Source organism: Symphalangus syndactylus, chromosome 1 (genome assembly GCF_028878055.3).
Source record: "Symphalangus syndactylus isolate Jambi chromosome 1, NHGRI_mSymSyn1-v2.1_pri, whole genome shotgun sequence".
NCBI lineage: Eukaryota > Metazoa > Chordata > Mammalia > Primates > Hylobatidae > Symphalangus > Symphalangus syndactylus.
This window is the reverse complement of record NC_072423.2, coordinates 5,897,617-5,969,705: the sequence shown is the minus strand read 5'-3', so window position 1 is coordinate 5,969,705 and position 72,089 is coordinate 5,897,617.

Genomic DNA, 72,089 nt, shown 5'->3' with positions numbered 1-72,089 from the left:
TCCAAATATAAACTACACAGAATCATTCTGTGAAACTTCTTTCTGATCTGTGCATTCAGCTAACAGAGTTAAACCATACTTTTGATTGAGCAGATCTGAACACTCTTTCTGTAGAAAATGCAACTGGACATTTGGAGCGCTAACAGAGTAGTAGTGGAAAAAGGAATATATTCAAATATAAACTACACAGAAGCATTCTGTGAAACTTCTTTCTGATCTGAGCATTCAGCTAACAGAGTTAAACCATACTTTTGATTGAGCAGTTTTGAAACACTCTGTCTGTAGAAAATGCAACTGGACATTCGTAGCGCTAAGTGGGTAATAGTGGAAAAAAGAATATGTTCAAATATAAACTACACAGAAGCATTGTATGAAACTTCTTTCTGTTCTGTGCATTCATCTAACAGAGTTGAACATTACTTTTGATTGAGCCGTTCTGAAACACTCTTTCTGTAGAAACTGCAATTGGACATTCTGAGCGCTAAGAGGCCTATATTTGGAAAAAGAATGTCTACAAATAAAAACTACACAGAAGAATTGTGTGAAACTTCTTTCTGTTCTGTTTGTTCAACTAAAAGATTTGAACCTTAGTTTTGATTGAGCCGTTCTGAAACACTCTTTCTGTAGAAAATGCAAGTGGAGATTCGGAGCGCTAAGAGGGTAATAGTGGAAAAAGGAATGTCTCCAAATATAAACTACACAGAATCATTCGGTGAAACTTCTTTCTGATCTGTGCATTCAGCTAACAGAGTTAAACCATACTTTTGATTGAGCAGATCTGAACACTCTTTCTGTAGAAAATGCAACTGGACATTTGGAGCGCTAAGAGAGTAGTAGAGGAAAAAGGAATATATTCAAATATAAACTACACAGAAGCATTCTGTGAAACTTCTTTCTGATCTGAGCATTCAGCTAACAGAGTTAAACCATACTTTTGATTGAGCAGTTTTGAAACACTCTGTCTGTAGAAAATGCAACTGGACATTCGTAGCGCTAAGTGGGTAATAGTGGAAAAAAGAATATGTTCAAATATAAACTACACAGAAGCATTGTATGAAACTTCTTTCTGTTCTGTGCATTCAACTAACAGAGTTGAACCTTACTTTTGATTGAGCCGTTCTGAAACACTCTTTCTGTAGAAACTGCAATTGGACATTCTGAGCGCTAAGAGGCCTATATTGGGAAAAAGAATGTCTACAAATAAAAACTACACAGAAGCATTGTGTGAAACTTCTTTCTGTTCTGTTTGTTCAACTAAAAGAGTTGAACCTTAGTTTTGATTGAGCCGTTCTGAAACACTCTTTCTGTAGAAAATGCAAGTGGAGATTCGGAGCGCTAAGAGGGTAATAGTGGAAAAAGGAATGTCTCCAAATATAAACTACACAGAATCATTCTGTGAAACTTCTTTCTGATCTGTGCATTCAGCTAACAGAGTTAAACCATACTTTTGATTGAGCAGATCTGAACACTCTTTCTGTAAAAAATGCAACAGGACATTTGGAGCGCTAAGAGATTAGTAGTGGAAAAAGGAATATATTCTAATATAAACTACACAGAAGCATTCTGTGAAACTTCTTTCTGATCTGAGCATTCAGCTAACAGAGTTAAACCATACTTTTGATTGAGCAGTTTTGAAACACTCTGTCTGTAGAAAATGCAACTGGACATTCGTAGCGCTAAGTGGGTAATAGTGGAAAAAAGAATATGTTCAAATATAAACTACACAGAAGCATTGTATGAAACTTCTTTCTGTTCTGTGCATTCAACTAACAGAGTTGAACCTTACTTTTGATTGAGCCGTTCTGAAACACTCTTTCTGTAGAAACTGCAATTGGACATTCTGAGCGCTAAGAGGCCTATATTGGGAAAAAGAATGTCTACAAATAAAAACTACACAGAAGAATTGTGTGAAACTTCTTTCTGTTCTGTTTGTTCAACTAAAAGAGTTGAACCTTAGTTTTGATTGAGCCGTTCTGAAACACTCTTTCTGTAGAAAATGCAAGTGGAGATTCGGAGCGCTAAGAGGGTAATAGTGGAAAAAGGAATGTCTCCAAATATAAACTACACAGAATCATTCTGTGAAACTTCTTTCTGATCTGTGCATTCAGCTAACAGAGTTAAACCATACTTTTGATTGAGCAGATCTGAACACTCTTTCTGTAGAAAATGCAACTGGACATTTGGAGCGCTAAGAGGGTAGTAGTGGAAAAAGGAATATATTCAAATATAAACTACACAGAAGCATTCTGTGAAACTTCTTTCTGATCTGAGCATTCAGCTAACAGAGTTAAACCATACTTTTGATTGAGCAGTTTTGAAACACTCTGTCTGTAGAAAATGCAACTGGACATTCGTAGCGCTAAGTGGGTAATAGTGGAAAAAAGAATATGTTCAAATATAAACTACACAGAAGCATTGTATGAAACTTCTTTCTGTTCTGTGCATTCAACTAACAGAGTTGAACCTTACTTTTGATTGAGCCGTTCTGAAACACTATTTCTGTAGAAACTGCAATTGGACATTCTGAGCGCTAAGAGGCCTATATTGGGAAAATGAATGTCTACAAATAAAAACTACACAGAAGAATTGTGTGAAACATCCTTCTGTTCTGTTTGTTCAACTAAAAGAGTTGAACCTTAGTTTTGATTGAGCCGTTCTGAAACACTCTTTCTGTCGAAAATGCAAGTGGAGATTCGGAGCGCTAAGAGGGTAATAGTGGAAAAAGGAATGTCTCCAAATATAAACTACACAGAATCATTCTGTGAAACTTCTTTCTGATCTGTGCATTCAGCTAACAGAGTTAAACCATACTTTTGATTGAGCAGATCTGAACACTCTTTCTGTAGAAAATGCAACTGGACATTTGGAGCGCTAACAGAGTAGTAGTGGAAAAAGGAATATATTCAAATATAAACTACACAGAAGCATTCTGTGAAACTTCTTTCTGATCTGAGCATTCAGCTAACAGAGTTAAACCATACTTTTGATTGAGCAGTTTTGAAACACTCTGTCTGTAGAAAATGCAACTGGACATTCGTAGCGCTAAGTGGGTAATAGTGGAAAAAAGAATATGTTCAAATATAAACTACACAGAAGCATTGTATGAAACTTCTTTCTGTTCTGTGCATTCATCTAACAGAGTTGAACATTACTTTTGATTGAGCCGTTCTGAAACACTCTTTCTGTAGAAACTGCAATTGGACATTCTGAGCGCTAAGAGGCCTATATTGGGAAAAAGAATGTCTACAAATAAAAACTACACAGAAGAATTGTGTGAAACTTCTTTCTGTTCTGTTTGTTCAACTAAAAGAGTTGAACCTTAGTTTTGATTGAGCCGTTCTGAAACACTCTTTCTGTAGAAAATGCAAGTGGAGATTCGGAGCACTAAGAGGGTAATAGTGGAAAAAGGAATGTCTCCAAATATAAACTACACAGAATCATTCTGTGAAACTTCTTTCTGATCTGTGCATTCAGCTAACAGAGTTAAACTATACTTTTGATTGAGCAGATCTGAACACTCTTTCTGTAGAAAATGCAACTGGACATTTGGAGCGCTAAGAGAGTAATAGTGGAAAAAGGAATATATTCAAATATAAACTACACAGAAGCATTCTGTGAAACTTCTTTCTGATCTGAGCATTCAGCTAACAGAGTTAAACCATACTTTTGATTGAGCAGTTTTGAAACACTCTGTCTGTAGAAAATGCAACTGGACATTCGTAGCGCTAAGTGGGTAATAGTGGAAAAAAGAATATGTTCAAATATAAACTACACAGAAGCATTGTATGAAACTTCTTTCTGTTCTGTGCATTCAACTAACAGAGTTGAACCTTACTTTTGATTGAGCCGTTCTGAAACACTCTTTCTGTAGAAACTGCAATTGGACATTCTGAGCGCTAAGAGGCCTATATTGGGAAAAAGAATGTCTACAAATAAAAACTACACAGAAGAATTGTGTGAAAGTTCTTTCTGTTCTGTTTGTTCAACTAAAAGAGTTGAACCTTAGTTTTGATTGAGCCGTTCTGAAACACTCTTTCTGTAGAAAATGTAAGTGGAGATTCGGAGCGCTAAGAGGGTACTAGTGGAAAAAGGAATGTCTCCAAATATAAACTACACAGAATCATTCTGTGAAACTTCTTTCTGATCTGTGCATTCAGCTAACAGAGTTAAACCATACTTTTGATTGAGCAGATCTGAACACTCTTTCTGCAGAAAATGCAACTGGACATTTGGAGCGCTAAGAGAGTAGTAGTGGAAAAAGGAATATATTCAAATATAAACTACACAGAAGCATTCTGTGAAACTTCTTTCTGATCTGAGCATTCAGCTAACAGAGTTAAACCATACTTTTGATTGAGCAGTTTTGAAACACTCTGTCTGTAGAAAATGCAACTGGACATTCGTAGCGCTAAGTGGGTAATAGTGGAAAAAAGAATATGTTCAAATATAAACTTCACAGAAGCATTGTATGAAACTTCTTTCTGTTCTGTGCATTCAACTAACAGAGTTGAACCTTAATTTTGATTGAGCCGTTCTGAAACACTCTTTCTGTAGAAACTGCAATTGGACATTCTGAGCGCTAAGAGGCCTATATTTGGAAAAAGAATGTCTACAAATAAAAACTACACAGAAGAATTGTGTGAAAGTTCTTTCTGTTCTGTTTGTTCAACTAAAAGATTTGAACCTTAGTTTTGATTGAGCCGTTCTGAAACACTCTTTCTGTAGAAAATGCAAGTGGAGATTCGGAGCGCTAAGAGGGTAATAGTGGAAAAAGGAATGTCTCCAAATATAAACTACACAGAATCATTCTGTGAAACTTCTTTCTGATCTGTGCATTCAGCTAACAGAGTTAAACCATACTTTTGATTGAGCAGATCTGAACACTCTTTCTGTAGAAAATGCAACTGGACATTTGGAGCGCTAAGAGAGTAGTAGAGGAAAAAGGAATATATTCAAATATAAACTACACAGAAGCATTCTGTGAAACTTCTTTCTGATCTGAGCATTCAGCTAACAGAGTTAAACCATACTTTTGATTGAGCAGTTTTGAAACACTCTGTCTGTAGAAAATGCAACTGGACATTCGTAGCGCTAAGTGGGTAATAGTGGAAAAAAGAATATGTTCAAATATAAACTACACAGAAGCATTGTATGAAACTTCTTTCTGTTCTGTGCATTCAACTAACAGAGTTGAACCTTACTTTTGATTGAGCCGTTCTGAAACACTCTTTCTGTAGAAACTGCAATTGGACATTCTGAGCGCTAAGAGGCCTATATTGGGAAAAAGAATGTCTACAAATAAAAACTACACAGAAGCATTGTGTGAAACTTCTTTCTGTTCTGTTTGTTCAACTAAAAGAGTTGAACCTTAGTTTTGATTGAGCCGTTCTGAAACACTCTTTCTGTAGAAAATGCAAGTGGAGATTCGGAGCGCTAAGAGGGTAATAGTGGAAAAAGGAATGTCTCCAAATATAAACTACACAGAATCATTCTGTGAAACTTCTTTCTGATCTGTGCATTCAGCTAACAGAGTTAAACCATACTTTTGATTGAGCAGATCTGAACACTCTTTCTGTAAAAAATGCAACAGGACATTTGGAGCGCTAAGAGATTAGTAGTGGAAAAAGGAATATATTCTAATATAAACTACACAGAAGCATTCTGTGAAACTTCTTTCTGATCTGAGCATTCAGCTAACAGATTTAAACCATACTTTTGATTGAGCAGTTTTGAAACACTCTGTCTGTAGAAAATGCAACTGGACATTCGTAGCGCTAAGTGGGTAATAGTGGAAAAAAGAATATGTTCAAATATAAACTACACAGAAGCATTGTATGAAACTTCTTTCTGTTCTGTGCATTCAACTAACAGAGTTGAACCTTACTTTTGATTGAGCCGTTCTGAAACACTCTTTCTGTAGAAACTGCAATTGGACATTCTGAGCGCTAAGAGGCCTATATTGGGAAAAAGAATGTCTACAAATAAAAACTACACAGAAGAATTGTGTGAAACTTCTTTCTGTTCTGTTTGTTCAACTAAAAGAGTTGAACCTTAGTTTTGATTGAGCCGTTCTGAAACACTCTTTCTGTAGAAAATGCAAGTGGAGATTCGGAGCGCTAAGAGGGTAATAGTGGAAAAAGGAATGTCTCCAAATATAAACTACACAGAATCATTCTGTGAAACTTCTTTCTGATCTGTGCATTCAGCTAACAGAGTTAAACCATACTTTTGATTGAGCAGATCTGAACACTCTTTCTGTAGAAAATGCAACTGGACATTTGGAGCGTTAAGAGAGTAGTAGTGGAAAAAGGAATATATTCAAATATAAACTACACAGAAGCATTCTGTGAAACTTATTTCTGATCTGTGCATTCAGCTAACAGAGTTAAACCATACTTTTGATTGAGCAGTTTTGAAACACTCTGTCTGTAGAAAATGCAACTGGACATTCGTAGCGCTAAGTGGGTAATAGTGGAAAAAAGAATATGTTCAAATATAAACTACACAGAAGCATTGTATGAAACTTCTTTCTGTTCTGTGCATTCAACTAACAGAGTTGAACCTTACTTTTGATTGAGCCGTTCTGAAACACTCTTTCTGTAGAAACTGCAATTGGACATTCTGAGCGCTAAGGGGCCTATATTGGGAAAAAGAATGTCTACAAATAAAAACTACACAGAAGAATTGTGTGAAACATCCTTCTGTTCTGTTTGTTCAACTAAAAGAGTTGAACCTTAGTTTTGATTGAGCCGTTCTGAAACACTCTTTCTGTAGAAAATGCAAGTGGAGATTCGGAGCGCTAAGAGGGTAATAGTGGAAAAAGGAATGTCTCCAAATATAAACTACACAGAATCATTCTGTGAAACTTCTTTCTGATCTGTGCATTCAGCTAACAGAGTTAAACCATACTTTTGATTGAGCAGATCTGAACACTCTTTCTGTAGAAAATGCAACTGGACATTTGGAGCGCTAACAGAGTAGTAGTGGAAAAAGGAATATATTCAAATATAAACTACACAGAAGCATTCTGTGAAACTTCTTTCTGATCTGAGCATTCAGCTAACAGAGTTAAACCATACTTTTGATTGAGCAGTTTTGAAACACTCTGTCTGTAGAAAATGCAACTGGACATTCGTAGCGCTAAGTGGGTAATAGTGGAAAAAAGAATATGTTCAAATATAAACTACACAGAAGCATTGTATGAAACTTCTTTCTGTTCTGTGCATTCATCTAACAGAGTTGAACCTTACTTTTGATTGAGCCGTTCTGAAACACTCTTTCTGTAGAAACTGCAATTGGACATTCTGAGAGCTAAGAGGCCTATATTGGGAAAAAGAATGTCTACAAATAAAAACTACACAGAAGAATTGTGTGAAACTTCTTTCTGTTCTGTTTGTTCAACTAAAAGAGTTGAACCTTAGTTTTGATTGAGCCGTTCTGAAACACTCTTTCTGTAGAAAATGCAAGTGGAGATTCGGAGCACTAAGAGGGTAATATTGGAAAAAGGAATGTCTCCAAATATAAACTACACAGAATCATTCTGTGAAACTTCTTTCTGATCTGTGCATTCAGCTAACAGAGTTAAACCATACTTTTGATTGAGCAGATCTGAACACTCTTTCTGTAGAAAATGCAAATGGACATTCGGAGCGCTAAGAGAGTAATAGTGGAAAAAGGAATATATTCAAATATAAACTACACAGAAGCATTCTGTGAAACTTCTTTCTGATCTGAGCATTCAGCTAACAGAGTTAAACCATACTTTTGATTGAGCAGTTTTGAAACACTCTGTCTGTAGAAAATGCAACTGGACATTCGTAGCGCTAAGTGGGTAATAGTGGAAAAAAGAATATGTTCAAATATAAACTACACAGAAGCATTGTATGAAACTTCTTTCTGTTCTGTGCATTCAACTAACAGAGTTGAACCTTACTTTTGATTGAGCCGTTCTGAAACACTCTTTCTGTAGAAACTGCAATTGGACATTCTGAGCGCTAAGAGGCCTATATTGGGAAAAAGAATGTCTACAAATAAAAACTACACAGAAGAATTGTGTGAAACTTCTTTCTGTTCTGTTTGTTCAACTAAAAGAGTTGAACCTTAGTTTTGATTGAGCCGTTCTGAAACACTCTTTCTGTAGAAAATGCAAGTGGAGTTTCGGAGCGCTAAGAGGGTAATAGTGGAAAAAGGAATGTCTCCAAATATAAACTACACAGAATCATTCTGTGAAACTTCTTTCTGATCTGTGCATTCAGCTAACAGAGTTAAACCATACTTTTGATTGAGCAGATCTGAACACTCTTTCTGTAGAAAATGCAACTGGACATTTGGAGCGCTAAGAGAGTAGTAGTGGAAAAAGGAATATATTCAAATATAAACTACACAGAATCATTCTGTGAAACTTCTTTCTGATCTGAGCATTCAGCTAACAGAGTTAAACCATACTTTTGATTGAGCAGATTTGAAACACTCTGTCTGTAGAAAATGCAACTGGACATTGGTAGCGCTAAGTGGGTAATAGTGGAAAAAAGAATATGTTCAAATATAAACTACACAGAAGCATTGTATGAAACTTCTTTCTGTTCTGTGCATTCAACTAACAGAGTTGAACCTTACTTTTGATTGAGCCGTTCTGAAACACTCTTTCTGTAGAAACTGCAATTGGACATTCTGAGCGCTAAGAGGCCTATATTGGGAAAAAGAATGTCTACAAATAAAAACTACACAGAAGAATTGTGTGAAACTTCTTTCTGTTCTGTTTGTTCAACTAAAAGAGTTGAACCTTAGTTTTGATTGAGCCGTTCTGAAACACTCTTTCTGTAGAAAATGCAAGTGGAGATTCGGAGCGCTAAGAGGGTAATAGTGGAAAAAGGAATGTCTCCAAATATAAACTACACAGAATCATTCTGTGAAACTTCTTTCTGATCTGTGCATTCAGCTAACAGAGTTAAACCATACTTTTGATTGAGCAGATCTGAACACTCTTTCTGTAGAAAATGCAACTGGACATTTGGAGCGCAAAGAGAGTAGTAGTGGAAAAAGGAATATATTCAAATATAAACTACACAGAAGCATTCTGTGAAACTTCTTTCTGATCTGAGCATTCAGCTAACAGAGTTAAACCATACTTTTGATTGAGCAGTTTTGAAACACTCTGTCTGTAGAAAATGCAACTGGACATTCGTAGCGCTAAGTGAGTAATAGTGGAAAAAAGAATATGTTCAAATATAAACTACACAGAAGCATTGTATGAAACTTCTTTCTGTTCTGTGCATTCAACTAACAGAGTTGAACCTTACTTTTGATTGAGCCGTTCTGAAACACTCTTTCTGTAGAAACTGCAATTGGACATTCTGAGCGCTAAGAGGCCTATATTCGGAAAACGAATGTCTACAAATAAAAACTACACAGAAGAATTGTGTGAAACTTCTTTCTGTTCTGTTTGTTCAACTAAAAGAGTTGAACCTTAGTTTTGATTGAGCCATTCTGAAACACTCTTTCTGTAGAAAATGCAAGTGGAGATTCGGAGCGCTAAGAGGGTAATAGTGGAAAAAGGAATGTCTCCAAATATAAACTACACAGAATCATTCTGTGAAAATTCTTTCTGATCTGTGCATTCATCTAACAGAGTTAAACCATACTTTTGATTGAGCAGATCTGAACACTCTTTCTGTAGAAAATGCAACTGGATATTTGGAGCGCTAAGAGAGTAGTAGTGGAAAAAGGAATATATTCAAATATAAACAACACAGAAGCATTCTTTGAAACTTCTTTCTGATCTGAGCATTCAGCTAACAGAGTTAAACCATACTTTTGATTGAGCAGTTTTGAAACACTCTGTCTGTAGAAAATGCAACTGGACATTCGTAGCGCTAAGTGGGTAATAGTGGAAAAAAGAATATGTTCAAATATAAACTACACAGAAGCATTGTATGAAACTTCTTTCTGTTCTGTGCATTCAACTAACAGAGTTGAACCTTACTTTTGATTGAGCCGTTCTGAAACACTCTTTCTGTAGAAACTGCAATTGGACATTCTGAGCGCTAAGAGGCCTATATTGGGAAAAAGAATGTTTACAAATAAAAACTACACAGAAGAATTGTGTGAAACATCTTTCTGTTCTGTTTGTTCAACTAAAAGAGTTGAACCTTAGTTTTGATTGAGCCGTTCTGAAACACTCTTTCTGTAGAAAATGCAAGTGGAGATTCGGAGCGCTAAGAGGGTAATAGTGGAAAAAGGAATGTCTCCAAATATAAACTACACAGAATCATTCTGTGAAACTTCTTTCTGATCTGTGCATTCAGCTAACAGAGTTAAACCATACTTTTGATTGAGCAGATCTGAACACTCTTTCTGTAGAAAATGCAACTGGACATTTGGAGCGCTAAGAGAGTAGTAGTGGAAAAAGGAATATATTCAAATATAAACTACACAGAAGCATTCTGTGAAACTTCTTTCTGATCTGAGCATTCAGCTAACAGAGTTAAACCATACTTTTGATTGAGCAGTTTTGAAACACTCTGTCTGTAGAAAATGCAACTGGACATTCGTAGCGCTAAGTGGGTAATAGTGGAAAAAAGAATATGTTCAAATATAAACTACACAGAAGCATTGTATGAAACTTCTTTCTGTTCTGTGCATTCAACTAACAGAGTTGAACCTTACTTTTGATTGAGCCGTTCTGAAACACTCTTTCTGTAGAAACTGCAATTGGACATTCTGAGCGCTAAGGGGCCTATATTGGGAAAAAGAATGTCTACAAATAAAAACTACACAGAAGAATTGTGTGAAACATCCTTCTGTTCTGTTTGTTCAACTAAAAGAGTTGAACCTTAGTTTTGATTGAGCCGTTCTGAAACACTCTTTCTGTCGAAAATGCAAGTGGAGATTCGGAGCGCTAAGAGGGTAATAGTGGAAAAAGGAATGTCTCCAAATATAAACTACACAGAATCATTCTGTGAAACTTCTTTCTGATCTGTGCATTCAGCTAACAGAGTTAAACCATACTTTTGATTGAGCAGATCTGAACACTCTTTCTGTAGAAAATGCAACTGGACATTTGGAGCGCTAACAGAGTAGTAGTGGAAAAAGGAATATATTCAAATATAAACTACACAGAAGCATTCTGTGAAACTTCTTTCTGATCTGAGCATTCAGCTAACAGAGTTAAACCATACTTTTGATTGAGCAGTTTTGAAACACTCTGTCTGTAGAAAATGCAACTGGACATTCGTAGCGCTAAGTGGGTAATAGTGGAAAAAAGAATATGTTCAAATATAAACTACACAGAAGCATTGTATGAAACTTCTTTCTGTTCTGTGCATTCATCTAACAGAGTTGAACCTTACTTTTGATTGAGCCGTTCTGAAACACTCTTTCTGTAGAAACTGCAATTGGACATTCTGAGCGCTAAGAGGCCTATATTGGGAAAAAGAATGTCTACAAATAAAAACTACACAGAAGAATTGTGTGAAACTTCTTTCTGTTCTGTTTGTTCAACTAAAAGAGTTGAACCTTAGTTTTGATTGAGCCGTTCTGAAACACTCTTTCTGTAGAAAATGCAAGTGGAGATTCGGAGCACTAAGAGGGTAATATTGGAAAAAGGAATGTCTCCAAATATAAACTACACAGAATCATTCTGTGAAACTTCTTTCTGATCTGTGCATTCAGCTAACAGAGTTAAACCATACTTTTGATTGAGCAGATCTGAACACTCTTTCTGTAGAAAATGCAAATGGACATTCGGAGCGCTAAGAGAGTAATAGTGGAAAAAGGAATATATTCAAATATAAACTACACAGAAGCATTCTGTGAAACTTCTTTCTGATCTGAGCATTCAGCTAACAGAGTTAAACCATACTTTTGATTGAGCAGTTTTGAAACACTCTGTCTGTAGAAAATGCAACTGGACATTCGTAGCGCTAAGTGGGTAATAGTGGAAAAAAGAATATGTTCAAATATAAACTACACAGAAGCATTGTATGAAACTTCTTTCTGTTCTGTGCATTCAACTAACAGAGTTGAACCTTACTTTTGATTGAGCCGTTCTGAAACACTCTTTCTGTAGAAACTGCAATTGGACATTCTGAGCGCTAAGAGGCCTATATTGGGAAAAAGAATGTCTACAAATAAAAACTACACAGAAGAATTGTGTGAAACTTCTTTCTGTTCTGTTTGTTCAACTAAAAGAGTTGAACCTTAGTTTTGATTGAGCCGTTCTGAAACACTCTTTCTGTAGAAAATGCAAGTGGAGATTCGGAGCACTAAGAGGGTAATATTGGAAAAAGGAATGTCTCCAAATATAAACTACACAGAATCATTCTGTGAAACTTCTTTCTGATCTGTGCATTCAGCTAACAGAGTTAAACCATACTTTTGATTGAGCAGATCTGAACACTCTTTCTGTAGAAAATGCAAATGGACATTCGGAGCGCTAAGAGAGTAATAGTGGAAAAAGGAATATATTCAAATATAAACTACACAGAAGCATTCTGTGAAACTTCTTTCTGATCTGAGCATTCAGCTAACAGAGTTAAACCATACTTTTGATTGAGCAGTTTTGAAACACTCTGTCTGTAGAAAATGCAACTGGACATTCGTAGCGCTAAGTGGGTAATAGTGGAAAAAAGAATATGTTCAAATATAAACTACACAGAAGCATTGTATGAAACTTCTTTCTGTTCTGTGCATTCAACTAACAGAGTTGAACCTTACTTTTGATTGAGCCGTTCTGAAACACTCTTTCTGTAGAAACTGCAATTGGACATTCTGAGCGCTAAGAGGCCTATATTGGGAAAAAGAATGTCTACAAATAAAAACTACACAGAAGAATTGTGTGAAACTTCTTTCTGTTCTGTTTGTTCAACTAAAAGAGTTGAACCTTAGTTTTGATTGAGCCGTTCTGAAACACTCTTTCTGTAGAAAATGCAAGTGGAGTTTCGGAGCGCTAAGAGGGTAATAGTGGAAAAAGGAATGTCTCCAAATATAAACTACACAGAATCATTCTGTGAAACTTCTTTCTGATCTGTGCATTCAGCTAACAGAGTTAAACCATACTTTTGATTGAGCAGATCTGAACACTCTTTCTGTAGAAAATGCAACTGGACATTTGGAGCGCTAAGAGAGTAGTAGTGGAAAAAGGAATATATTCAAATATAAACTACACAGAAGCATTCTGTGAAACTTCTTTCTGATCTGAGCATTCAGCTAACAGAGTTAAACCATACTTTTGATTGAGCAGTTTTGAAACACTCTGTCTGTAGAAAATGCAACTGGACATTGGTAGCGCTAAGTGGGTAATAGTGGAAAAAAGAATATGTTCAAATATAAACTACACAGAAGCATTGTATGAAACTTCTTTCTGTTCTGTGCATTCAACTAACAGAGTTGAACCTTACTTTTGATTGAGCCATTCTGAAACACTCTTTCTGTAGAAACTGCAATTGGACATTCTGAGCGCTAAGAGGCCTATATTGGGAAAAAGAATGTCTACAAATAAAAACTACACAGAAGAATTGTGTGAAACTTCTTTCTGTTCTGTTTGTTCAACTAAAAGAGTTGAACCTTAGTTTTGATTGAGCCGTTCTGAAACACTCTTTCTGTAGAAAATGCAAGTGGAGATTCGGAGCGCTAAGAGGGTAATAGTGGAAAAAGGAATGTCTCCAAATATAAACTACACAGAATCATTCTGTGAAACTTCTTTCTGATCTGTGCATTCATCTAACAGAGTTAAACCATACTTTTGATTGAGCAGATCTGAACACTCTTTCTGTAGAAAATGCAACTGGATATTTGGAGCGCTAAGAGAGTAGTAGTGGAAAAAGGAATATATTCAAATATAAACAACACAGAAGCATTCTTTGAAACTTCTTTCTGATCTGAGCATTCAGCTAACAGAGTTAAACCATACTTTTGATTGAGCAGTTTTGAAACACTCTGTCTGTAGAAAATGCAACTGGACATTCGTAGCGCTAAGTGGGTAATAGTGGAAAAAAGAATATGTTCAAATATAAACTACACAGAAGCATTGTATGAAACTTCTTTCTGTTCTGTGCATTCAACTAACAGAGTTGAACCTTACTTTTGATTGAGCCGTTCTGAAACACTCTTTCTGTAGAAACTGCAATTGGACATTCTGAGCGCTAAGAGGCCTATATTGGGAAAAAGAATGTTTACAAATAAAAACTACACAGAAGAATTGTGTGAAACATCTTTCTGTTCTGTTTGTTCAACTAAAAGAGTTGAACCTTAGTTTTGATTGAGCCGTTCTGAAACACTCTTTCTGTAGAAAATGCAAGTGGAGATTCGGAGCGCTAAGAGGGTAATAGTGGAAAAAGGAATGTCTCCAAATATAAACTACACAGAATCATTCTGTGAAACTTCTTTCTGATCTGTGCATTCAGCTAACAGAGTTAAACCATACTTTTGATTGAGCAGATCTGAACACTCTTTCTGTAGAAAATGCAACTGGACATTTGGAGCGCTAAGAGAGTAGTAGTGGAAAAAGGAATATATTCAAATATAAACTACACAGAAGCATTCTGTGAAACTTCTTTCTGATCTGAGCATTCAGCTAACAGAGTTAAACCATACTTTTGATTGAGCAGTTTTGAAACACTCTGTCTGTAGAAAATGCAACTGGACATTCGTAGCGCTAAGTGGGTAATAGTGGAAAAAAGAATATGTTCAAATATAAACTACACAGAAGCATTGTATGAAACTTCTTTCTGTTCTGTGCATTCAACTAACAGAGTTGAACCTTACTTTTGATTGAGCCGTTCTGAAACACTCTTTCTGTAGAAACTGCAATTGGACATTCTGAGCGCTAAGAGGCCTATATTGGGAAAAAGAATGTCTACAAATAAAAACTACACAGAAGAATTGTGTGAAACTTCTTTCTGTTCTGTTTGTTCAACTAAAAGAGTTGAACCTTAGTTTTGATTGAGCCGTTCTGAAACACTCTTTCTGTAGAAAATGCAAGTGGAGATTCGGAGCGCTAAGAGGGTAATAGTGGAAAAAGGAATGTCTCCAAATATAAACTACACAGAATCATTCTGTGAAACTTCTTTCTGATCTGTGCATTCAGCTAACAGAGTTAAACCATACTTTTGATTGAGCAGATCTGAACACTCTTTCTGTAGAAAATGCAACTGGACATTTGGAGCGTTAAGAGAGTAGTAGTGGAAAAAGGAATATATTCAAATATAAACTACACAGAAGCATTCTGTGAAACTTATTTCTGATCTGTGCATTCAGCTAACAGAGTTAAACCATACTTTTGATTGAGCAGTTTTGAAACACTCTGTCTGTAGAAAATGCAACTGGACATTCGTAGCGCTAAGTGGGTAATAGTGGAAAAAAGAATATGTTCAAATATAAACTACACAGAAGCATTGTATGAAACTTCTTTCTGTTCTGTGCATTCAACTAACAGAGTTGAACCTTACTTTTGATTGAGCCGTTCTGAAACACTCTTTCTGTAGAAACTGCAATTGGACATTCTGAGCGCTAAGGGGCCTATATTGGGAAAAAGAATGTCTACAAATAAAAACTACACAGAAGAATTGTGTGAAACATCCTTCTGTTCTGTTTGTTCAACTAAAAGAGTTGAACCTTAGTTTTGATTGAGCCGTTCTGAAACACTCTTTCTGTCGAAAATGCAAGTGGAGATTCGGAGCGCTAAGAGGGTAATAGTGGAAAAAGGAATGTCTCCAAATATAAACTACACAGAATCATTCTGTGAAACTTCTTTCTGATCTGTGCATTCAGCTAACAGAGTTAAACCATACTTTTGATTGAGCAGATCTGAACACTCTTTCTGTAGAAAATGCAACTGGACATTTGGAGCGCTAACAGAGTAGTAGTGGAAAAAGGAATATATTCAAATATAAACTACACAGAAGCATTCTGTGAAACTTCTTTCTGATCTGAGCATTCAGCTAACAGAGTTAAACCATACTTTTGATTGAGCAGTTTTGAAACTCTCTGTCTGTAGAAAATGCAACTGGACATTCGTAGCGCTAAGTGGGTAATAGTGGAAAAAAGAATATGTTCAAATATAAACTACACAGAAGCATTGTATGAAACTTCTTTCTGTTCTGTGCATTCATCTAACAGAGTTGAACCTTACTTTTGATTGAGCCGTTCTGAAACACTCTTTCTGTAGAAACTGCAATTGGACATTCTGAGCGCTAAGAGGCCTATATTGGGAAAAAGAATGTCTACAAATAAAAACTACACAGAAGAATTGTGTGAAACTTCTTTCTGTTCTGTTTGTTCAACTAAAAGAGTTGAACCTTAGTTTTGATTGAGCCGTTCTGAAACACTCTTTCTGTAGAAAATGCAAGTGGAGATTCGGAGCGCTAAGAGGGTAATAGTGGAAAAAGGAATGTCTCCAAATATAAACTACACAGAATCATTCTGTGAAACTTCTTTCTGATCTGTGCATTCAGCTAACAGAGTTAAACCATACTTTTGATTGAGCAGATCTGAACACTCTTTCTGTAGAAAATGCAACTGGACATTTGGAGCGCAAAGAGAGTAGTAGTGAAAAAAGGAATATATTCAAATATAAACTACACAGAAGCATTCTGTGAAACTTCTTTCTGATCTGAGCATTCAGCTAACAGAGTTAAACCATACTTTTGATTGAGCAGTTTTGAAACACTCTGTCTGTAGAAAATGCAACTGGACATTCGTAGCGCTAAGTGAGTAATAGTGGAAAAAAGAATATGTTCAAATATAAACTACACAGAAGCATTGTATGAAACTTCTTTCTGTTCTGTGCATTCAACTAACAGAGTTGAACCTTACTTTTGATTGAGCCGTTCTGAAACACTCTTTCTGTAGAAACTGCAATTGGACATTCTGAGCGCTAAGAGGCCTATATTCGGAAAACGAATGTCTACAAATAAAAACTACACAGAAGAATTGTGTGAAACTTCTTTCTGTTCTGTTTGTTCAACTAAAAGAGTTGAACCTTAGTTTTGATTGAGCCATTCTGAAACACTCTTTCTGTAGAAAATGCAAGTGGAGATTCGGAGCGCTAAGAGGGTAATAGTGGAAAAAGGAATGTCTCCAAATATAAACTACACAGAATCATTCTGTGAAAATTCTTTCTGATCTGTGCATTCATCTAACAGAGTTAAACCATACTTTTGATTGAGCAGATCTGAACACTCTTTCTGTAGAAAATGCAACTGGATATTTGGAGCGCTAAGAGAGTAGTAGTGGAAAAAGGAATATATTCAAATATAAACAACACAGAAGCATTCTTTGAAACTTCTTTCTGATCTGAGCATTCAGCTAACAGAGTTAAACCATACTTTTGATTGAGCAGTTTTGAAACACTCTGTCTGTAGAAAATGCAACTGGACATTCGTAGCGCTAAGTGGGTAATAGTGGAAAAAAGAATATGTTCAAATATAAACTACACAGAAGCATTGTATGAAACTTCTTTCTGTTCTGTGCATTCAACTAACAGAGTTGAACCTTACTTTTGATTGAGCCGTTCTGAAACACTCTTTCTGTAGAAACTGCAATTGGACATTCTGAGCGCTAAGAGGCCTATATTGGGAAAAAGAATGTTTACAAATAAAAACTACACAGAAGAATTGTGTGAAACATCTTTCTGTTCTGTTTGTTCAACTAAAAGAGTTGAACCTTAGTTTTGATTGAGCCGTTCTGAAACACTCTTTCTGTAGAAAATGCAAGTGGAGATTCGGAGCGCTAAGAGGGTAATAGTGGAAAAAGGAATGTCTCCAAATATAAACTACACAGAATCATTCTGTGAAACTTCTTTCTGATCTGTGCATTCAGCTAACAGAGTTAAACCATACTTTTGATTGAGCAGATCTGAACACTCTTTCTGTAGAAAATGCAACTGGACATTTGGAGCGCTAAGAGAGTAGTAGTGGAAAAAGGAATATATTCAAATATAAACTACACAGAAGCATTCTGTGAAACTTCTTTCTGATCTGAGCATTCAGCTAACAGAGTTAAACCATACTTTTGATTGAGCAGTTTTGAAACACTCTGTCTGTAGAAAATGCAACTGGACATTCGTAGCGCTAAGTGGGTAATAGTGGAAAAAAGAATATGTTCAAATATAAACTACACAGAAGCATTGTATGAAACTTCTTTCTGTTCTGTGCATTCAACTAACAGAGTTGAACCTTACTTTTGATTGAGCCGTTCTGAAACACTCTTTCTGTAGAAACTGCAATTGGACATTCTGAGCGCTAAGAGGCCTATATTGGGAAAAAGAATGTCTACAAATAAAAACTACACAGAAGAATTGTGTGAAACTTCTTTCTGTTCTGTTTGTTCAACTAAGAGAGTTGAACCTTAGTTTTGATTGAGCCGTTCTGAAACACTCTTTCTGTAGAAAATGCAAGTGGAGATTCGGAGCGCTAAGAGGGTAATAGTGGAAAAAGGAATGTCTCCAAATATAAACTACACAGAATCATTCTGTGAAACTTCTTTCTGATCTGTGCATTCAGCTAACAGAGTTAAACCATACTTTTGATTGAGCAGATCTGAACACTCTTTCTGTAGAAAATGCAACTGGACATTTTGAGCGCTAAGAGAGTAGTAGCGGAAAAAGGAATATATTCAAATATAAACTACACAGAAGCATTCTGTGAAACTTCTTTCTGATCTGAGCATTCAGCTAACAGAGTTAAACCATACTTTTGATTGAGCAGTTTTGAAACACTCTGTCTGTAGAAAATGCAACTGGACATTCGTAGCGCTAAGTGGGTAATACTGGAAAAAAGAATATGTTCAAATATAAACTACACAGAAGCATTGTATGAAACTTCTTTCTGTTCTGTGCATTCAACTAACAGAGTTGAACCTTACTTTTGATTGAGCCGTTCTGAAACACTCTTTCTGTAGAAACTGCAATTGGACATTCTGAGCGCTAAGAGGCCTATATTGGGAAAAAGAATGTCTACAAATAAAAACTACACAGAAGAATTGTGTGAAACTTCTTTCTGTTCTGTTTGTTCAACTAAAAGAGTTGAACCATAGTTTTGATTGAGCCGTTCTGAAACACTCTTTCTGTAGAAAATGCAAGTGGAGATTCGGAGCGCTAAGAGGGTAATAGTGGAAAAAGGAATGTCTCCAAATATAAACTACACAGAATCATTCTGTGAAACTTCTTTCTGATCTGTGCATTCAGCTAACAGTGTTAAACCATACTTTTGATTGAGCAGATCTGAACACTCTTTCTGTAGAAAATGCAACTGGACATTTGGAGCGCTAAGAGAGTAGTAGTGGAAAAAGGAATATATTCAAATATAAACTACACAGAAGCATTCTGTGAAACTTCTTTCTGATCTGAGCATTCAGCTAACAGAGTTAATCCATACTTTTGATTGAGCAGTTTGAAACACTCTGTCTGTAGAAAATGCAACTGGACATTCGTAGCGCTAAGTGGGTAATAGTGAAAAAAGAATATGTTCAAATATAAACTACACAGAAGCATTGTATGAAACTTCTTTCTGTTCTGTGCATTCAACTAACAGAGTTGAACCTTACTTTTGATTGAGCCGTTCTGAAACACTCTTTCTGTAGAAACTGCAATTGGACATTCTGAGCGCTAAGAGGCCTATATTGGGAAAAAGAATGTTTACAAATAAAAACTACACAGAAGAATTGTGTGAAACATCTTTCTGTTCTGTTTGTTCAACTAAAAGAGTTGAACCTTAGTTTTGATTGAGCCGTTCTGAAACACTCTTTCTGTAGAAAATGCAAGTGGAGATTCGGAGCGCTAAGAGGGTAATAGTGGAAAAAGGAATGTCTCCAAATATAAACTACACAGAATCATTCTGTGAAACTTCTTTCTGATCTGTGCATTCAGCTAACAGAGTTAAACCATACTTTTGATTGAGCAGATCTGAACACTCTTTCTGTAGAAAATGCAACTGGACATTTGGAGCGCTAAGAGAGTAGTAGTGGAAAAAGGAATATATTCAAATATAAACTACACAGAAGCATTCTGTGAAACTTCTTTCTGATCTGAGCATTCAGCTAACAGAGTTAAACCATACTTTTGATTGAGCAGTTTTGAAACACTCTGTCTGTAGAAAATGCAACTGGACATTCGTAGCGCTAAGTGGGTAATAGTGGAAAAAAGAATATGTTCAAATATAAACTACACAGAAGCATTGTATGAAACTTCTTTCTGTTCTGTGCATTCAACTAACAGAGTTGAACCTTACTTTTGATTGAGCCGTTCTGAAACACTCTTTCTGTAGAAACTGCAATTGGACATTCTGAGCGCTAAGAGGCCTATATTTGGAAAAAGAATGTCTACAAATAAAAACTACACAGAAGAATTGTGTGAAACTTCTTTCTGTTCTGTTTGTTCAACTAAAAGAGTTGAACCTTAGTTTTGATTGAGCCGTTCTGAAACACTCTTTCTGTAGAAAATGCAAGTGGAGATTCGGAGCGCTAAGAGGGTAATATTGGAAAAAGGAATGTCTCCAAATATAAACTACACAGAATCATTCTGTGAAACTTCTTTCTGATCTGTGCATTCAGCTAACAGAGTTAAACCATACTTTTGATTGAGCAGATCTGAACACTCTTTCTGTAGAAAATGCAACTGTACATTTGGAGCGCTAAGAGAGTAATAGTGGAAAAAGGAATATATTCAAATATAAACTACACAGAAGCATTCTGTGAAACTTCTTTCTGATCTGAGCATTCAGCTAACAGAGTTAAACCATACTTTTGATTGAGCAGTTTTGAAACACTCTGTCTGTAGAAAATGCAACTGGACATTCGTAGCGCTAAGTGGGTAATAGTGGAAAAAAGAATATGTTCAAATATAAACTACACAGAAGCATTGTATGAAACTTCTTTCTGTTCTGTGCATTCAACTAACAGAGTTGAACCTCACTTGTGATTGAGCCGTTCTGAAACACTCTTTCTGTAGAAACTGCAATTGGACATTCTGAGCGCTAAGAGGCCTATATTGGGAAAAAGAATGTCTACAAATAAAAACTACACAGAAGAATTGTGTGAAACTTCTTTCTGTTCTGTTTGTTCAACTAAAAGAGTTGAACCTTAGTTTTGATTGAGCCGTTCTGAAACACTCTTTCTGTAGAAAATGCAAGTGGAGATTCGGAGCGCTAAGAGGGTAATAGTGGAAAAAGGAATGTCTCCAAATATAAACTACACAGAATCATTCTGTGAAACTTCTTTCTGATCTGTGCATTCAGCTAACAGGGTTAAACCATACTTTTGATTGAGCAGATCTGAACACTCTTTCTGTAGAAAATGCAACTGGACATTTGGAGCGCTAAGAGAGTAGTAGTGGAAAAAGGAATATATTCAAATATAAACTACACAGAAGCATTCTGTGAAACTTCTTTCTGATCTGAGCATTCAGCTAACAGAGTTAAACCATACTTTTGATTGAGCAGTTTTGAAACACTCTGTCTGTAGTAAATGCAAGTGGACATTCGTAGCGCTAAGCGGGTAATAGTGGAAAAAAGAATATGTTCAAATATAAACTACACAGAAGCATTGTATGAAACTTCTTTCTGTTCTGTGCATTCAACTAACAGAGTTGAACGTTACTTTTGATTGAGCCTTTCTGAAACACTCTTCCTGTAGAAACTGCAATTGGACATTCTGAGCGCTAAGTGGCCTATATTGGGAAAAATAATATCTTCAAATAAAAACTACACAGAAGCATTGTGTGAAACTTATTTCTGATATGATCATTAAGCTAACAGAGTTAAACCATACTTTTGATTGCGCAGTTCTGAACACTCTTTCTGTAGAAAATGCAAGTGGACATTCGGAGCGCTAAGAGGGTAATAGTGGAAAAAGGAACATATTCAAATATAAACTACACAGTAGCATTCTGTGAAACTTCTTTCTATTCTGTTCATTCAACTAACAGAGTTGAACCTTACTTTTGATTGAGCCGTTCTGAAACACTCTTTCTGTAGAAACTGCAATTGGACATGCTAAGCGCTAAGAGGCCTACATTGGGAAAAAGAATATCTTCAAATAAAAACTACACAGATGCATTTTGTGAAACTTATTTCTGATCTGTAAATTCAGTTAACAGAGATAAAACATATTTTTGATTGAGCAGTTATGAAACACTCTTTTTGTAGAAAATGCAAGTGGAGATTCGGAGCGCTAAGAGGGTAATAGTGGAAAAAGGAATGTCTTCAAATATAAACTACACAGAATCATTCGGTGAAACTTCTTACTGATCTGTGCATTCAGCTAACAGAGTTAAACCATACTTTTGATTGAGCAGATCGGAACACTCTTTCTGTAGAAAATGCAACTGGACATTTGGAGCGCTAAGAGCGTAGTAGTGGAAAAAGTAATATATTCAAATATAAACTACACAGAAGCATTCTGTGAAACTTCTTTCTGATCTGAGCATTCAGCTAACAGAGTTAAACCATACTTTTGATTGAGGAGTTTTGAAACACTCTGTCTGTAGAAAATGCAACTGGACATTCGTAGCGCTAAGTGGGTAATAGTGGAAAAAAGAATATGTTCAAATATACACTACACAGAAGCATTGTATGAAACTTCTTTCTGTTCTGTGCATTCAACTAACAGAGTTGAACCTTACTTTTGATTGAGCCGTTCTCAAACACTCTTTCTGTAGAAACTGCAATTGGACATTCTGAGCGCTAAGAGGCCGATATTGGGAAAAAGAATGTCTACAAATAAAAACTACACAGAAGAATTGTGTGAAACTTCTTTCTGTTCTGTTTGTTCAACTTAAAGAGTTGAACCTTAGTTTTGATTGAGCCGTTCTGAAACACTCTTTCTGTAGAAAATGCAAGTGGAGATTCGGAGCGCTAAGAGGGTAATAGTGGAAAAAGGAATGTCTCCAAATATAAACTACACAGAATCATTCTGTGAAACTTCTTTCTGATCTGTGCATTCAGCTAACAGAGTTAAACCATACTTTTGATTGAGCAGATCTGAACACTCTTTCTGTAGAAAATGCAACTGGACATTTGGAGCGCTAAGAGAGTAGTAGTGGAAAAAGGAATATATTCAAATATAAACTACACAGAAGCATTCTGTGAAACTTCTTTCTGATCTGAGCATTCAGCTAACAGAGTTAAACCATACTTTTGATTGAGCAGTTTTGAAACACTCTGTCTGTAGAAAATGCAACTGGACATTCGTAGCGCTAAGTGGGTAATAGTGGAAAAAAGAATATGTTCAAATATAAACTACACAGAAGCATTGTACGAAACTACTTTCTGTTCTGTGCATTCAACTAACAGAGTTGAACCTTACTTTTGATTGAGCCTTTCTGAAACACTCTTTCTGTAGAAACTGCAATTGGACATTCTGAGCGCTAAGAGGCCTATATTGGGAAAAATAATATCTTCAAATAAAAACTACACAGAAGCATTGTGTGAAACTTATTTCTGATATGTTCATTAAGCTAACAGAGTTAAACCATACTTTGATTGCGCAGTTCTGAACATTCTTTCTGTAGAAAATGCAAGTGGACATTCGGAGCGCTAAGAGGGTAATAGTGGAAAAAAGGAATATATTCAAATATAAACTACACAGTAGCATTCTGTGAAAATTCTTTCTGTTCTGTGCATTCAACTAACAGAGTTGAACCTTACTTTTGATTGAGCCGTTCTGAAACACTCTTTCTGTAGAAACTGCAATTGGACATGCTAAGCGCTAAGAGGCCTACATTGGGAAAAAGAATATCTTCAAATAAAAACTACACAGATGCATTCTGTGAAACTTAATTCTGATCTGTAAATTCTGTTAACAGAGATAAAACATATTTTTGATTGAGCAGTTATGAAACACTCTTTTTGTAGAAAATGCAAGTGGAGATTCGGAGTGCTAAGAGGGTAATAGTGGAAAAAGGAATGTCTCCAAATATAAACTACACAGAATCATTCTGTGAAACTTCTTTCTGATCTGTGCATTCAGCTAACAGAGTTAAACCATACTTTTGATTGAGCAGATCTGAACACTCTTTCTGTAGAAAATGCAACTGGACATTTGGAGCGCTAAGAGAGTAGTAGTGGAAAAAGGAATATATTCAAATATAAACTACACAGAAGCATTCTGTGAAACTTCTTTCTGATCTGAGCATTCAGCTAACAGAGTTAAACCATACTTTTGATTGAGCAGTTTTGAAACACTCTGTCTGTAGGAAATGCAACTGGACATTCGTAGCGCTAAGTGGGTAATAGTGGAAAAAAGAATATGTTCAAATATAAACTACACAGAAGCATTGTATGAAACTTCTTTCTGTTCTGTGCATTCAACTAACAGAGTTGAACCTTACTTTTGATTGAGCCGTTCTGAAACACTCTTTCTGTAGAAACTGCAATTGGACATTCTGAGCGCTAAGGGGCCTATATTGGGAAAAAGAATGTCTACAAATAAAAACTACACAGAAGAATTGTGTGAAACATCCTTCTGTTCTGTTTGTTCAACTAAAAGAGTTGAACCTTAGTTTTGATTGAGCCGTTCTGAAACACTCTTTCTGTCGAAAATGCAAGTGGAGATTCGGAGCGCTAAGAGGGTAATAGTGGAAAAAGGAATGTCTCCAAATATAAACTACACAGAATCATTCTGTGAAACTTCTTTCTGATCTGTGCATTCAGCTAACAGAGTTAAACCATACTTTTGATTGAGCAGATCTGAACACTCTTTCTGTAGAAAATGCAACTGGACATTTGGAGCGCTAACAGAGTAGTAGTGGAAAAAGGAATATATTCAAATATAAACTACACAGAAGCATTCTGTGAAACTTCTTTCTGATCTGAGCATTCAGCTAACAGAGTTAAACCATACTTTTGATTGAGCAGTTTTGAAACACTCTGTCTGTAGAAAATGCAACTGGACATTCGTAGCGCTAAGTGGGTAATAGTGGAAAAAAGAATATGTTCAAATATAAACTACACAGAAGCATTGTATGAAACTTCTTTCTGTTCTGTGCATTCATCTAACAGAGTTGAACCTTACTTTTGATTGAGCCGTTCTGAAACACTCTTTCTGTAGAAACTGCAATTGGACATTCTGAGCGCTAAGAGGCCTATATTGGGAAAAAGAATGTCTACAAATAAAAACTACACAGAAGAATTGTGTGAAACTTCTTTCTGTTCTGTTTGTTCAACTAAAAGAGTTGAACCTTAGTTTTGATTGAGCCGTTCTGAAACACTCTTTCTGTAGAAAATGCAAGTGGAGATTCGGAGCGCTAAGAGGGTAATAGTGGAAAAAGGAATGTCTCCAAATATAAACTACACAGAATCATTCTGTGAAACTTCTTTCTGATCTGTGCATTCAGCTAACAGAGTTAAACCATACTTTTGATTGAGCAGATCTGAACACTCTTTCTGTAGAAAATGCAACTGGACATTTGGAGCGCAAAGAGAGTAGTAGTGAAAAAAGGAATATATTCAAATATAAACTACACAGAAGCATTCTGTGAAACTTCTTTCTGATCTGAGCATTCAGCTAACAGAGTTAAACCATACTTTTGATTGAGCAGTTTTGAAACACTCTGTCTGTAGAAAATGCAACTGGACATTCGTAGCGCTAAGTGAGTAATAGTGGAAAAAAGAATATGTTCAAATATAAACTACACAGAAGCATTGTATGAAACTTCTTTCTGTTCTGTGCATTCAACTAACAGAGTTGAACCTTACTTTTGATTGAGCCGTTCTGAAACACTCTTTCTGTAGAAACTGCAATTGGACATTCTGAGCGCTAAGAGGCCTATATTCGGAAAACGAATGTCTACAAATAAAAACTACACAGAAGAATTGTGTGAAACTTCTTTCTGTTCTGTTTGTTCAACTAAAAGAGTTGAACCTTAGTTTTGATTGAGCCATTCTGAAACACTCTTTCTGTAGAAAATGCAAGTGGAGATTCGGAGCGCTAAGAGGGTAATAGTGGAAAAAGGAATGTCTCCAAATATAAACTACACAGAATCATTCTGTGAAAATTCTTTCTGATCTGTGCATTCATCTAACAGAGTTAAACCATACTTTTGATTGAGCAGATCTGAACACTCTTTCTGTAGAAAATGCAACTGGATATTTGGAGCGCTAAGAGAGTAGTAGTGGAAAAAGGAATATATTCAAATATAAACAACACAGAAGCATTCTTTGAAACTTCTTTCTGATCTGAGCATTCAGCTAACAGAGTTAAACCATACTTTTGATTGAGCAGTTTTGAAACACTCTGTCTGTAGAAAATGCAACTGGACATTCGTAGCGCTAAGTGGGTAATAGTGGAAAAAAGAATATGTTCAAATATAAACTACACAGAAGCATTGTATGAAACTTCTTTCTGTTCTGTGCATTCAACTAACAGAGTTGAACCTTACTTTTGATTGAGCCGTTCTGAAACACTCTTTCTGTAGAAACTGCAATTGGACATTCTGAGCGCTAAGAGGCCTATATTGGGAAAAAGAATGTTTACAAATAAAAACTACACAGAAGAATTGTGTGAAACATCTTTCTGTTCTGTTTGTTCAACTAAAAGAGTTGAACCTTAGTTTTGATTGAGCCGTTCTGAAACACTCTTTCTGTAGAAAATGCAAGTGGAGATTCGGAGCGCTAAGAGGGTAATAGTGGAAAAAGGAATGTCTCCAAATATAAACTACACAGAATCATTCTGTGAAACTTCTTTCTGATCTGTGCATTCAGCTAACAGAGTTAAACCATACTTTTGATTGAGCAGATCTGAACACTCTTTCTGTAGAAAATGCAACTGGACATTTGGAGCGCTAAGAGAGTAGTAGTGGAAAAAGGAATATATTCAAATATAAACTACACAGAAGCATTCTGTGAAACTTCTTTCTGATCTGAGCATTCAGCTAACAGAGTTAAACCATACTTTTGATTGAGCAGTTTTGAAACACTCTGTCTGTAGAAAATGCAACTGGACATTCGTAGCGCTAAGTGGGTAATAGTGGAAAAAAGAATATGTTCAAATATAAACTACACAGAAGCATTGTATGAAACTTCTTTCTGTTCTGTGCATTCAACTAACAGAGTTGAACCTTACTTTTGATTGAGCCGTTCTGAAACACTCTTTCTGTAGAAACTGCAATTGGACATTCTGAGCGCTAAGAGGCCTATATTGGGAAAAAGAATGTCTACAAATAAAAACTACACAGAAGAATTGTGTGAAACTTCTTTCTGTTCTGTTTGTTCAACTAAGAGAGTTGAACCTTAGTTTTGATTGAGCCGTTCTGAAACACTCTTTCTGTAGAAAATGCAAGTGGAGATTCGGAGCGCTAAGAGGGTAATAGTGGAAAAAGGAATGTCTCCAAATATAAACTACACAGAATCATTCTGTGAAACTTCTTTCTGATCTGTGCATTCAGCTAACAGAGTTAAACCATACTTTTGATTGAGCAGATCTGAACACTCTTTCTGTAGAAAATGCAACTGGACATTTTGAGCGCTAAGAGAGTAGTAGCGGAAAAAGGAATATATTCAAATATAAACTACACAGAAGCATTCTGTGAAACTTCTTTCTGATCTGAGCATTCAGCTAACAGAGTTAAACCATACTTTTGATTGAGCAGTTTTGAAACACTCTGTCTGTAGAAAATGCAACTGGACATTCGTAGCGCTAAGTGGGTAATACTGGAAAAAAGAATATGTTCAAATATAAACTACACAGAAGCATTGTATGAAACTTCTTTCTGTTCTGTGCATTCAACTAACAGAGTTGAACCTTACTTTTGATTGAGCCGTTCTGAAACACTCTTTCTGTAGAAACTGCAATTGGACATTCTGAGCGCTAAGAGGCCTATATTGGGAAAAAGAATGTCTACAAATAAAAACTACACAGAAGAATTGTGTGAAACTTCTTTCTGTTCTGTTTGTTCAACTAAAAGAGTTGAACCATAGTTTTGATTGAGCCGTTCTGAAACACTCTTTCTGTAGAAAATGCAAGTGGAGATTCGGAGCGCTAAGAGGGTAATAGTGGAAAAAGGAATGTCTCCAAATATAAACTACACAGAATCATTCTGTGAAACTTCTTTCTGATCTGTGCATTCAGCTAACAGTGTTAAACCATACTTTTGATTGAGCAGATCTGAACACTCTTTCTGTAGAAAATGCAACTGGACATTTGGAGCGCTAAGAGAGTAGTAGTGGAAAAAGGAATATATTCAAATATAAACTACACAGAAGCATTCTGTGAAACTTCTTTCTGATCTGAGCATTCAGCTAACAGAGTTAATCCATACTTTTGATTGAGCAGTTTGAAACACTCTGTCTGTAGAAAATGCAACTGGACATTCGTAGCGCTAAGTGGGTAATAGTGAAAAAAGAATATGTTCAAATATAAACTACACAGAAGCATTGTATGAAACTTCTTTCTGTTCTGTGCATTCAACTAACAGAGTTGAACCTTACTTTTGATTGAGCCGTTCTGAAACACTCTTTCTGTAGAAACTGCAATTGGACATTCTGAGCGCTAAGAGGCCTATATTGGGAAAAAGAATGTTTACAAATAAAAACTACACAGAAGAATTGTGTGAAACATCTTTCTGTTCTGTTTGTTCAACTAAAAGAGTTGAACCTTAGTTTTGATTGAGCCGTTCTGAAACACTCTTTCTGTAGAAAATGCAAGTGGAGATTCGGAGCGCTAAGAGGGTAATAGTGGAAAAAGGAATGTCTCCAAATATAAACTACACAGAATCATTCTGTGAAACTTCTTTCTGATCTGTGCATTCAGCTAACAGAGTTAAACCATACTTTTGATTGAGCAGATCTGAACACTCTTTCTGTAGAAAATGCAACTGGACATTTGGAGCGCTAAGAGAGTAGTAGTGGAAAAAGGAATATATTCAAATATAAACTACACAGAAGCATTCTGTGAAACTTCTTTCTGATCTGAGCATTCAGCTAACAGAGTTAAACCATACTTTTGATTGAGCAGTTTTGAAACACTCTGTCTGTAGAAAATGCAACTGGACATTCGTAGCGCTAAGTGGGTAATAGTGGAAAAAAGAATATGTTCAAATATAAACTACACAGAAGCATTGTATGAAACTTCTTTCTGTTCTGTGCATTCAACTAACAGAGTTGAACCTTACTTTTGATTGAGCCGTTCTGAAACACTCTTTCTGTAGAAACTGCAATTGGACATTCTGAGCGCTAAGAGGCCTATATTTGGAAAAAGAATGTCTACAAATAAAAACTACACAGAAGAATTGTGTGAAACTTCTTTCTGTTCTGTTTGTTCAACTAAAAGAGTTGAACCTTAGTTTTGATTGAGCCGTTCTGAAACACTCTTTCTGTAGAAAATGCAAGTGGAGATTCGGAGCGCTAAGAGGGTAATATTGGAAAAAGGAATGTCTCCAAATATAAACTACACAGAATCATTCTGTGAAACTTCTTTCTGATCTGTGCATTCAGCTAACAGAGTTAAACCATACTTTTGATTGAGCAGATCTGAACACTCTTTCTGTAGAAAATGCAACTGTACATTTGGAGCGCTAAGAGAGTAATAGTGGAAAAAGGAATATATTCAAATATAAACTACACAGAAGCATTCTGTGAAACTTCTTTCTGATCTGAGCATTCAGCTAACAGAGTTAAACCATACTTTTGATTGAGCAGTTTTGAAACACTCTGTCTGTAGAAAATGCAACTGGACATTCGTAGCGCTAAGTGGGTAATAGTGGAAAAAAGAATATGTTCAAATATAAACTACACAGAAGCATTGTATGAAACTTCTTTCTGTTCTGTGCATTCAACTAACAGAGTTGAACCTCACTTGTGATTGAGCCGTTCTGAAACACTCTTTCTGTAGAAACTGCAATTGGACATTCTGAGCGCTAAGAGGCCTATATTGGGAAAAAGAATGTCTACAAATAAAAACTACACAGAAGAATTGTGTGAAACTTCTTTCTGTTCTGTTTGTTCAACTAAAAGAGTTGAACCTTAGTTTTGATTGAGCCGTTCTGAAACACTCTTTCTGTAGAAAATGCAAGTGGAGATTCGGAGCGCTAAGAGGGTAATAGTGGAAAAAGGAATGTCTCCAAATATAAACTACACAGAATCATTCTGTGAAACTTCTTTCTGATCTGTGCATTCAGCTAACAGGGTTAAACCATACTTTTGATTGAGCAGATCTGAACACTCTTTCTGTAGAAAATGCAACTGGACATTTGGAGCGCTAAGAGAGTAGTAGTGGAAAAAGGAATATATTCAAATATAAACTACACAGAAGCATTCTGTGAAACTTCTTTCTGATCTGAGCATTCAGCTAACAGAGTTAAACCATACTTTTGATTGAGCAGTTTTGAAACACTCTGTCTGTAGTAAATGCAAGTGGACATTCGTAGCGCTAAGCGGGTAATAGTGGAAAAAAGAATATGTTCAAATATAAACTACACAGAAGCATTGTATGAAACTTCTTTCTGTTCTGTGCATTCAACTAACAGAGTTGAACGTTACTTTTGATTGAGCCTTTCTGAAACACTCTTCCTGTAGAAACTGCAATTGGACATTCTGAGCGCTAAGTGGCCTATATTGGGAAAAATAATATCTTCAAATAAAAACTACACAGAAGCATTGTGTGAAACTTATTTCTGATATGATCATTAAGCTAACAGAGTTAAACCATACTTTTGATTGCGCAGTTCTGAACACTCTTTCTGTAGAAAATGCAAGTGGACATTCGGAGCGCTAAGAGGGTAATAGTGGAAAAAGGAACATATTCAAATATAAACTACACAGTAGCATTCTGTGAAACTTCTTTCTATTCTGTTCATTCAACTAACAGAGTTGAACCTTACTTTTGATTGAGCCGTTCTGAAACACTCTTTCTGTAGAAACTGCAATTGGACATGCTAAGCGCTAAGAGGCCTACATTGGGAAAAAGAATATCTTCAAATAAAAACTACACAGATGCATTTTGTGAAACTTATTTCTGATCTGTAAATTCAGTTAACAGAGATAAAACATATTTTTGATTGAGCAGTTATGAAACACTCTTTTTGTAGAAAATGCAAGTGGAGATTCGGAGCGCTAAGAGGGTAATAGTGGAAAAAGGAATGTCTTCAAATATAAACTACACAGAATCATTCGGTGAAACTTCTTACTGATCTGTGCATTCAGCTAACAGAGTTAAACCATACTTTTGATTGAGCAGATCGGAACACTCTTTCTGTAGAAAATGCAACTGGACATTTGGAGCGCTAAGAGCGTAGTAGTGGAAAAAGTAATATATTCAAATATAAACTACACAGAAGCATTCTGTGAAACTTCTTTCTGATCTGAGCATTCAGCTAACAGAGTTAAACCATACTTTTGATTGAGGAGTTTTGAAACACTCTGTCTGTAGAAAATGCAACTGGACATTCGTAGCGCTAAGTGGGTAATAGTGGAAAAAAGAATATGTTCAAATATACACTACACAGAAGCATTGTATGAAACTTCTTTCTGTTCTGTGCATTCAACTAACAGAGTTGAACCTTACTTTTGATTGAGCCGTTCTCAAACACTCTTTCTGTAGAAACTGCAATTGGACATTCTGAGCGCTAAGAGGCCTATATTGGGAAAAAGAATGTCTACAAATAAAAACTACACAGAAGAATTGTGTGAAACTTCTTTCTGTTCTGTTTGTTCAACTTAAAGAGTTGAACCTTAGTTTTGATTGAGCCGTTCTGAAACACTCTTTCTGTAGAAAATGCAAGTGGAGATTCGGAGCGCTAAGAGGGTAATAGTGGAAAAAGGAATGTCTCCAAATATAAACTACACAGAATCATTCTGTGAAACTTCTTTCTGATCTGTGCATTCAGCTAACAGAGTTAAACCATACTTTTGATTGAGCAGATCTGAACACTCTTTCTGTAGAAAATGCAACTGGACATTTGGAGCGCTAAGAGAGTAGTAGTGGAAAAAGGAATATATTCAAATATAAACTACACAGAAGCATTCTGTGAAACTTCTTTCTGATCTGAGCATTCAGCTAACAGAGTTAAACCATACTTTTGATTGAGCAGTTTTGAAACACTCTGTCTGTAGAAAATGCAACTGGACATTCGTAGCGCTAAGTGGGTAATAGTGGAAAAAAGAATATGTTCAAATATAAACTACACAGAAGCATTGTACGAAACTACTTTCTGTTCTGTGCATTCAACTAACAGAGTTGAACCTTACTTTTGATTGAGCCTTTCTGAAACACTCTTTCTGTAGAAACTGCAATTGGACATTCTGAGCGCTAAGAGGCCTATATTGGGAAAAATAATATCTTCAAATAAAAACTACACAGAAGCATTGTGTGAAACTTATTTCTGATATGTTCATTAAGCTAACAGAGTTAAACCATACTTTGATTGCGCAGTTCTGAACATTCTTTCTGTAGAAAATGCAAGTGGACATTCGGAGCGCTAAGAGGGTAATAGTGGAAAAAAGGAATATATTCAAATATAAACTACACAGTAGCATTCTGTGAAAATTCTTTCTGTTCTGTGCATTCAACTAACAGAGTTGAACCTTACTTTTGATTGAGCCGTTCTGAAACACTCTTTCTGTAGAAACTGCAATTGGACATGCTAAGCGCTAAGAGGCCTACATTGGGAAAAAGAATATCTTCAAATAAAAACTACACAGATGCATTCTGTGAAACTTAATTCTGATCTGTAAATTCTGTTAACAGAGATAAAACATATTTTTGATTGAGCAGTTATGAAACACTCTTTTTGTAGAAAATGCAAGTGGAGATTCGGAGTGCTAAGAGGGTAATAGTGGAAAAAGGAATGTCTCCAAATATAAACTACACAGAATCATTCTGTGAAACTTCTTTCTGATCTGTGCATTCAGCTAACAGAGTTAAACCATACTTTTGATTGAGCAGATCTGAACACTCTTTCTGTAGAAAATGCAACTGGACATTTGGAGCGCTAAGAGAGTAGTAGTGGAAAAAGGAATATATTCAAATATAAACTACACAGAAGCATTCTGTGAAACTTCTTTCTGATCTGAGCATTCAGCTAACAGAGTTAAACCATACTTTTGATTGAGCAGTTTTGAAACACTCTGTCTGTAGGAAATGCAACTGGACATTCGTAGCGCTAAGTGGGTAATAGTGGAAAAAAGAATATGTTCAAATATAAACTACACAGAAGCATTGTATGAAACTTCTTTCTGTTCTGTGCATTCAACTAACAGAGTTGAACCTTACTTTTGATTGAGCCGTTCTGAAACACTCTTTCTGTAGAAACTGCAATTGGACATTCTGGGCGCTAAGAGGCCTATATTGGGAAAAAGAATGTCTACAAATAAAAACTACACAGAAGAATTGTGTGAAACTTCTTTCTGTTCTGTTTGTTCAACTAAAAGAGTTGAACCTTAGTTCTGATTGAGCCGTTCTGAAACACTCTTTCTGTAGAAAATGCAAGTGGAGATTCGGAGCGCTAAGAGGGTAATAGTGGAAAAAGGAATGTCTCCAAATATAAACTACACAGAATCATTCTGTGAAACTTCTTTCTGATCTGTGCATTCAGCTAACAGAGTTAAACCATACTTTTGATTGAGCAGATCTGAACACTCTCTCTGTAGAAAATGCAACTGGACATTTGGAGCGCTAAGAGAGTAGTAGTGGAAAAAGGAATATATTCAAATATAAACTACACAGAAGCATTCTGTGAAACTTCTTTCTGATCTGAGCATTCAGCTAACAGAGTTAAACCATACTTTTGATTGAGCAGTTTTGAAACACTCTGTCTGTAGAAAATGCAACTGGACATTCGTAGCGCTAAGTGGGTAATAGTGGAAAAAAGAATATGTTCAAATATAAACTACACAGAAGCATTGTATGAAACTTCTTTCTGTTCTGTGCATTCAACTAACAGAGTTGAACCTTACCTTTGATTGAGCCTTTCTGAAACACTCTTCCTGTAGAAACTGCAATTGGACATTCTGAGCGCTAAGTGGCCTATATTGGGAAAAATAATATCTTCAAATTAAAACTACACAGAAGCATTGTGTGAAACTTATTTCTGATATGTTCATTAAGCTAATAGAGTTAAACCATACTTTTGATTGCGCAGTTCTGAACACTCTTTCTGTAGAAAATGCAAGTGGACATTCGGAGCGCTAAGAGGGTAATAGTGGAAAAAGGAATATATTCAAATATAAACTACACAGTAGCATTCTGTGAAACTTCTTTCTGTTCTGTTCATTCAACTAACAGAGTTGAACCTGACTTTTGATTGAGCCGTTCTGAAACACTCTTTCTGTAGAAACTGCAATTGGACATGCTAAGCGCTAAGAGGCCTACATTGGGAAAAAGAATATCTTCAAATAAAAACTACACAGATGCATTTTGTGAAACTTATTTCTGATCTGTAAATTCAGTTAACAGAGATAAAACATATTTTTGATTGAGCAGTTATGAAACACTCTTTTTGTAGAAAATGCAAGTGGAGATTCGGAGCGCTAAGAGGGTAATAGTGGAAAAAGGAATGTCTTCAAATATAAACTACACAGAATCATTCGGTGAAACTTCTTTCTGATCTGTGCATTCAGCTAACAGAGTTAAACCATACTTTTGATTGAGCAGATCTGAACACTCTTTCTGTAGAAAATGCAACTGGACATTTGGAGCGCTAAGAGCGTAGTAGTGGAAAAAGTAATATATTAAAATATAAACTACACAGAAGCATTCTGTGAAACTTCTTTCTGATCTGAGCATTCAGCTAACAGAGTTAAACCATACTTTTGATTGAGCAGTTTTGAAACACTCTGTCTGTAGAAAATGCAACTGGACATTCGTAGCGCTAAGTGGGTAATAGTGGAAAAAAGAATATGTTCAAATATAAACTACACAGAAGCATTGTACGAAACTTCTTTCTGTTCTGTGCATTCAACTAACAGAGTTGAACCTTACTTTTGATTGAGCCTTTCTGAAACACTCTTTCTGTAGAAACTGCAATTGGACATTCTGAGCGCTAAGAGGCCTATATTGGGAAAAATAATATCTTCAAATAAAAACTACACAGAAGCATTGTGTGAAACTTATTTCTGATATGTTCATTAAGCTAACAGAGTTAAACCATACTTTGATTGCGCAGTTCTGAACATTCTTTCTGTAAAAAATGCAAGTGGACATTCGGAGCGCTAAGAGGGTAATAGTGGAAAAAAGGAATATATTCAAATATAAACTACACAGTAGCATTCTGTGAAAATTCTTTCTGTTCCGTGCATTCAACCAACAGAGTTTAACCTTACTTTTGATTGAGCCGTTCTGAAACACTCTTTCTGTAGAAACTGCAATTGGACATGCTAAGCGCTAAGAGGCCTACATTGGGAAAAAGAATATCTTCAAATAAAAACTACACAGATGCATTCTGTGAAACTTAATTCTGATCTGTAAATTCTGTTAACAGAGATAAAACATATTTTTGATTGAGCAGTTATGAAACACTCTTTTTGTAGAAAATGCAAGTGGATATTCGGAGTGCTAAGAGGGTAATAGTGGAAAAAGGAATGTCTCCAAATATAAACTACACAGAATCATTCTGTGAAACTTCTTTCTGATCTGTGCATTCAGCTAACAGAGTTAAACCATACTTTTGATTGAGCAGATCTGAACACTCTTTCTGTAGAAAATGCAACTGGACATTTGGAGCGCTAAGAGAGTAGTAGTGGAAAAAGGAATATATTCAAATATAAACTACACAGAATCATTCGGTGAAACTTCTTACTGATCTGTGCATTCAGCTAACAGAGTTAAACCATACTTTTGATTGAGCAGATCGGAACACTCTTTCTGTAGAAAATGCAACTGGACATTTGGAGCGCTAAGAGCGTAGTAGTGGAAAAAGTAATATATTCAAATATAAACTACACAGAAGCATTCTGTGAAACTTCTTTCTGATCTGAGCATTCAGCTAACAGAGTTAAACCATACTTTTGATTGAGGAGTTTTGAAACACTCTGTCTGTAGAAAATGCAACTGGACATTCGTAGCGCTAAGTGGGTAATAGTGGAAAAAAGAATATGTTCAAATATACACTACACAGAAGCATTGTATGAAACTTCTTTCTGTTCTGTGCATTCAACTAACAGAGTTGAACCTTACTTTTGATTGAGCCGTTCTCAAACACTCTTTCTGTAGAAACTGCAATTGGACATTCTGAGCGCTAAGAGGCCTATATTGGGAAAAAGAATGTCTACAAATAAAAACTACACAGAAGAATTGTGTGAAACTTCTTTCTGTTCTGTTTGTTCAACTTAAAGAGTTGAACCTTAGTTTTGATTGAGCCGTTCTGAAACACTCTTTCTGTAGAAAATGCAAGTGGAGATTCGGAGCGCTAAGAGGGTAATAGTGGAAAAAGGAATGTCTCCAAATATAAACTACACAGAATCATTCTGTGAAACTTCTTTCTGATCTGTGCATTCAGCTAACAGAGTTAAACCATACTTTTGATTGAGCAGATCTGAACACTCTTTCTGTAGAAAATGCAACTGGACATTTGGAGCGCTAAGAGAGTAGTAGTGGAAAAAGGAATATATTCAAATATAAACTACACAGAAGCATTCTGTGAAACTTCTTTCTGATCTGAGCATTCAGCTAACAGAGTTAAACCATACTTTTGATTGAGCAGTTTTGAAACACTCTGTCTGTAGAAAATGCAACTGGACATTCGTAGCGCTAAGTGGGTAATAGTGGAAAAAAGAATATGTTCAAATATAAACTACACAGAAGCATTGTACGAAACTACTTTCTGTTCTGTGCATTCAACTAACAGAGTTGAACCTTACTTTTGATTGAGCCTTTCTGAAACACTCTTTCTGTAGAAACTGCAATTGGACATTCTGAGCGCTAAGAGGCCTATATTGGGAAAAATAATATCTTCAAATAAAAACTACACAGAAGCATTGTGTGAAACTTATTTCTGATATGTTCATTAAGCTAACAGAGTTAAACCATACTTTGATTGCGCAGTTCTGAACATTCTTTCTGTAGAAAATGCAAGTGGACATTCGGAGCGCTAAGAGGGTAATAGTGGAAAAAAGGAATATATTCAAATATAAACTACACAGTAGCATTCTGTGAAAATTCTTTCTGTTCTGTGCATTCAACTAACAGAGTTGAACCTTACTTTTGATTGAGCCGTTCTGAAACACTCTTTCTGTAGAAACTGCAATTGGACATGCTAAGCGCTAAGAGGCCTACATTGGGAAAAAGAATATCTTCAAATAAAAACTACACAGATGCATTCTGTGAAACTTAATTCTGATCTGTAAATTCTGTTAACAGAGATAAAACATATTTTTGATTGAGCAGTTATGAAACACTCTTTTTGTAGAAAATGCAAGTGGAGATTCGGAGTGCTAAGAGGGTAATAGTGGAAAAAGGAATGTCTCCAAATATAAACTACACAGAATCATTCTGTGAAACTTCTTTCTGATCTGTGCATTCAGCTAACAGAGTTAAACCATACTTTTGATTGAGCAGATCTGAACACTCTTTCTGTAGAAAATGCAACTGGACATTTGGAGCGCTAAGAGAGTAGTAGTGGAAAAAGGAATATATTCAAATATAAACTACACAGAAGCATTCTGTGAAACTTCTTTCTGATCTGAGCATTCAGCTAACAGAGTTAAACCATACTTTTGATTGAGCAGTTTTGAAACACTCTGTCTGTAGGAAATGCAACTGGACATTCGTAGCGCTAAGTGGGTAATAGTGGAAAAAAGAATATGTTCAAATATAAACTACACAGAAGCATTGTATGAAACTTCTTTCTGTTCTGTGCATTCAACTAACAGAGTTGAACCTTACTTTTGATTGAGCCGTTCTGAAACACTCTTTCTGTAGAAACTGCAATTGGACATTCTGGGCGCTAAGAGGCCTATATTGGGAAAAAGAATGTCTACAAATAAAAACTACACAGAAGAATTGTGTGAAACTTCTTTCTGTTCTGTTTGTTCAACTAAAAGAGTTGAACCTTAGTTCTGATTGAGCCGTTCTGAAACACTCTTTCTGTAGAAAATGCAAGTGGAGATTCGGAGCGCTAAGAGGGTAATAGTGGAAAAAGGAATGTCTCCAAATATAAACTACACAGAATCATTCTGTGAAACTTCTTTCTGATCTGTGCATTCAGCTAACAGAGTTAAACCATACTTTTGATTGAGCAGATCTGAACACTCTCTCTGTAGAAAATGCAACTGGACATTTGGAGCGCTAAGAGAGTAGTAGTGGAAAAAGGAATATATTCAAATATAAACTACACAGAAGCATTCTGTGAAACTTCTTTCTGATCTGAGCATTCAGCTAACAGAGTTAAACCATACTTTTGATTGAGCAGTTTTGAAACACTCTGTCTGTAGAAAATGCAACTGGACATTCGTAGCGCTAAGTGGGTAATAGTGGAAAAAAGAATATGTTCAAATATAAACTACACAGAAGCATTGTATGAAACTTCTTTCTGTTCTGTGCATTCAACTAACAGAGTTGAACCTTACCTTTGATTGAGCCTTTCTGAAACACTCTTCCTGTAGAAACTGCAATTGGACATTCTGAGCGCTAAGTGGCCTATATTGGGAAAAATAATATCTTCAAATTAAAACTACACAGAAGCATTGTGTGAAACTTATTTCTGATATGTTCATTAAGCTAATAGAGTTAAACCATACTTTTGATTGCGCAGTTCTGAACACTCTTTCTGTAGAAAATGCAAGTGGACATTCGGAGCGCTAAGAGGGTAATAGTGGAAAAAGGAATATATTCAAATATAAACTACACAGTAGCATTCTGTGAAACTTCTTTCTGTTCTGTTCATTCAACTAACAGAGTTGAACCTGACTTTTGATTGAGCCGTTCTGAAACACTCTTTCTGTAGAAACTGCAATTGGACATGCTAAGCGCTAAGAGGCCTACATTGGGAAAAAGAATATCTTCAAATAAAAACTACACAGATGCATTTTGTGAAACTTATTTCTGATCTGTAAATTCAGTTAACAGAGATAAAACATATTTTTGATTGAGCAGTTATGAAACACTCTTTTTGTAGAAAATGCAAGTGGAGATTCGGAGCGCTAAGAGGGTAATAGTGGAAAAAGGAATGTCTTCAAATATAAACTACACAGAATCATTCGGTGAAACTTCTTTCTGATCTGTGCATTCAGCTAACAGAGTTAAACCATACTTTTGATTGAGCAGATCTGAACACTCTTTCTGTAGAAAATGCAACTGGACATTTGGAGCGCTAAGAGCGTAGTAGTGGAAAAAGTAATATATTAAAATATAAACTACACAGAAGCATTCTGTGAAACTTCTTTCTGATCTGAGCATTCAGCTAACAGAGTTAAACCATACTTTTGATTGAGCAGTTTTGAAACACTCTGTCTGTAGAAAATGCAACTGGACATTCGTAGCGCTAAGTGGGTAATAGTGGAAAAAAGAATATGTTCAAATATAAACTACAGAGAAGCATTGTACGAAACTTCTTTCTGTTCTGTGCATTCAACTAACAGAGTTGAACCTTACTTTTGATTGAGCCTTTCTGAAACACTCTTTCTGTAGAAACTGCAATTGGACATTCTGAGCGCTAAGAGGCCTATATTGGGAAAAATAATATCTTCAAATAAAAACTACACAGAAGCATTGTGTGAAACTTATTTCTGATATGTTCATTAAGCTAACAGAGTTAAACCATACTTTGATTGCGCAGTTCTGAACATTCTTTCTGTAAAAAATGCAAGTGGACATTCGGAGCGCTAAGAGGGTAATAGTGGAAAAAAGGAATATATTCAAATATAAACTACACAGTAGCATTCTGTGAAAATTCTTTCTGTTCCGTGCATTCAACCAACAGAGTTTAACCTTACTTTTGATTGAGCCGTTCTGAAACACTCTTTCTGTAGAAACTGCAATTGGACATGCTAAGCGCTAAGAGGCCTACATTGGGAAAAAGAATATCTTCAAATAAAAACTACACAGATGCATTCTGTGAAACTTAATTCTGATCTGTAAATTCTGTTAACAGAGATAAAACATATTTTTGATTGAGCAGTTATGAAACACTCTTTTTGTAGAAAATGCAAGTGGATATTCGGAGTGCTAAGAGGGTAATAGTGGAAAAAGGAATGTCTCCAAATATAAACTACACAGAATCATTCTGTGAAACTTCTTTCTGATCTGTGCATTCAGCTAACAGAGTTAAACCATACTTTTGATTGAGCAGATCTGAACACTCTTTCTGTAGAAAATGCAACTGGACATTTGGAGCGCTAAGAGAGTAGTAGTGGAAAAAGGAATATATTCAAATATAAACTACACAGAAGCATTCTGTGAAACTTCTTTCTGATCTGAGCATTCAGCTAACAGAGTTAAACCATACTTTTGATTGAGCAGTTTTGAAGCACTCTGTCTGTAGAAAATGCAACTGGACATTCGTAGCGCTAAGTGGGTAATAGTGGAAAAATAATATGTTCAAATATAAACTACACAGAAGCATTGTATGAAACTTCTTTCTGTTCTGTGCATTCAACTAACAGAGTTGAACCTTACTTTTGATTGAGCCGTTCTGAAACACTCTTTCTGTAGAAACTGCAATTGGACATTCTGAGCGCTAAGAGGCCTATATTGGGAAAAAGAATGTCTACAAATAAAAACTACACAGAAGAATTGTGTGAAACTTCTTTCTGTAGTGTTTGTTCAACTAAAAGAGTTGAACCTTAGTTTTGATTGAGCCGTTCTGAACCACTCTTTCTGTAGAAAATGCAAGTGGAGATTCGGAGCGCTAAGAGGGTAATAGTGGAAAAAGGAATGTCTCCAAATATAAACTACAGAGAATCATTCTGTGAAACTTCTTTCTGATCTGTGCATTCAGCTAACAGAGTTAAACCATACTTTTGATTGAGCAGATCTGAACACTCTTTCTGTAGAAAATGCAACTGGACATTTGGAGCGCTAAGAGAGTAGTAGTGGAAAAAGGAATATATTCAAATATAAACAACACAGAAGCATTCTGTGAAACTTCTTTCTGATCTGAGCATTCAGCTAACAGAGTTAAACCATACTTTTGATTGAGCAGTTTTGAAACACTCTGTCTGTAGTAAATGCAAGTGGACATTCGTAGCGCTAAGCGGGTAATAGTGGAAAAAAGAATATGTTCAAATATAAACTACACAGAAGCATTGTATGAAACTTCTTTCTGTTCTGTGCATTCAACTAACAGAGTTGAACGTTACTTTTGATTGAGCCTTTCTGAAACACTCTTCCTGTAGAAACTGCAATTGGACATTCTGAGCGCTAAGTGGCCTATATTGGGAAAAATAATATCTTCAAATAAAAACTACACAGAAGCATTGTGTGAAACTTATTTCTGATATGTTCATTAAGCTAACAGAGTTAAACCATACTTTTGATTGCGCAGTTCTGAACACTCTTTCTGTAGAAAATGCAAGTGGACATTCGGAGCGCTAAGAGGGTAATAGTGGAAAAAGGAACATATTCAAATATAAACTACACAGTAGCATTCTGTGAAACTTCTTTCTATTCTGTTCATTCAACTAACAGAGTTGAACCTTACTTTTGATTGAGCCGTTCTGAAACACTCTTTCTGTAGAAACTGCAATTGGACATGCTAAGCGCTAAGAGGCCTACATTGGGAAAAAGAATATCTTCAAATAAAAACTACACAGATGCATTTTGTGAAACTTATTTCTGATCTGTAAATTCAGTTAACAGAGATAAAACATATTTTTGATTGAGCAGTTATGAAACACTCTTTTTGTAGAAAATGCAAGTGGAGATTCGGAGCGCTAAGAGGGTAATAGTGGAAAAAGGAATGTCTTCAAATATAAACTACACAGAATCATTCGGTGAAACTTCTTACTGATCTGTGCATTCAGCTAACAGAGTTAAACCATACTTTTGATTGAGCAGATCGGAACACTCTTTCTGTAGAAAATGCAACTGGACATTTGGAGCGCTAAGAGCGTAGTAGTGGAAAAAGTAATATATTCAAATATAAACTACACAGAAGCATTCTGTGAAACTTCTTTCTGATCTGAGCATTCAGCTAACAGAGTTAAACCATACTTTTGATTGAGGAGTTTTGAAACACTCTGTCTGTAGAAAATGCAACTGGACATTCGTAGCGCTAAGTGGGTAATAGTGGAAAAAAGAATATGTTCAAATATACACTACACAGAAGCATTGTATGAAACTTCTTTCTGTTCTGTGCATTCAACTAACAGAGTTGAACCTTACTTTTGATTGAGCCGTTCTCAAACACTCTTTCTGTAGAAACTGCAATTGGACATTCTGAGCGCTAAGAGGCCTATATTGGGAAAAAGAATGTCTACAAATAAAAACTACACAGAAGAATTGTGTGAAACTTCTTTCTGTTCTGTTTGTTCAACTTAAAGAGTTGAACCTTAGTTTTGATTGAGCCGTTCTGAAACACTCTTTCTGTAGAAAATGCAAGTGGAGATTCGGAGCGCTAAGAGGGTAATAGTGGAAAAAGGAATGTCTCCAAATATAAACTACACAGAATCATTCTGTGAAACTTCTTTCTGATCTGTGCATTCAGCTAACAGAGTTAAACCATACTTTTGATTGAGCAGATCTGAACACTCTTTCTGTAGAAAATGCAACTGGACATTTGGAGCGCTAAGAGAGTAGTAGTGGAAAAAGGAATATATTCAAATATAAACTACACAGAAGCATTCTGTGAAACTTCTTTCTGATCTGAGCATTCAGCTAACAGAGTTAAACCATACTTTTGATTGAGCAGTTTTGAAACACTCTGTCTGTAGAAAATGCAACTGGACATTCGTAGCGCTAAGTGGGTAATAGTGGAAAAAAGAATATGTTCAAATATAAACTACACAGAAGCATTGTACGAAACTACTTTCTGTTCTGTGCATTCAACTAACAGAGTTGAACCTTACTTTTGATTGAGCCTTTCTGAAACACTCTTTCTGTAGAAACTGCAATTGGACATTCTGAGCGCTAAGAGGCCTATATTGGGAAAAATAATATCTTCAAATAAAAACTACACAGAAGCATTGTGTGAAACTTATTTCTGATATGTTCATTAAGCTAACAGAGTTAAACCATACTTTGATTGCGCAGTTCTGAACATTCTTTCTGTAGAAAATGCAAGTGGACATTCGGAGCGCTAAGAGGGTAATAGTGGAAAAAAGGAATATATTCAAATATAAACTACACAGTAGCATTCTGTGAAAATTCTTTCTGTTCTGTGCATTCAACTAACAGAGTTGAACCTTACTTTTGATTGAGCCGTTCTGAAACACTCTTTCTGTAGAAACTGCAATTGGACATGCTAAGCGCTAAGAGGCCTACATTGGGAAAAAGAATATCTTCAAATAAAAACTACACAGATGCATTCTGTGAAACTTAATTCTGATCTGTAAATTCTGTTAACAGAGATAAAACATATTTTTGATTGAGCAGTTATGAAACACTCTTTTTGTAGAAAATGCAAGTGGAGATTCGGAGTGCTAAGAGGGTAATAGTGGAAAAAGGAATGTCTCCAAATATAAACTACACAGAATCATTCTGTGAAACTTCTTTCTGATCTGTGCATTCAGCTAACAGAGTTAAACCATACTTTTGATTGAGCAGATCTGAACACTCTTTCTGTAGAAAATGCAACTGGACATTTGGAGCGCTAAGAGAGTAGTAGTGGAAAAAGGAATATATTCAAATATAAACTACACAGAAGCATTCTGTGAAACTTCTTTCTGATCTGAGCATTCAGCTAACAGAGTTAAACCATACTTTTGATTGAGCAGTTTTGAAACACTCTGTCTGTAGGAAATGCAACTGGACATTCGTAGCGCTAAGTGGGTAATAGTGGAAAAAAGAATATGTTCAAATATAAACTACACAGAAGCATTGTATGAAACTTCTTTCTGTTCTGTGCATTCAACTAACAGAGTTGAACCTTACTTTTGATTGAGCCGTTCTGAAACACTCTTTCTGTAGAAACTGCAATTGGACATTCTGGGCGCTAAGAGGCCTATATTGGGAAAAAGAATGTCTACAAATAAAAACTACACAGAAGAATTGTGTGAAACTTCTTTCTGTTCTGTTTGTTCAACTAAAAGAGTTGAACCTTAGTTCTGATTGAGCCGTTCTGAAACACTCTTTCTGTAGAAAATGCAAGTGGAGATTCGGAGCGCTAAGAGGGTAATAGTGGAAAAAGGAATGTCTCCAAATATAAACTACACAGAATCATTCTGTGAAACTTCTTTCTGATCTGTGCATTCAGCTAACAGAGTTAAACCATACTTTTGATTGAGCAGATCTGAACACTCTCTCTGTAGAAAATGCAACTGGACATTTGGAGCGCTAAGAGAGTAGTAGTGGAAAAAGGAATATATTCAAATATAAACTACACAGAAGCATTCTGTGAAACTTCTTTCTGATCTGAGCATTCAGCTAACAGAGTTAAACCATACTTTTGATTGAGCAGTTTTGAAACACTCTGTCTGTAGAAAATGCAACTGGACATTCGTAGCGCTAAGTGGGTAATAGTGGAAAAAAGAATATGTTCAAATATAAACTACACAGAAGCATTGTATGAAACTTCTTTCTGTTCTGTGCATTCAACTAACAGAGTTGAACCTTACCTTTGATTGAGCCTTTCTGAAACACTCTTCCTGTAGAAACTGCAATTGGACATTCTGAGCGCTAAGTGGCCTATATTGGGAAAAATAATATCTTCAAATTAAAACTACACAGAAGCATTGTGTGAAACTTATTTCTGATATGTTCATTAAGCTAATAGAGTTAAACCATACTTTTGATTGCGCAGTTCTGAACACTCTTTCTGTAGAAAATGCAAGTGGACATTCGGAGCGCTAAGAGGGTAATAGTGGAAAAAGGAATATATTCAAATATAAACTACACAGTAGCATTCTGTGAAACTTCTTTCTGTTCTGTTCATTCAACTAACAGAGTTGAACCTGACTTTTGATTGAGCCGTTCTGAAACACTCTTTCTGTAGAAACTGCAATTGGACATGCTAAGCGCTAAGAGGCCTACATTGGGAAAAAGAATATCTTCAAATAAAAACTACACAGATGCATTTTGTGAAACTTATTTCTGATCTGTAAATTCAGTTAACAGAGATAAAACATATTTTTGATTGAGCAGTTATGAAACACTCTTTTTGTAGAAAATGCAAGTGGAGATTCGGAGCGCTAAGAGGGTAATAGTGGAAAAAGGAATGTCTTCAAATATAAACTACACAGAATCATTCGGTGAAACTTCTTTCTGATCTGTGCATTCAGCTAACAGAGTTAAACCATACTTTTGATTGAGCAGATCTGAACACTCTTTCTGTAGAAAATGCAACTGGACATTTGGAGCGCTAAGAGCGTAGTAGTGGAAAAAGTAATATATTAAAATATAAACTACACAGAAGCATTCTGTGAAACTTCTTTCTGATCTGAGCATTCAGCTAACAGAGTTAAACCATACTTTTGATTGAGCAGTTTTGAAACACTCTGTCTGTAGAAAATGCAACTGGACATTCGTAGCGCTAAGTGGGTAATAGTGGAAAAAAGAATATGTTCAAATATAAACTACACAGAAGCATTGTACGAAACTTCTTTCTGTTCTGTGCATTCAACTAACAGAGTTGAACCTTACTTTTGATTGAGCCTTTCTGAAACACTCTTTCTGTAGAAACTGCAATTGGACATTCTGAGCGCTAAGAGGCCTATATTGGGAAAAATAATATCTTCAAATAAAAACTACACAGAAGCATTGTGTGAAACTTATTTCTGATATGTTCATTAAGCTAACAGAGTTAAACCATACTTTGATTGCGCAGTTCTGAACATTCTTTCTGTAAAAAATGCAAGTGGACATTCGGAGCGCTAAGAGGGTAATAGTGGAAAAAAGGAATATATTCAAATATAAACTACACAGTAGCATTCTGTGAAAATTCTTTCTGTTCCGTGCATTCAACCAACAGAGTTTAACCTTACTTTTGATTGAGCCGTTCTGAAACACTCTTTCTGTAGAAACTGCAATTGGACATGCTAAGCGCTAAGAGGCCTACATTGGGAAAAAGAATATCTTCAAATAAAAACTACACAGATGCATTCTGTGAAACTTAATTCTGATCTGTAAATTCTGTTAACAGAGATAAAACATATTTTTGATTGAGCAGTTATGAAACACTCTTTTTGTAGAAAATGCAAGTGGATATTCGGAGTGCTAAGAGGGTAATAGTGGAAAAAGGAATGTCTCCAAATATAAACTACACAGAATCATTCTGTGAAACTTCTTTCTGATCTGTGCATTCAGCTAACAGAGTTAAACCATACTTTTGATTGAGCAGATCTGAACACTCTTTCTGTAGAAAATGCAACTGGACATTTGGAGCGCTAAGAGAGTAGTAGTGGAAAAAGGAATATATTCAAATATAAACTACACAGAAGCATTCTGTGAAACTTCTTTCTGATCTGAGCATTCAGCTAACAGAGTTAAACCATACTTTTGATTGAGCAGTTTTGAAGCACTCTGTCTGTAGAAAATGCAACTGGACATTCGTAGCGCTAAGTGGGTAATAGTGGAAAAATAATATGTTCAAATATAAACTACACAGAAGCATTGTATGAAACTTCTTTCTGTTCTGTGCATTCAACTAACAGAGTTGAACCTTACTTTTGATTGAGCCGTTCTGAAACACTCTTTCTGTAGAAACTGCAATTGGACATTCTGAGCGCTAAGAGGCCTATATTGGGAAAAAGAATGTCTACAAATAAAAACTACACAGAAGAATTGTGTGAAACTTCTTTCTGTAGTGTTTGTTCAACTAAAAGAGTTGAACCTTAGTTTTGATTGAGCCGTTCTGAACCACTCTTTCTGTAGAAAATGCAAGTGGAGATTCGGAGCGCTAAGAGGGTAATAGTGGAAAAAGGAATGTCTCCAAATATAAACTACAGAGAATCATTCTGTGAAACTTCTTTCTGATCTGTGCATTCAGCTAACAGAGTTAAACCATACTTTTGATTGAGCAGATCTGAACACTCTTTCTGTAGAAAATGCAACTGGACATTTGGAGCGCTAAGAGAGTAGTAGTGGAAAAAGGAATATATTCAAATATAAACAACACAGAGGCATTCTGTGAAACTTCTTTCTGATCTGAGCATTCAGCTAACAGAGTTAAACCATACTTTTGATTGAGCAGTTTTGAAACACTCTGTCTGTAGAAAATGCAACTGGACATTCGTAGCGCTAAGTGGGTAATAGTGGAAAAAAGAATATGTTCAAATATAAACTACACAGAAGCATTGTATGAAACTTCTTTCTGTTCTGTGCATTCAACTAACAGAGTTGAACCTTACCTTTGATTGAGCCTTTCTGAAACACTCTTCCTGTAGAAACTGCAATTGGACATTCTGAGCGCTAAGTGGCCTATATTGGGAAAAATAATATCTTCAAATTAAAACTACACAGAAGCATTGTGTGAAACTTATTTCTGATATGTTCATTAAGCTAACAGAGTTAAACCATACTTTTGATTGCGCAGTTCTGAACACTCTTTTTGTAGAAAATGCAAGTGGACATTCGGAGCGCTAAGAGGGTAATAGTGGAAAAAGGAATATATTCAAATATAAACTACACAGTAGCATTCTGTGAAACTTCTTTCTGTTCTGTTCATTCAACTAACAGAGTTGAACCTGACTTTTGATTGAGCCGTTCTGAAACACTCTTTCTGTAGAAACTGCAATTGGACATGCTAAGCGCTAAGAGGCCTACATTGGGAAAAAGAATATCTTCAAATAAAAACTACACAGATGCATTTTGTGAAACTTATTTCTGATCTGTAAATTCAGTTAACAGAGATAAAACATATTTTTGATTGAGCAGTTATGAAACACTCTTTTTGTAGAAAATGCAAGTGGAGATTCGGAGCGCTAAGAGGGTAATAGTGGAAAAAGGAATGTCTTCAAATATAAACTACACAGAATCATTCGGTGAAACTTCTTTCTGATCTGTGCATTCAGCTAACAGAGTTAAACCATACTTTTGATTGAGCAGATCTGAACACTCTTTCTGTAGATAATGCAACTGGACATTTGGAGCGCTAAGAGCGTAGTAGTGGAAAAAGTAATATATTCAAATATAAACTACACAGAAGCATTCTGTGAAACTTCTTTCTGATCTGAGCATTCAGCTAACAGAGTTAAACCATACTTTTGATTGAGCAGTTTTGAAACACTCTGTCTGTAGGAAATGCAACTGGACATTTGTAGCGCAAAGTGGGTAATAGTGGAAAAAAGAATATGTTCAAATATAAACTACACAGAAGCATTGTATGAAACTTCTTTCTGTTCTGTGCATTCAACTAACAGAGTTGAACCTTACTTTTGATTGAGCCGTTCTGAAACACTCTTTCTGTAGACACTGCAATTGGATATTCTGAGCGCTAAGAGGACTATATTGGGAAAAATAATATCTTCAAATAAAAACAACACAGAAGCATTGTGTGAAACTTCTTTCTGTTCTGTTTGTTCAACTAAAAGAGTTGAACCTTAGTTTTGATTGAGCCGTTCTGAAACACTCTTTCTGTAGAAAATGCAAGTGGAGATTCGGAGTGCTAAGAGGTTAATAGTGGAAAAAGGAATGTCTCCAAATATAAACTACACAGAATCATTCTGTGAAACTTCTTTCTGATCTGTGCATTCAGCTAACAGAGTTAAACCATACTTTTGATTGAGCAGATCTGAACACTCTTTCTGTAGAAAATGCAACTGGACATTTGGAGCGCTAAGAGAGTAGTAGTGGAAGAAGGAATATATTCAAATATAAACTACACAGAAGCATTCTGTGAAACTTCTTTCTGATCTGAGCATTCAGCTAACAGAGTTAAACCATACTTTTGATTGAGCAGTTTTGAAACACTCTGTCTGTAGAAAATGCAACTGGACATTCGTAGCGCTAAGTGGGTAATAGTGGAAAAAAGAATATGTTCAAATATAAACTACACAGAAGCATTGTATGAAACTTCTTTCTGTTCTGTGCATTCAACTAACAGAGTTGAACCTTACTTTTGATAGAGCCTTTCTGAAACACTCTTTCTGTAGAAACTGCAATTGGATATTCTGAGCGCTAAGAGGACTATATTGGGAAAAATAATATCTTCAAATAAAAACAACACAGAAGCATTGTGTGAAACTTATTTCTGATATGTTCATTAAGCTAACAGAGTTAAACCATACTTTTGATTGCGCAGTTCTGAACACTCCTTCTGTAGAAAATGCAAGTGGACATTCGGAGCGCTAAGAGGGTAATAGTGGAAAAAGGAATATATTCAAATATAAAGTACACAGTAGCACTCTGTGAAAATTCTTTCTGTTCTGTGCATTCAACTAACAGGGTTGAACCTTACTTTTGATTGAGCCGTTCTGAAACACTCTTTCTGTAGAAACTGCAATTGGACATGCTAAGCGCTAAGAGGCCTACATTGGGAAAAAGAATATCTTCAAATAAAAACTACACAGATGCATTCTGTGAAACTTATTTCTGATCTGTAAATTCAGTTAACAGAGTTAAAACATATTTTTGATTGAGCAGTTATGAAACACTCTTTTTGTAGAAAATGCAAGTGGAGATTCGGAGCGCTAAGAGGGTAATAGTGGAAAAAGGAATGTCTTCAAATATAAACTACACAGAATCATTCGGTGAAACTTCTTTCTGATCTGTGCATTCAGCTAACAGAGTTAAACCATACTTTTGATTGAGCAGATCTGAACACTCTTTCTGTAGAAAATGCAACTGGACATCTGGAGCGCTAAGAGCGTAGTAGTGGAAAAAGGAATATATTCAGATATAAACTACACAGAAGCATTCTGTGAAACTTCTTTCTGATCTGAGCATTCAGCTAACAGAGTTAAACCATACTTTTGATTGAGCAGTTTTGAAACACTCTGTCTGTAGAAAATGCAACTGGACATTCGTAGGGTTAAGTGGGTAATAGTGGAAAAAAGAATATGTTCAAATATAAACTACACAGAAGCATTGTATGAAACTTCTTTCTGTTCTGTGCATTCAACTAACAGAGTTGAACCTTACTTTTGATTGAGCCGTTCTGAAACACTCTTTCTGTAGAAACTGCAATTGGACATTCTGAGCGCTAAGAGGCCTATATTGGGAAAAAGAATGTCTACAAATAAAAACTACACAGAAGAATTGTGTGAAACTTATTTCTGTTCTGTTTGTTCAACTAAAAGAGTTGAACCTTAGTTTTGATTGAGCCGTTCTGAACCACTCCTTCTGTAGAAAATGCAAGTGGAGATTCGGAGCGCTAAGAGGGTAATAGTGGAAAAAGGAATGTCTCCAAATATAAACTACACAGAATCATTCTGTGAAACTTCTTTCTGATCTGTGCATTCAGCTAACAGAGTTAAACCATACTTTTGATTGAGCAGATCTGAACACTCTTTCTGTAGAAAATGCAACTGGACATTTGGAGCGCTAAGAGAGTAGTAGTGGAAAAAGGAATATATTCAAATATAAACTACACAGAAGCATTCTGTGAAACTTCTTTCTGATCTGAGCATTCAGCTAACAGAGTTAAACCATACTTTTGATTGAGCAGTTTTGAAACACTCTGTCTGTAGAAAATGCAACTGGACATTCGTAGCGCTAAGTTGGTAATAGTGGAAAAAAGAATATGTTCAAATATAAACTACACAGAAGCATTGTATGAAACTTCTTTCTGTTCTGTGCATTCAACTAACAGAGTTGAACCTTACCTTTGATTGAGCCTTTCTGAAACACTCTTCCTGTAGAAACTGCAATTGGACATTCTGAGCGCTAAGTGGCCTATATTGGGAAAAATAATATCTTCAAATTAAAACTACACAGAAGCATTGTGTGAAACTTATTTCTGATATGTTCATTAAGCTAACAGAGTTAAACCATACTTTTGATTGCGCAGTTCTGAACACTCTTTCTGTAGAAAATGCAAGTGGACATTCGGAGCGCTAAGAGGGTAATAGTGGAAAAAGGAATATATTCAAATATAAACTACACAGTAGCATTCTGTGAAACTTCTTTCTGTTCTGTTCATTCAACTAACAGAGTTGAACCTGACTTTTGATTGAGCCGTTCTGAAACACTCTTTCTGTAGAAACTGCAATTGGACATGCTAAGCGCTAAGAGGCCTACATTGGGAAAAAGAATATCTTCAAATAAAAACTACACAGATGCATTTTGTGAAACTTATTTCTGATCTGTAAATTCAGTTAACAGAGATAAAACATATTTTTGATTGAGCAGTTATGAAACACTCTTTTTGTAGAAAATGCAAGTGGAGATTCGGAGCGCTAAGAGGGTAATAGTGGAAAAAGGAATGTCTTCAAATATAAACTACACAGAATCATTCGGTGAAACTTCTTTCTGATCTGTGCATTCAGCTAACAGAGTTAAACCATACTTTTGATTGAGCAGATCTGAACACTCTTTCTGTAGATAATGCAACTGGACATTTGGAGCGCTAAGAGCGTAGTAGTGGAAAAAGTAATATATTCAAATATAAACTACACAGAAGCATTCTGTGAAACTTCTTTCTGATCTGAGCATTCAGCTAACAGAGTTAAACCATACTTTTGATTGAGCAGTTTTGAAACACTCTGTCTGTAGAAAATGCAACTGGACATTTGTAGCGCTAAGTGGGTAATAGTGGAAAAAAGAATATGTTCAAATATAAACTACACAGAAGCATTGTATGAAACTTCTTTCTGTTCTGTGCATTCAACTAACAGAGTTGAACCTTACTTTTGATTGAGCCGTTCTGAAACACTCTTTCTGTAGAAACTGCAATTGGACATTCTGAGCGCTAAGAGGCCTATATTGGGAAAAAGAATGTCTACAAATAAAAACTACACAGAAGAATTGTGTGAAACATCTTTCTGTTCTGTTTGTTCAACTAAAAGAGTTGACCCTTAGTTTTGATTGAGCCGTTCTGAAACACTCTTTCTGTAGAAAATGCAAGTGGAGATTCGGAGTGCTAAGAGGGTAATAGTGGAAAAAGGAATGTCTCCAAATATAAACTACACAGAATCATTCTGTGAAACTTCTTTCTGATCTGTGCATTCAGCTAACAGAGTTAAACCATACTTTTGATTGAGCAGATCTGAACACTCTTTCTGTAGAAAATGCAACTGGACATTTGGAGCGCTAAGAGAGTAGTAGTGGAAGAAGGAATATATTCAAATATAAACTACACAGAAGCATTCTGTGAAACTTCTTTCTGATCTGAGCATTCAGCTAACAGAGTTAAACCATACTTTTGATTGAGCAGTTTTGAAACACTCTGTCTGTAGAAAATGCAACTGGACATTCGTAGCGCTAAGTGGGTAATAGTGGAAAAAAGAATATGTTCAAATATAAACTACACAGAAGCATTGTATGAAACTACTTTCTGTTCTGTGCATTCAACTAACAGAGTTGAACCTTACTTTTGATAGAGCCTTTCTGAAACACTCTTTCTGTAGAAACTGCAATTGGATATTCTGAGCGCTAAGAGGACTATATTGGGAAAAATAATATCTTCAAATAAAAACAACACAGAAGCATTGTGTGAAACTTATTTCTGATATGTTCATTAAGCTAACAGAGTTAAACCATACTTTTGATTGCGCAGTTCTGAACACTCCTTCTGTAGAAAATGCAAGTGGAAATTCGGAGCGCTAAGAGGGTAATAGTGGAAAAAGGAATATATTCAAATATAAACTACACAGTAGCATTCTGTGAAACTTCTTTCTGTTCTGTTCATTCAACTAACAGAGTTGAACCTGACTTTTGATTGAGCCGTTCTGAAACACTCTTTCTGTAGAAACTGCAATTGGACATGCTAAGCGCTAAGAGGCCTACATTGGGAAAAAGAATATCTTCAAATAAAAACTACACAGATGCATTTTGTGAAACTTATTTCTGATCTGTAAATTCAGTTAACAGAGATAAAACATATTTTTGATTGAGCAGTTATGAAACACTCTTTTTGTAGAAAATGCAAGTGGAGATTCGGAGCGCTAAGAGGGTAATAGTGGAAAAAGGAATGTCTTCAAATATAAACTACACAGAATCATTCGGTGAAACTTCTTTCTGATCTGTGCATTCAGCTAACAGAGTTAAACCATACTTTTGATTGAGCAGATCTGAACACTCTTTCTGTAGATAATGCAACTGGACATTTGGAGCGCTAAGAGCGTAGTAGTGGAAAAAGTAATATATTCAAATATAAACTACACAGAAGCATTCTGTGAAACTTCTTTCTGATCTGAGCATTCAGCTAACAGAGTTAAACCATACTTTTGATTGAGCAGTTTTGAAACACTCTGTCTGTAGGAAATGCAACTGGACATTTGTAGCGCTAAGTGGGTAATAGTGGAAAAAAGAATATGTTCAAATATAAACTACACAGAAGCATTGTATGAAACTTCTTTCTGTTCTGTGCATTCAACTAACAGAGTTGAACCTTACTTTTGATTGAGCCGTTCTGAAACACTCTTTCTGTAGAAACTGCAATTGGACATTCTGAGCGCTAAGAGGCCTATATTGGGAAAAAGAATGTCTACAAATAAAAACTACACAGAAGAATTGTGTGAAACTTCTTTCTGTTCTGTTTGTTCAACTAAAAGAGTTGAACCTTAGTTTTGATTGAGCCGTTCTGAAACACTCTTTCTGTAGAAAATGCAAGTGGAGATTCGGAGTGCTAAGAGGGTAATAGTGGAAAAAGGAATGTCTCCAAATATAAACTACACAGAATCATTCTGTGAAACTTCTTTCTGATCTGTGCATTCAGCTAACAGAGTTAAACCATACTTTTGATTGAGAAGATCTGAACACTCTTTCTGTAGAAAATGCAACTGGACATTTGGAGCGCTAAGAGAGTAGTAGTGGAAGAAGGAATATATTCAAATATAAACTACACAGAAGCATTCTGTGAAACTTCTTTCTGATCTGAGCATTCAGCTAACAGAGTTAAACCATACTTTTGATTGAGCAGTTTTGAAACACTCTGTCTGTAGAAAATGCAACTGGACATTCGTAGCGCTAAGTGGGTAATAGTGGAAAAAAGAATATGTTCAAATATAAACTACACAGAAGCATTGTATGAAACTTCTTTCTGTTCTGTGCATTCAACTAACAGAGTTGAACCTTACTTTTGATAGAGCCTTTCTGAAACACTCTTTCTGTAGAAACTGCAATTGGATATTCTGAGCGCTAAGAGGACTATATTGGGAAAAATAATATCTTCAAATAAAAACAACACAGAAGCATTGTGTGAAACTTATTTCTGATATGTTCATTAAGCTAACAGAGTTAAACCATACTTTTGATTGCGCAGTTCTGAACACTCCTTCTGTAGAAAATGCAAGTGGACATTCGGAGCGCTAAGAGGGTAATAGTGGAAAAAGGAATATATTCAAATATAAAGTACACAGTAGCACTCTGTGAAAATTCTTTCTGTTCTGTGCATTCAACTAACAGGGTTGAACCTTACTTTTGATTGAGCCGTTCTGAAACACTCTTTCTGTAGAAACTGCAATTGGACATGCTAAGCGCTAAGAGGCCTACATTGGGAAAAAGAATATCTTCAAATAAAAACTACACAGATGCATTTTGTGAAACTTATTTCTGATCTGTAAATTCAGTTAACAGAGATAAAACATATTTTTGATTGAGCAGTTATGAAACACTCTTTTTGTAGAAAATGCAAGTGGAGATTCGGAGCGCTAAGAGGGTAATAGTGGAAAAAGGAATGTCTTCAAATATAAACTACACAGAATCATTCGGTGAAACTTCTTTCTGATCTGTGCATTCAGCTAACAGAGTTAAACCATACTTTTGATTGAGCAGATCTGAACACTCTTTCTGTAGATAATGCAACTGGACATTTGGAGCGCTAAGAGCGTAGTAGTGGAAAAAGTAATATATTCAAATATAAACTACACAGAAGCATTCTGTGAAACTTCTTTCTGATCTGTGCACTCAGCTAACAGAGTTAAACCATACTTTTGATTGAGCAGTTTTTAAACACTCTGTCTGTAGAAAATGCAACTGGACATTCGTAGCGCTAAGTGGGTAATAGTGGAAAAAAGAATATGTTCAAATATAAACTACACAGAAGCATTGTATGAAACTTCTTTCTGTTCTGTGCATTCAACTAACAGAGTTGAACCTTACTTTTGATTGAGCCTTTCTGAAACACTCTTTCTGTAGAAACTGCAATTGGACATTCTGAGCGCTAAGAGGCCTATATTGGGAAAAATAATATCTTCAAATAAAAACTACACAGAAGCATTGTGTGAAACTTATTTCTGATATGTTCATTAAGCTAACAGAGTTAAACCATACTTTTGATTGCGCACTTCTGAACACTCTTTCTGTAGAAAATGCAAGTGGACATTCGGAGCGCTAAGAGGGTAATAGTGCAAAAAGGAATATATTCAAATATAAACTACACAGTAGCATTCTGTGAAACTTCTTTATGTTCTGTGCATTCAACTAACAGAGTTGAACCTTACTTTTGATTGAGCCGTTCTGAAACACTCTTTCTGTAGAAACTGCAATTGGACATGCTAAGCGCTAAGAGGCCTACATTGGGAAAAAGAATATCTTCAAATAAAAACTACACAGATGCATTCTGTGAAACATATTTCTGATCTGTAAATTCAGTTAACAGAGATAAAGCATATTTTTGATTGAGCAGTTATGAAACACTCTTTTTGTAGAAAATGCAAGTGGAGATTCTGAGCGCTAAGAGGGTAATAGTGGAAAAAGGAATGTCTTCAAATATAAACTACACAGAATCATTCGGTGAAACTTCTTTCTGATCTGTGCATTCAGCTAACAGAGTTAAACCATACTTTTGATTGAGCAGATCTGAACACTCTTTCTGTAGAAAATGCAACTGGACATTTGGAGCGCTAAGAGCGTAGTAGTGGAAAAAGGAATATATTCAAATATAAACTACACAGAAGCATTCTGTGAAACTACTTTCTGATCTGAGCATTCAGCTAACAGAGTTAAATCATACTTTTGATTGAGCAGTTTTGAAACACTCTGTCTGTAGAAAATGCAAATGGACATTCGTAGCGCTAAGTGGATAATAGTGGAAAAAAAAATATGTTCAAATAGAAACCACACAGAAGCATTGTATGAAACTTCTTTCTGTTCTGTGCATTCAACTAACAGAGTTGAACCTTACTTTTATTGAGCCGTTCTGAAACACTCTTTCTGTAGAAACTGCAATTGGACATTCTGAGCGCTAAGAGGCCTATATTGGGAAAAAGAATGTCTACAAATAAAAACTACACGGAAGAATTGTGTGAAACTTCTTTCTGTTCTGTTTGTTCAACTAAAAGAGTTGAACCTTAGTTTTGATTGAGCCGTTCTGAAACACTCTTTCTGTAGAAAATGCAAGTGGAGATTCGGAGCGCTAAGAGGGTAATAGTGGAAAAAGGAATGTCTCCAAATATAAACTACACAGAATCATTCTGTGAAACTTCTTTCTGATCTGTGCATTCAGCTAACAGAGTTAAACCATACTTTTGATTGAGCAGATCTGAACACTCTTTCTGTAGAAAATGCAACTGGACATTTGGAGCGCTAAGAGAGTAGTAGTGGAAAAAGGAATATATTCAAATATAAACTACACAGAAGCATTCTGTGAAACTTCTTTCTGATCTGAGCATTCAGCTAACAGAGTTAAACCATACTTTTGATTGAGCAGTTTTGAAACACTCTGTCTGTAGAAAATGCAACTGGACATTCAAAGCGCTAAGTTGGTAATAGTGGAAAAAAGAATATGTTCAAATATAAACTACACAGAAGCATTGTATGAAACTTCTTTCTGTTCTGTGCATTCAACTAACAGAGTTGAAACTTACTTTTGATTGAGCCTTTCTGAAACACTCTTTCTGTAGAAACTGCAATTGGACATTCTGAGCGCTAAGAGGCCTATATTGGGAAAAATAATATCTTCAAATAAACACTACACAGAAGCATTGTGTGAAACTTATTTCTGATATGTTCATTAAGCTAACAGAGTTAAACCATAGTTTTGATTGCGCAGTTCTGAACACTCTTTCTGTAGAAAATGCAAGTGGACATTCGGAGCGCTAAGAGGGTAATAGTGGAAAAAGGAATATATTCAAATATAAACTACACAGTAGCATTCTGTGAAACTTCTTTCTGTTCTGTGCATTCAACTAACAGAGTTGAACCTTACTTTTGATTGAGCCGTTCTGAAACACTCTTTCTGTAGAAACTGCAATTGGACATGCTAAGCGCTAAGAGGCCTACATTGGTAAAAAGAATATCTTCAAATAAAAACTACACAGATGCATTCTGTGAAACTTATTTCTGATCTGTAAATTCAGTTAACAGAGATAAAACATACTTTTGATTGAGCAGTTATGAAACACTCTTTTTGTAGAAAATGCAAGTGGAGATTCGGAGCGCTAAGAGGGTAATAGTGGAAAAAGGAATGTCTTCAAATATAAACTACACAGAATCATTCGGTGAAACTTCTTTCTGATCTGTGCATTCAGCTAACAGAGTTAAACCATTCTTTTGATTGAGCAGATCTGAACACTCTTTCTGTAGGAAATGCAACTGGACATTTGGAGCGCTAAGAGCGTAGTAGTGGAAAAAGGAATATATTCAAATATAAACTACACAGAAGCATTCTGTGAAACTTCTTTCTGATCTGAGCATTCAGCTAACAGAGTTAAACCATACTTTTGATTGAGCAGTTTTGAAACACTCTGTCTGTAGAAAATGCAACTGGACATTCGTAGCGCTAAGTGGGTAATAGTGGAAAAAAGAATATGTTCAAATAGAAACTACACAGAAGCATTGTATGAAACTTCTTTCTGTTCTGTGCATTCAACTAACAGAGTTGAACCTTACTTTTGATTGAGCCGTTCTGAAACACTCTTTCTATAGAAACTGCAATTGGACATTCTGAGCGCTAAGAGGCCTATATTTGGAAAAAGAATGTCTACAAATAAAAACTACACAGAAGAATTGTGTGAAACTTCTTTCTGTTCTGTTTGTTCAACTAAAAGAGTTGAACCTTAGTTTTGATTGAGCCGTTCTGAAACACTCTTTCTGTAGAAAATGCAAGTGGAGATTCGGAGCGCTAAGAGGGTAATAGTGGAAAAAGGAATGTCTCCAAATATAAACTACACAGAATCATTCTGTGAAACTTCTTTATGATCTGTGCATTCAGCTAACAGAGTTAAACCATACTTTTGATTGAGCAGATCTGAACACTCTTTCTGTAGAAAATGCAACTGGACATTTGGAGCGCTAAGAGAGTAGTAGTGGAAAAAGGAATATATTCAAATATAAACTACACAGAAGCATTCTGTGAAACTTCTTTCTGATCTGAGCATTCAGCTAACAGAGTTAAACCATACTTTTGATTGAGCAGTTTTGAAACACTCTGTCTGTAGAAAATGCAACTGGACATTCGTAGCGCTAAGTGGGTAATAGTGGAAAAAAGAATATGTTCAAATATAAACTACACAGAAGCATTGTATGAAACTTCTTTCTGTTCTGTGCATTCAACTAACAGAGTTGAACCTTACTTTTGATTGAGCCGTTCTGAAACACTCTTTCTGTAGAAACTGCAATTGGACATTCTGAGCGCTAAGAGGCCTATATTGGGAAAAAGAATGTCTACAAATAAAAACTACACAGAAGAATTGTGTGAAACTTCTTTCTGTTCTGTTTGTTCAACTAAAAGAGTTGAACCTTAGTTTTGATTGAGCCGTTCTGAAACACTCTTTCTGTAGAAAATGCAAGTGGAGATTCGGAGCGCTAAGAGGGTAATAGTGGAAAAAGGAATGTCTCCAAATATAAACTACACAGAATCATTCTGTGAAACTTCTTTCTGATCTGTGCATTCAGCTAACAGAGTTAAACCATACTTTTGATTGAGCAGATCTGAACACTCTTTCTGTAGAAAATGCAACTGGACATTTGGAGCGCTAAGAGAGTAGTAGTGGAAAAAGGAATATATTCAAATATAAACTACACAGAAGCATTCTGTGAAACTTTTTTCTGATCTGAGCATTCAGCTAACAGAGTTAAACCATACTTTTGATTGAGCAGTTTTGAAACACTCTGTCTGTAGAAAATGCAACTGGACATTCGTAGCGCTAAGTGGGTAATAGTGGAAAAAAGAATATGTTCAAATATAAACTACACAGAAGCATTGTATGAAACTTCTTTCTGTTCTGTGCATTCAACTAACAGAGTTGAACCTTACTTTTGATTGAGCCGTTCTGAAACACTCTTTCTGTAGAAACTGCAATTGGACATTCTGAGCGCTAAGAGGCCTATATTGGGAAAAAGAATGTCTACAAATAAAAACTACACAGAAGAATTGTGTGAAACTTCTTTCTGTTCTGTTTGTTCAACTAAAAGAGTTGAACCTTAGTTTTGATTGAGCCGTTCTTAAACACTCTTTCTGTAGAAAATGCAAGTGGAGATTCGGAGCGCTAAGAGGGTAATAGTGGAAAAAGGAATGTCTCCAAATATAAACTACACAGAATCATTCTGTGAAACTTCTTTCTGATCTGTGCATTCAGCTAACAGAGTTAAACCATACTTTTGATTGAGCAGATCTGAACACTCTTTCTGTAGAAAATGCAACTGGACATTTGGAGCGCTAAGAGAGTAGTAGTGGAAAAAGGAATATATTCAAATATAAACTACACAGAAGCATTCTGTGAAACTTCTTTCTGATCTGAGCATTCAGCTAACAGAGTTAAACCATACTTTTGATTGAGCAGTTTTGAAACACTCTGTCTGTAGAAAATGCAACTGGACATTCGTAGCGCTAAGTGGGTAATAGTGGAAAAAAGAATATGTTCAAATATAAACTACACAGAAGCATTGTATGAAACTTCTTTCTGTTCTGTGCATTCAACTAACAGAGTTGAACCTTACTTTTGATTGAGCCGTTCTGAAACACTCTTTCTGTAGAAACTGCAATTGGACATTCTGAGCGCTAAGAGGCCTATATTTGGAAAAAGAATGTCTACAAATAAAAACTACACAGAAGAATTGTGTGAAACTTCTTTCTGTTCTGTTTGTTCAACTAAAAGAGTTGAACCTTAGTTTTGATTGAGCCGTTCTGAAACACTCTTTCTGTAGAAAATGCAAGTGGAGATTCGGAGCGCTAAGAGGGTAATAGTGGAAAAAGGAATGTCTCCAAATATAAACTACACAGAATCATTCTGTGAAACTTCTTTCTGATCTGTGCATTCAGCTAACAGAGTTAAACCATACTTTTGATTGAGCAGATCTGAACACTCTTTCTGTAGAAAATGCAACTGTACATTTGGAGCGCTAAGAGAGTAGTAGTGGAAAAAGGAATATATTCAAATATAAACTACACAGAAGCATTCTGTGAAACTTCTTTCTGATCTGAGCATTCAGCTAACAGAGTTAAACCATGCTTTTGATTGAGCAGATTTGAAACACTCTGTCTGTAGAAAATGCAACTGGACATTCGTAGCGCTAAGTGGGTAATAGTGGAAAAAAGAATATGTTCAAATATAAACTACACAGAAGCATTGTATGAAACTTCTTTCTGTTCTGTGCATTCAACTAACAGAGTTGAACCTTACTTTTGATTGAGCCTTTCTGAAACACTCTTTCTGTAGAAACTGCAATTGGACATTCTGAGCGCTAAGAGGCCTATATTGGGAAAAAGAATGTCTACAAATAAAAACTACACAGAAGAATTGTGTGAAACTTCTTTCTGTTCTGTTTGTTCAACTAAAAGAGTTGAACCTTAGTTTTGATTGAGCCGTTCTGAAACACTCTTTCTGTAGAAAATGCAAGTGGAGATTCGGAGCGCTAAGAGGGTAATAGTGGAAAAAGGAATGTCTCCAAATATAAATTACACAGAATCATTCGGTGAAACTCCTTTCTGATCTGTGCATTCAGCTAACAGAGTTAAACCATACTTTTGATTGAGCAGATCTGAACACTCTTTCTGTAGAAAATGCAACTGGACATTTGGAGCGCTAAGAGAGTAGTAGTGGAAAAAGGAATATATTCAAATATAAACTACACAGAAGCATTCTGTGAAACTTCTTTCTGATCTGAGCATTCAGCTAACACAGTTAAACCATACTTTTGATTGAGCAGTTTTGAAACACTCTGTCTGTAGAAAATGCAACTGGACATTCGTAGCGCTAAGTGGGTAATAGTGGAAAAAAGAATATGTTCAAATATAAACTACACAGAAGCATTGTATGAAACTTCTTTCTGTTCTGTGCATTCAACTAACAGAGTTGAACCTTACTTTTGATTGAGCCGTTCTGAAACACTCTTTCTGTAGAAACTGCAATTGGACATTCTGAGCGCTAAGAGGCCTATATTGGGAAAAAGAATGTCTACAAATAAAAACTACACAGAAGAATTGTGTGAAACTTCTTTCTGTTCTGTTTGTTCAACTAAAAGAGTTGAACCTTAGTTTTGATTGAGCCGTTCTGAAACACTCTTTCTGTAGAAAATGCAAGTGGAGATTCGGAGCGCTAAGAGGGTAATAGTGGAAAAAGGAATGTCTCCAAATATAAACTACACAGAATCATTCTGTGAAACTTCTTTCTGATCTGTGCATTCAGCTAACAGAGTTAAACCATACTTTTGATTGAGCAGATCTGAACACCCTTTCTGTAGAAAATGCAACTGGACATTTGGAGCGCTAAGAGAGTAGTAGTGGAAAAAGGAATATATTCAAATATAAACTACACAGAAGCATTCTGTGAAACTTCTTTCTGATCTGAGCATTCAGCTAACAGAGTTAAACCATACTTTTGATTGAGCAGTTTTGAAACACTCTGTCTGTAGAAAATGCAACTGGACATTCGTAGCGCTAAGTGGGTAATAGTGGAAAAAAGAATATGTTCAAATATAAACTACACAGAAGCATTGTATGAAACTTCTTTCTGTTCTGTGCATTCAACTAACAGAGTTGAACCTTACTTTTGATTGAGCCGTTCTGAAACACTCTTTCTGTAGAAACTGCAATTGGACATTCTGAGCGCTAAGAGGCCTATATTGGGAAAAAGAATGTCTACAAATAAAAACTACACAGAAGAATTGTGTGAAACTTCTTTCTGTTCTGTTTGTTCAACTAAAAGAGTTGAACCCTAGTTTTGATTGAGCCGTTCTGAAACACTCTTTCTGTAGAAAATGCAAGTGGAGATTCGGAGCGCTAAGAGGGTTATAGTGGAAAAAGGAATGTCTCCAAATATAAACTACACAGAATCATTCGGTGAAACTCCTTTCTGATCTGTGCATTCAGCTAACAGAGTTAAACCATACTTTTGATTGAGCAGATCTGAACACTCTTTCTGTAGAAAATGCAACTGGACATTTGGAGCGCTAAGAGAGTAGTAGTGGAAAAAGGAATATATTCAAATATAAACTACACAGAATCATTCTGTGAAACTTCTTTCTGATCTGAGCATTCAGCTAACAGAGTTAAACCATACTTTTGATTGAGCAGTTTTGAAACACTCTGTCTGTAGAAAATGCAACTGGACATTCGTAGCGCTAAGTGGGTAATAGTGGAAAAAAGAATATGTTCAAATATAAACTACACAGAAGCATTGTATGAAACTTCTTTCTGTTCTGTGCATTCAACTAACAGAGTTGAACCTTACTTTTGATTGAGCCTTTCTGAAACACTCTTTCTGTAGAAACTGCAATTGGACATTCTGAGCGCTAAGAGGCCTATATTGGGAAAAAGAATGTCTACAAATAAAAACTACACAGAAGAATTGTGTGAAACTTCTTTCTGTTCTGTTTGTTCAACTAAAAGAGTTGAACCTTAGTTTTGATTGAGCCGTTCTGAAACACTCTTTCTGTAGAAAATGCAAGTGGAGATTCGGAGCGCTAAGAGGGTAATAGTGGAAAAAGGAATGTCTCCAAATATAAATTACACAGAATCATTCGGTGAAACTCCTTTCTGATCTGTGCATTCAGCTAACAGAGTTAAACCATACTTTTGATTGAGCAGATCTGAACACTCTTTCTGTAGAAAATGCAACTGGACATTTGGAGCGCTAAGAGAGTAGTAGTGGAAAAAGGAATATATTCAAATATAAACTACACAGAAGCATTCTGTGAAACTTCTTTCTGATCTGAGCATTCAGCTAACACAGTTAAACCATACTTTTGATTGAGCAGTTTTGAAACACTCTGTCTGTAGAAAATGCAACTGGACATTCGTAGCGCTAAGTGGGTAATAGTGGAAAAAAGAATATGTTCAAATATAAACTACACAGAAGCATTGTATGAAACTTCTTTCTGTTCTGTGCATTCAACTAACAGAGTTGAACCTTACTTTTGATTGAGCCGTTCTGAAACACTCTTTCTGTAGAAACTGCAATTGGACATTCTGAGCGCTAAGAGGCCTATATTGGGAAAAAGAATGTCTACAAATAAAAACTACACAGAAGAATTGTGTGAAACTTCTTTCTGTTCTGTTTGTTCAACTAAAAGAGTTGAACCTTAGTTTTGATTGAGCCGTTCTGAAACACTCTTTCTGTAGAAAATGCAAGTGGAGATTCGGAGCGCTAAGAGGGTAATAGTGGAAAAAGGAATGTCTCCAAATATAAACTACACAGAATCATTCTGTGAAACTTCTTTCTGATCTGTGCATTCAGCTAACAGAGTTAAACCATACTTTTGATTGAGCAGATCTGAACACCCTTTCTGTAGAAAATGCAACTGGACATTTGGAGCGCTAAGAGAGTAGTAGTGGAAAAAGGAATATATTCAAATATAAACTACACAGAAGCATTCTGTGAAACTTCTTTCTGATCTGAGCATTCAGCTAACAGAGTTAAACCATACTTTTGATTGAGCAGTTTTGAAACACTCTGTCTGTAGAAAATGCAACTGGACATTCGTAGCGCTAAGTGGGTAATAGTGGAAAAAAGAATATGTTCAAATATAAACTACACAGAAGCATTGTATGAAACTTCTTTCTGTTCTGTGCATTCAACTAACAGAGTTGAACCTTACTTTTGATTGAGCCGTTCTGAAACACTCTTTCTGTAGAAACTGCAATTGGACATTCTGAGCGCTAAGAGGCCTATATTGGGAAAAAGAATGTCTACAAATAAAAACTACACAGAAGAATTGTGTGAAACTTCTTTCTGTTCTGTTTGTTCAACTAAAAGAGTTGAACCCTAGTTTTGATTGAGCCGTTCTGAAACACTCTTTCTGTAGAAAATGCAAGTGGAGATTCGGAGCGCTAAGAGGGTTATAGTGGAAAAAGGAATGTCTCCAAATATAAACTACACAGAATCATTCGGTGAAACTCCTTTCTGATCTGTGCATTCAGCTAACAGAGTTAAACCATACTTTTGATTGAGCAGATCTGAACACTCTTTCTGTAGAAAATGCAACTGGACATTTGGAGCGCTAAGAGAGTAGTAGTGGAAAAAGGAATATATTCAAATATAAACTACACAGAATCATTCTGTGAAACTTCTTTCTGATCTGAGCATTCAGCTAACAGAGTTAAACCATACTTTTGATTGAGCAGTTTTGAAACACTCTGTCTGTAGAAAATGCAACTGGACATTCGTAGCGCTAAGTGGGTAATAGTGGAAAAAAGAATATGTTCAAATATAAACTACACAGAAGCATTGTATGAAACTTCTTTCTGTTCTGTGCATTCAAATAACAGAGTTGAACTTTACTTTTGATTGAGCCGTTCTGAAACACTCTTTCTGTAGAAACTGCAATTGGACATTCTGAGCGCTAAGAGGCCTATATTGGGAAAAAGAATGTCTACAAATAAAAACTACACAGAAGAATTGTGTGAAACTTCTTTCTGTTCTGTTTGTTCAACTAAAAGAGTTGAACCTTAGTTTTGATTGAGCCGTTCTGAAACACTCTTTCTGTAGAAAATGCAAGTGGAGATTCGGAGCGCTAAGAGGGTAATAGTGGAAAAAGGAATGTCTCCAAATATAAACTACACAGAATCATTCTGTGAAACTTCTTTCTGATCTGTGCATTCAGCTAACAGAGTTAAACCATACTTTTGATTGAGCAGATCTGAACACCCTTTCTGTAGAAAATGCAACTGGACATTTGGAGCGCTAAGAGAGTAGTAGTGGAAAAAGGAATATATTCAAATATAAACTACACAGAAGCATTCTGTGAAACTTCTTTCTGATCTGAGCATTCAGCTAACAGAGTTAAACCATACTTTTGATTGAGCAGTTTTGAAACACTCTGTCTGTAGAAAATGCAACTGGACATTCGTAGCGCTAAGTGGGTAATAGTGGAAAAAAGAATATGTTCAAATATAAACTACACAGAAGCATTGTATGAAACTTCTTTCTGTTCTGTGCATTCAACTAACAGAGTTGAACCTTACTTTTGATTGAGCCGTTCTGAAACACTCTTTCTGTAGAAACTGCAATTGGACATTCTGAGCGCTAAGAGGCCTATATTGGGAAAAAGAATGTCTACAAATAAAAACTACAAAGAAGAATTGTGTGAAACTTCTTTCTGTTCTGTTTGTTCAACTAAAAGAGTTGAACCTTAGTTTTGATTGAGCCGTTCTGAAACACTCTTTCTGTAGAAAATGCAAGTGGAGATTCGGAGCGCTAAGAGGGTAATAGTGGAAAAAGGAATGTCTCCAAATATAAACTACACAGAATCATTCTGTGAAACTTCTTTCTGATCTGTGCATTCAGCTAACAGAGTTAAACCATACTTTTGATTGAGCAGATCTGAACACTCTTTCTGTAGAAAATGCAACTGTACATTTGGAGCGCTAAGAGAGTAGTAGTGGAAAAAGGAATATATTCAAATATAAACTACACAGAAGCATTCTGTGAAACTTCTTTCTGATCTGAGCATTCAGCTAACAGAGTTAAACCATGCTTTTGATTGAGCAGTTTTGAAACACTCTGTCTGTAGAAAATGCAACTGGACATTCGTAGCGCTAAGTGGGTAATAGTGGAAAAAAGAATATGTTCAAATATAAACTACACAGAAGCATTGTAGGAAACTTCTTTCTGTTCTGTGCATTCAACTAACAGAGTTGAACCTTACTTTTGATTGAGCCTTTCTGAAACACTCTTTCTGTAGAAACTGCAATTGGACATTCTGAGCGCTAAGAGGCCTATATTGGGAAAAAGAATGTCTACAAATAAAAACTACACAGAAGAATTGTGTGAAACTTCTTTCTGTTCTGTTTGTTCAACTAAAAGAGTTGAACCTTAGTTTTGATTGAGCCGTTCTGAAACACTCTTTCTGTAGAAAATGCAAGTGGAGATTCGGAGCGCTAAGAGGGTAATAGTGGAAAAAGGAATGTCTCCAAATATAAATTACACAGAATCATTCGGTGAAACTCCTTTCTGATCTGTGCATTCAGCTAACAGAGTTAAACCATACTTTTGATTGAGCAGATCTGAACACTCTTTCTGTAGAAAATGCAACTGGACATTTGGAGCGCTAAGAGAGTAGTAGTGGAAAAAGGAATATATTCAAATATAAACTACACAGAAGCATTCTGTGAAACTTCTTTCTGATCTGAGCATTCAGCTAACAGAGTTAAACCATACTTTTGATTGAGCAGTTTTGAAACACTCTGTCTGTAGAAAATGCAACTGGACATTCGTAGCGCTAAGTGGGTAATAGTGGAAAAAAGAATATGTTCAAATATAAACTACACAGAAGCATTGTATGAAACTTCTTTCTGTTCTGTGCATTCAACTAACAGAGTTGAACCTTACTTTTGATTGAGCCGTTCTGAAACACTCTTTCTGTAGAAACTGCAATTGGACATTCTGAGCGCTAAGAGGCCTATATTGGGAAAAAGAATGTCTACAAATAAAAACTACACAGAAGAATTGTGTGAAACTTCTTTCTGTTCTGTTTGTTCAACTAAAAGGGTTGAACCCTAGTTTTGATTGAGCCGTTCTGAAACACTCTTTCTGTAGAAAATGCAAGTGGAGATTCGGAGCGCTAAGAGGGTAATAGTGGAAAAAGGAATGTCTCCAAATATAAACTACACAGAATCATTCGGTGAAACTCCTTTCTCATCTGTGCATTCAGCTAACAGAGTTAAACCATACTTTTGATTGAGCAGATCTGAACACTCTTTCTGTAGAAAATGCAACTGGACATTTGGAGCGCTAAGAGAGTAGTAGTGGAAAAAGGAATATATTCAAATATAAACTACACAGAATCATTCTGTGAAACTTCTTTCTGATCTGAGCATTCAGCTATCAGAGTTAAACCATACTTTTGATTGAGCAGTTTTGAAACACTCTGTCTGTAGAAAATGCAACTGGACATTCGTAGCGCTAAGTGGGTAATAGTGGAAAAAAGAATATGTTCAAATATAAACTACACAGAAGCATTGTATGAAACTTCTTTCTGTTCTGTGCATTCAACTAACAGAGTTGAACTTTACTTTTGATTGAGCCGTTCTGAAACACTCTTTCTGTAGAAACTGCAATTGGACATTCTGAGCGCTAAGAGGCCTATATTGGGAAAAAGAATGTCTACAAATAAAAACTACACAGAAGAATTGTGTGAAACTTCTTTCTGTTCTGTTTGTTCAACTAAAAGAGTTGAACCTTAGTTTTGATTGAGCCGTTCTGAAACACTCTTTCTGTAGAAAATGCAAGTGGAGATTCGGAGCGCTAAGAGGGTAATAGTGGAAAAAGGAATGTCTCCAAATATAAACTACACAGAATCATTCTGTGAAACTTCTTTCTGATCTGTGCATTCAGCTAACAGAGTTAAACCATACTTTTGATTGAGCAGATCTGAACACCCTTTCTGTAGAAAATGCAACTGGACATTTGGAGCGCTAAGAGAGTAGTAGTGGAAAAAGGAATATATTCAAATATAAACTACACAGAAGCATTCTGTGAAACTTCTTTCTGATCTGAGCATTCAGCTAACAGAGTTAAACCATACTTTTGATTGAGCAGTTTTGAAACACTCTGTCTGTAGAAAATGCAACTGGACATTCGTAGCGCTAAGTGGGTAATAGTGGAAAAAAGAATATGTTCAAATATAAACTACACAGAAGCATTGTATGAAACTTCCTTCTGTTCTGTGCATTCAACTAACAGAGTTGAACCTTACTTTTGATTGAGCCGTTCTGAAACACTCTTTCTGTAGAAACTGCAATTGGACATTCTGAGCGCAAAGAGGCCTATATTGGGAAAAAGAATGTCTACAAATAAAAACTACACAGAAGAATTGTGTGAAACTTCTTTCTGTTCTGTTTGTTCAACTAAAAGAGTTGAACCTTAGTTTTGATTGAGCCGTTCTGAAACACTCTTTCTGTAGAAAATGCAAGTGGAGATTCGGAGCGCTAAGAGGGTAATAGTGGAAAAAGGAATGTCTCCAAATATAAACTACACAGAATCATTCTGTGAAACTTCTTTCTGATCTGTGCATTCAGCTAACAGAGTTAAACCATACTTTTGATTGAGCAGATCTGAACACTCTTTCTGTAGAAAATGCAACTGGACATTTGGAGCGCTAAGAGAGTAGTAGTGGAAAAAGGAATATATTCAAATATAAACTACACAGAAGCATTCTGTGAAACTTCTTTCTGATCTGAGCATTCAGCTAACAGAGTTAAACCATACTTTTGATTGAGCAGTTTTGAAACACTCTGTCTGTAGAAAATGCAACTGGACATTCGTAGCGCTAAGTGGGTAATAGTGGAAAAAAGAATATGTTCAAATATAAACTACACAGAAGCATTGTATGAAACTTATTTCTGTTCTGTGCATTCAACTAACAGAGTTGAACCTTACTTTTGATTGAGCCTTTCTGAAACACTCTTTCTGTAGAAACTGCAGTTGGACATTCTGAGCGCTAAGAGGCCTATATTGGGAAAAAGAATGTCTACAAATAAAAACTACACAGAAGAATTGTGTGAAACTTCTTTCTGTTCTGTTTGTTCAACTAAAAGAGTTGAACCTTAGTTTTGATTGAGCCGTTCTTAAACACTCTTTCTGTAGAAAATGCAAGTGGAGATTCGGAGCGCTAAGAGGGTAATAGTGGAAAAAGGAATGTCTCCAAATATAAACTACACAGAATCATTCTGTGAAACTTCTTTCTGATCTGTGCATTCAGCTAACAGAGTTAAACCATTCTTTTGATTGAGCAGATCTGAACACTCTTTCTGTAGAAAATTCAACTGGACATTTGGAGCGCTAAGAGAGTAGTAGTGGAAAAAGGAATATATTCAAATATAAACTACACAGAAGCATTCTGTGAAACTTCTTTCTGATCTGAGCATTCAGCTAACAGAGTTAAACCATACTTTTGATTGAGCAGTTTTGAAACACTCTGTCTGTAGAAAATGCAACTGGACATTCGTAGCGCTAAGTGGGTAATAGTGGAAAAAAGAATATGTTCAAATATAAACTACACAGAAGCATTGTATGAAACTTCTTTCTGTTCTGTGCATTCAACTAACAGAGTTGAACCTTACTTTTGATTGAGCCGTTCTGAAACACTCTTTCTGTAGAAACTGCAATTGGACATTCTGAGCGCTAAGAGGCCTATATTGGGAAAAAGAATGTCTACAAATAAAAACTACACGGAAGAATTGTGTGAAACTTCTTTCTGTTCTGTTTGTTCAACTAAAAGAGTTGAACCTTAGTTTTGAGTGAGCCGTTCTGAAACACTCTTTCTGTAGAAAATGAAAGTGGAGATTCGGAGCGCTAAGAGGGTAATAGTGGAAAAAGGAATGTCTCCAAATATAAACTACACAGAATCATTCTGTGAAACTTCTTTCTGATCTGTGCATTCAGCGAACAGAGTTAAACCATACTTTTGATTGAGCAGATCTGAACACACTTTCTGTAGAAAATGCAACTGGACATTTGGAGCGCTAAGAGAGTAGTAGTGGAAAAAGGAATATATTCAAATATAAACTACACAGAAGCATTCTGTGAAACTTCTTTCTGATCTGAGCATTCAGCTAACAGAGTTAAACCATACTTTTGATTGAGCAGTTTTGAAACACTCTGTCTGTAGAAAATGCAACTGGACATTCGTAGCGCTAAGTGGGTAATAGTGGAAAAAAGAATATGTTCAAATATAAACTACACAGAAGCATTGTATGAAACTTCTTTCTGTTCTGTGCATTCAACTAACAGAGTTGAACCTTACTTTTGATTGAGCCGTTCTGAAACACTCTTTCTGTAGAAACTGCAGTTGGAGATTCTGAGCGCTAAGAGGCCTATATTGGGAAAAAGAATGTCTACAAATAAAAACTACACAGAAGAATTGTGTGAAACTTCTTTCTGTTCTGTTTGTTCAACTAAAAGAGTTGAACCTTAGTTTTGATTGAGCTGTTCTGAAACACTCTTTCTGTAGAAAATGCAAGTGGAGATTCGGAGCGCTAAGAGGGTAATAGTGGAAATAGGAATGTCTCCAAATATAAACTACACAGAATCATTCTGTGAAACTTCTTTCTGATCTGTGCATTCAGCTAACAGAGTTAAACCATACTTTTGATTGAGCAGATCTGAACACACTTTCTGTAGAAAATGCAACTGGACATTTGGAGCGCTAAGAGAGTAGTAGTGGAATAAGGAATATATTCAAATATAAACTACACAGAAGCATTCTGTGAAACTTTTTTCTGATCTGAGCATTCAGCTAACTGAGTTAAACCATACTTTTGATTGAGCAGTTTTGAAACACTCTGTCTGTAGAAAATGCAACTGGACATTCGTAGCGCTAAGTGGGTAATAGTGGAAAAAAGAATATGTTCAAATATAAACTACACAGAAGCATTGTATGAAACTTCTTTCTGTTCTGTGCATTCAACTAACAGAGTTGAACCTTACTTTTGATTGAGCCGTTCTGAAACACTCTTTCTGTAGAAACTGCAATTGGATATTCTGAGCGCTAAGAGGCCTATATTTGGAAAAAGAATGTCTACAAATAAAAACTACACAGAAGAATTGTGTGAAACTACTTTCTGTTCTGTTTGTTCAACTAAAAGAGTTGAACCTTAGTTTTGATTGAGCCGTTCTGAAACACTCTTTCTGTAGAAAATGCAAGTGGAGATTCGGAGCGCTAAGAGGGTAATAGTGGAAAAAGGAATGTCTCCAAATATAAACTACACAGAATCATTCTGTGAAACTTCTTTCTGATCTGTGCATTCAGCTAACAGAGTTAAACCATACTTTTGATTGAGCAGATCTGAACACCCTTTCTGTAGAAAATGCAACTGGACATTTGGAGCGCTAAGAGAGTAGTAGTGGAAAAAGGAATATATTCAAATATAAACTACACAGAAGCATTCTGTGAAACTTCTTTCTGATCTGAGCATTCAGCTAACAGAGTTAAACCATACTTTTGATTGAGCAGTTTTGAAACACTCTGTCTGTAGAAAATGCAACTGGACATTCGTAGCGCTAAGTGGGTAATAGTGGAAAAAAGAATATGTTCAAATATAAACTACACAGAAGCATTGTATGAAACTTCTTTCTGTTCTGTGCATTCAACTAACAGAGTTGAACCTTACTTTTGATTGAGCCGTTCTGAAACACTCTTTCTGTAGAAACTGCAATTGGACATTCTGAGCGCTAAGAGGCCTATATTGGGAAAAAGAATGTCTACAAATAAAAACTACACAGAAGAATTGTGTGAAACTTCTTTCTGTTCTGTTTGTTCAACTAAAAGAGTTGAACCTTAGTTTTGATTGAGCCGTTCTGAAACACTCTTTCTGTAGAAAATGCAAGTGGAGATTCGGAGCGCTAAGAGGGTAATAGTGGAAAAAGGAATGTCTCCAAATATAAACTACACAGAATCATTCTGTGAAACTTCTTTCTGATCTGTGCATTCAGCGAACAGAGTTAAACCATACTTTTGATTGAGCAGATCTGAACACTCTTTCTGTAGAAAATGCAACTGGACATTTGGAGCGCTAAGAGAGTAGTAGTGGAAAAAGGAATATATTCAAATATAAACTACACAGAAACATTCTGTGAAAGTTCTTTCTGATCTGA